Below are 71,254 nucleotides of genomic sequence, written 5' to 3' on the forward strand. Positions count from 1 at the left end.
TTGTGCTCTAAGAATGTGGGACACTCACCCCAGATCTTCCTGTATTCCTGCTTGCTTTGTGGCAAGCAGGACCATGTCGAAATTCAGATGTGACCTCTGGGGCCTGGTTTGAATCCTGGCCCTACCACTAACTAGCTATGTGACTTTGGGAGGTTACTTTATCTTTCTGTATCTCAGTGTCCTCATATGTAGAGGAAGATAATAAGAGTTCATACTTTACAGGGTTGTTGTAAAGATTACATGGGTTAATATTGGGGGATGCTTTTAGAGTAGAACCTGGGACATTGTAGGGATGATATACCTGCTTATTAAATAAATAAAATAGGTTTGAGATGGCGGTTGTATGGAACAGGAAGGTATGGTTTAGGGCAGTGGCTGGTCCTTGTTTATCACTATGTCGACCTGGAGCTACACTTGCAGTGGCCAGAGGCATTCTCTTCACTCCAGCACATTCTGTAAGGGTGGGCTGTAATATAACACCCTAATGCCAAGTGTGCTGTATTTCCTCAAGAGCTGTAGCAGTCCGTGAAAGAGCCATGTGTGGCCTAAGAGCAATCCTGGGAAATGCTGGTCACTAAGGCCTACTGTGCGCTCCATCTCTCTTGATCTTCGCAACAACCCAATGACGTTAGCATGGCAGATGCTGCCAGTTGACCACCAATCTCCATTTTCCCTTTCTTCTTTTATCATAGAATGCCTGACTTTTGCCAAGCACATGGTCGCACAGCTGGCAACTATATCCCCCAGCTTCCTGAACAGTGAGGCATGGCCATGTGACCAAATTCCGGCCAAGGGAATGTGAGCAGAAATCAAGTGTGCCATTTCCAGGTTATGCCTTCAAAAGGAACAGGCGTATGCTCCCTTTGCTCCTTTGTCCCCTTCTCACTGGTTGGCATACAGTTATGGCCGAGGGAGGGGGGACAGACACCTGGGACTCGGAGATGAAAGCCTCATATCGAGGATGGCTGAACTGCCTAACCAGCCGTGCAATCTAGGTCTGAGATGTTTTGTATGAGAGAAATAAACTTTTATATTGTTTAAGTCATGGTATTTTTTGGGGGGGTTCTTTTCATTTAGCAGCTTAGAAGGTGTTAATATCTCCATCTTACAAGAGAGAAATGGAAGCTTAGAAAGATTAAGTGACTCAGTTTGTAAGAAGCCATAGTGGGATTCAAATCCAAGTGCTCTGATGCTGGAGCTGAGACTTTTAACTGTGCATCATGTCATTTTGCCTCTTGAAGTCCTGCTGGTCTATGATCTGGGTTCATGGGAAAGAAAGGGGGAGAAAGATACCTGTCCTAGTCCTCCTGGTCTACATCCCCTGCTACAACCAATAGTTCCACTCAACATGTACAAATTATAACTATTAGTTTCTTCACAGATACATAATTGTGTGGTCTCAATCCATATTGAATGTGTTGATTTATCTATGAGGTTTTTGTCATTTTTTCGAATTGTCAGAGTTTAAGAACCAAGTCTGGTTTCTGCATACAGATTTAAGCCCAGAGTCAAGCACAAATGCAACACTTAACAGCATATACCAAGGAGACCATCAAAATACCTCAAAGACAGCAGCCCTGGAACATAACTCAAGCCAGGCACAGCATCCCAGTAGTTAACACGACGGACTTGTACAGGTCTTGCAAGGGAGGGAAAGATGAGGAAGGAGAGTGGATGAGCAGCAGGAGCCAAAGCCAGTCTGAGTCAGACAGAGAGGCCAGCATGCTTGGGCAAACTTGAGAAAGGCTCAACCCCAGCTGCAAATGTTTGCTTGCTCTTCTCATTCTATTCAAGGTGTCACAACACCATCACTGATGAAGTCAGGCTTTCCAGAAAGAATGGAAGAAATCTCTTCAGATTTCTGTGGCCACAGTGGGGCTAATTCATTTGGCCATTATTTCCTTGAGGAAGCCTCCCATGACCTCTCAAGTTCAGGTTAGGTGACTTTCTTTGGTACCACTGCAACAGCTCTATTTCCTTTCTCAGAAAACTCTTCACACTGTGTTATTTCCTGGCGGTTTGTTTGCTTTTGGTTTTGTTTTGTTTTGTTTTTGCCCATACCCATCTCCTTTAGTGCTATGTTCCCAAAGTCAAGCAGGCAGAGCACACAGGACACTGTAGACATTCACTAGATGGAATGAATCCCATAGGTGTGGTGGTAATGGCTCAATATAATACGAGAGGTGTTGTTCTTTCTGAACAACCTAATAAGATATGCATTGTATAGGCATCTAGAATCTAACTACTTACCTATCTTTAAAATTTTATTTCCAGTCCTCACTCTCAGTGTTGGTGAGTGTCAGCTGGCTCAAGTTTTGTAGAGAACAATGGACAATATATCACAAGGGACTTCAAATGTTGATATGATTTGAACCAAAAGTTACTTCTAGAAATAGGTCCTAAGGAAGTAAATACAAATACAAAAGAAGGATGTTCACTATACTGTTATTTATACTAGAAGAAAATTAAATGTTTCCAGTAAGGGAATGTGTAAATAAGGGATCAGTTTTTTGATTGCACATTGTGCAACCATGAAAACACACACACGGGCGCCTGGGTGGCTCAGTTGGTTAAGTGACTGCCTTCGGCTCGGGTCATGATCCTGGAGTCCCTGGATCGAGTCCCGCATCAGGCTCCCTGCTCAGCGGGGAGTCTGCTTCTCCCTCTGACCCTCGCCCCCTTCATGTGCTCTCTCTCATTCTCTCTCAAATAAATAAATAAAATCTTTTAAAAAACAAAACAAAACAAAACACACACACACACACACACAAATATTTTCAAAGACTATTTAATGAATCAGGGAGAATTTCATTCCACAAGGTTAAGCAAAAAAAGCAGGACACAGGACATGGTTTTTGTGCCATGGTGCCAGAGAGGCTGGCAGCAAGATGGTGGACAGAGTTTTGGGATACATGGCAATGAAGTTTCTAGTCGGATTCAGGAGTAAGAAATTTAAACCACAGTTGTAGGGACCTAACCATTTTGGGGAGGAGCGTTCCTGACGGACAGACTCTGCATTTCAAGAAAATGGAAGATTCAGCTAAATGACAAGAGGTTGCTATGGAAGGAAAAGAAGGTTCAAACCTCATAGGAATCCCTATTCGCAGATGGATGCTCTGACAACCTGAAACATCTCTAATTAGCTGAAGAGGAAAGGCTCAGGAAGCAATTTAAAAAAGTTAAGTGGCCTCTGTCAGTAGAACAAGGTGTCCAGCCATTGCCAGAAGACCAATGTAGCATTGACCAGGCTTTGTGTGAAGAACACTACAGAGTTGACCAGCCTCAGCCAGAAGAACGTAGCAAAAGTGTAGACTTCATTACTATTCCAAAGAAAAATTAATCATCAAATGAAAAAGCACAAGAAAAAAGTGAACAAGTACAAGCTAAGTGTGCTACTAAGAAACAAGAATCTGAGAGGAGAAAATGAGAGACACAAAGTTCAAAAGCTCTACAAAATGAAAAAAATGCAAGTGTTCAAAAGATTGAGCAGAAAGACTAAGCATAAAAAGGTCTAACCAAACTTGAATTTACAAATGGCGTATCTTCTCTCTCTCTTTTTAAAAAGATTTTATTTATTTATTTGATGGAGAGAGACAGCGAGAGAGGGAACACAAGCAGGGGGAGTGGGAGAGGGAGAAGCAGCCTCCTTGCGGAGTAGGGAGCTGGACGGATGTGGGGCTTGATCCCAGGACCCCGGGATCATGACCTGAGCTGAAGGCAGATGCTTAATGGCTGAGCCACCCAGGCGCCCCACAAATGGCGTATTTTTAAAAAAATAAAATTAAAAAAAGCTGTCAGATGCTTTGTCCTTAATCAAGGATTAAGCTATGTGCTGTCTATTGAGTTCTTTTGAATATGTAATGTACCTCCCAACAATTAACTAAATTTATCAACATAAACTGGAATGCTAAGCTATACAGATATCATGTCTAAATATTTTTGTTCCCATAAAGGAAAATATTCCATATATGATCTACAGAATATGATTTGTTTCTTATTTGCCTCTGAGGAAAGTTGGCCTGAAGGATGGAAAGAGCCTTCTATTTGGATGACAGGTTTAAGCATGTAATACTTTTGTATCACATGAAATTCAGGGGAAATGAAATGTTTTGAAAGTTTAAAAAAAAGCAGCTTGTGGGTGTGTGGGTGAGGGTCTTCACACCAAAGATGTCTCGACTCTGCTCCTTACCCATTAGCCACTTCACTACCCGCCCCTCCCAAACAACTCAGCTTCCTGGGTCTCCGCCAGTGAGGGGAAGGCCCTGACCCAGTATTAATGAGCAACATGAGGAGAAGTGCTCTGTGCCATGGTCTTTTTGGGGCAGGGGGTGGCAGTAATACTTCAGCTCTCATCTCCCTCAGGGGCAAGGAGCACCCAGGGTCTTCTCTGGGCATCGGGGAAGGGCTCCGAGTGCCCGCGGTGCCTCCCTGTCTCTGATGGTGTGTCCAGCACTCAGATTGGTGTAGACTGTTGTTGTTTTGTATGAGCGAAATTGTTTTTACTAAACAGATTTAATAGTTGAAAAAAAAAGCAGCACACACAATTATATGTTCTGTATGATCCATTATTAGTCTCTCTCTTTCTCTTTCTTTCTCACACACAAACATACATTACATACATAAGAGAAAATATCAGCAAGAAAGATCTCTGTTTATTACCATCCTTGGATAACTGTTTATTTTACATATTATTTTATATTTCTAAGCCCCCATTAGTGGGCATTCATTACTTTTAAAATCAGAAAAAAGAAGTTAGGGTAATAACAAATGCCAAATTCTTATTCCTGTGTTTCCTTTTTCTAAAACACCCAGATCAATTCAAGGAACACGTGGCCTGGGGGAGAAAAAGCACATGGATTTTCTTCCTTCCGGATAGTTCCAACTATGGCCACTACCAGACACCAAAGGACATGTGGGCTACCTCCTCCTAAGTAATTGTTCTTATTAAAGCAGGAGTAAGGTATGGTAAAGCAAAGTAGGCAGAGTAGAGGGTACATGCCACTACCACATATAAAACCACTGGCACTTTTTGCAAATTCTGCTTCCCTCTCCTGTCTGCTCAGGCCTAGCCCACTGTGGGTTGGAAACATACAGCTGTGGCAGAGTTCACTGTCCTCCCCTCACAGGGCATTCTGGATTGTAAAACATCTCTTTTCTTTGACACTCTGTTCCTTTTTTCTCCCACTGTCTCTATCCCCAAGTTACTCCACCAGGCCACTGTGAAAGAATGAAATAAAAATATGTGGAACATTCTCAGCCCCTCAGAGGGTGGGTGGAATCAGAACAGGAAGAATAATCTCGGTTTCTGTTACTGCCCCTCCTGCTCTGTGTACCTGTCATCCAACAAAACATAATTCGTCCTCTCCATTCTTTTCTTTCAAGTAAGTGATTAAAGACAATTTGTCAATAAAGGTTCCTAGTTACGTGGCCAGATTTTCTCTTCAGCATTTATTGTATGGTCTACTTTGTAAGCTTGGATTTAGATTTGGTGATATCAGGATTCACAACATTATGTTTTGTGCCAGTACATTTTATTTCACTGGGCTCTGAATAATCAGAGAACAGCATTTTCTTTCTTCTTTTTTTTTTTTTTAATATTTTATTTATTTTTTAACAGAGAGAAAGAGACAGCGAGAGAGGGAACACAAGCAGGGGGAGTGGGAGAGGGTGAAGCAGGCTTCCCGCTGAGCAGGGAGCCCGATGTGGGACTCGATCCCAGGACCCTGGGATCATGACCTGAGCTGAAGGCAGACACTTGATGACTGAGCCACCCAGGCGCCCAGAGAACAGCATTTTCTAAATAACTATTTTACTCAATACCAACGAAAATACTCATGTGTTTATGTTAATAAAATATAAAAATCTGGGACCAAATTTGTTTACTGAGCCAATCACTTGGAAGTACCTTTAGGAATCAAATAGATTTAATGTATTTTTTAACTAGGGCTGATTTTTAGAAGTGTTTTCACTTAAACTATAATAAAATGATAGTTGTAAAGTCAATGAATATAATACTAGGTATGTAGCCAAAATAAATTCATTGTCATACTTGAAAGCACATACCTTATTTTAATGTACAAGATATGACATGATCTGAAAGTGTCTTGTTTCTCCATTTCTCTTTCAGTGGAAATTCCTCATGAATCCAAACCAACACTAAAGGAAACAGAGAAAAAAAAAATAAACAGGACAATGCTCATGTAAAGAACAAAGGTTAACACATGACATCAGGTCTCTTTTTATTTACTTTGTTGAAATTTAGTCAATGAAGAAAATTATTAATTTGATTTTTTCAACATTTATTTATTCAACGAGTCATGAGCTCAGGAGATGGTCAGGGCTAGAATCCTGACTCTCTGCCTTAATAATGGTGTAATCTTGGACAAGTTACTTATTTAACCTCTCTATGCCTCAGTTTCCTGAGTTGTGGGTACCAAAAGACATCACACAAATCACACAGCTAACAGCATCTTCACAGTTGAGTAAGTGTGATGAAGGAAAAATACAGGGCACTGAAGATTGATTTGGGGGCTGCTTTTTCAATGAACTGCAGAAGTTAAACTTTTATGACAGGTTCTTGATATCACGCTTTTGTAAAATCAAGAACTTCTGAAATTTCCACTGTCATATGCCCACCCATTATTTGTAGCTTTACTGAAAAAAGTAAAATCTAGAAGTTGAGCACTCTTAATTTGAAGATTATGGTATGTTTATGTGTATTAAGGTGTTTAAAAAGAAATCCTAGCACCTGAAGGGGGGGAGGAATCATTCAGTCCATTTGAATACAATGACAAACGAGTCAATAGCTTACAAATATTTAATTTTCCAACATGGCTCTTTAAAAACGTAAGAGTTCCAAAATTCTTAGAATTTTTCAAAATTCTTATTCTTCGAAAGGTTGGATGGAACAGTGGTTCAGGGTCCAGGCTCTGAAATCAGAAGACTGAGGATCTAGGCTCTGACATTTTGCTGGTTTTTAAGCTTTTGGCAAGTTCCTCCACCTCTTTTCAGCCTCAGATTCTTCATATTTAAAGTGGGGGATAACCAAACTTTCATCACGAGTCACGAGGCTGTTGTAAAGATTAACTGATACAGTCTAGCAAACATCTAGCAGCATTCAGCACACGGTAGACACTCCAAAAAGTGGAGCTGCTCAGCCAAAAGGGAACTTCCTTCCTAAGGATTTGCCACTATTAAGACCATTAAGAACCTGTCAATGTTTCATTTCCCCGTGTTTTTTAAAAAAGGCAGTTTTTCTGTATACATAGTCTGTGGTCCAGGAACACTAACGTGACATTTGGGAGTAACACGACTGGTTAAAACTTCACTGCGCAATCAGTGTTTGCATTTATTCCAAATTCCCATCAATCCCTCAGTTGCAAACGATACTAACATTAGGGTAAGTCAAAAATTCATTTTGCACAAAGGAATTCAACCCAGGATTTCTGACTTACTAAGAGCTGAGATCGCGTTTAGAGTGCAAAGCCCCACCCAGCAGCGCCTAAGCGTTCCCTCAGCAAGACCTGCAGGCCGCCAGCCGTCGCGTCGCGGGGCGGCCCGAAGGATGCTGAAAACCTGAGGCGAGAGTCGGGGCCTCACAGGCGGGGCCCAGATCTGGGTTCATAAACCCCAGGGCTGGGGGTCGGGCTCCCCTCCCTTTTCACACACCTCTCTGGCCTCTCCATGTCCCGGGGTTCCGTCTCCCTCCAGAGAGGACCCTGCGCCTCTTCCGTCTCCTCCCGCCCACATTTGGGTCCCATCCCATCCTGCCTGGCGCTGGAGCGGCCAATCAGGAGGCGGTCTCCTCGCGGGGGGCGGGACAAGAGGGGCGGAGCTGACTGGCGGAGTCCGAAGTCGCCTACTTCAGTCGCGCGCCGGTAGAGGGGTGCGTCAGCCGAGGCTGCCTGCTACGTTCTGCGAAGCCAGTCGCACGCCATGGCGGATAGCCGGGATCCAGCCAGCGACCAGATGAAGTTCTGGAAGGAGCAGCGGGCCGCGCAGGTATAGCCTGCGTCCCCCGAGCCGGCCCGAAGGCTCGCGCAGAGAGCTGGGCGTCGGCAAGTAACGGCCCGGCTTCGCCAGCGCAGCGGCGTTGCGGGGGCTGTACCACTGATCACGGGCCAGGGTGGGCGCTGCTTTTCAGTCCCGGTGGACTGTTCTATTCGCGGGGAGGAGAGGCGAGGGTTCTGGGGGGCACGCCTGCAGGTTTTGTCGTTGGCCGCAGGGCGTGGGTGATTGGCTCCGAGTTTTGCAATTTTGCCAGCTGGGACAGAGGTCGCAGTTTGAGGGAGGAATGAAGGCTCGTGGGGAAAGAGGCAGAGAGCTACAGCTGCAAGAAAGGAAGTGAGGGGGGAAATGGGAACGGGCCTCTCGCCTTGACCTAGCTCCAGCAATAACTACAAGCTTCCATATTTGCGGGGTGCTGTGGGGGCAGGGATCGTGCTTTATCATCTCGATATCCCCAACAGCAGTGACAATGCCAGATGCCCCGTGCGCGCGGCACTCAACGACGAAATAAAGAATTTTTACGGCCATGATTTCATTTGCATTTAAAAACACCATGCCTAACATTTTAGAGCTAGAAGCGACATTAGGGATTGGTTAATGCGTTTATTCACACGTATTCTTTGAGTGCCTGCCTGTGCTAGTCACTGTGCTGAGACAAGGTGTACAAATGCCAGTGAGGCAAGAACTAGAGCCTAGAGAAGCTGCAAATCTAGTCAGGGAGACAACACAGATAAACAAATGATTACCATACGGCGTGGTGAGGGCTCTAATACAGGTTATTTGTAAAGTGTCAAGGGAGTGACGGGACTTGGCTGGAAAGCTTCCCAAAGCACGTGATATCTGAACAAGAACTTTAAAGATGAGAAAGGAGTTCAGCTCCGTGGTGGTGGGTGAGGCATTCCTGGCCAGTGTCCAGGGGCGCAGAGTCTCAAAGAACATCTTTGAGCAGGTTGGATTAGTTGGGAGTGCTTCTGATCTGAGTCTTCTCTGGTCATATTGGTCCAGAGAGTCTTGAGAGACTTGGCCATTTCCCATGGCAGAGAGAGGGCTAGAGCCATGCCTTTTCTCATCTCAGTGCTCTTTCTCAAAACTGGGTTAGTATTCATGAACTGGAGTATTAATGCTAAGTGCCCATGGATTGCTTTATAATTCCCTGCTCTTGAGAAGGTTATGCCCCTCTAAGGGCCTGGCACAACTCTCTTCTTGTTTTGTCCTTTATTATATGCCAGGAGGGTAGTTCAGTTTTTCATGAGTTCCTGAAGTGAACCAGAGAGACTTAGAGTCTTATTAAGGACAGGCAGCTAGTTAGTGGCAGAGTCAAGATTAGAACTTAGCTGCTGGGGAGCAGGATTCTTTCTACATCTAGTGGTTGCTAAATCCTGATTCACATTGAAGTTTTCATGATACTCTGTGAACTGAGAAAAATATGGACAATGTAATAAGTTTTTCATAAAGCACAATTTATTCATTTTTAAAGGACCCCTCCCCCCCACTTTGTTCTGAGACTAGCTTGCCTCTTAATTTTGAGAATCATTAACTGTTGTTAAATCATTACAACACTAGTGGCGATTTACCCTACATGGTCGCCCATGTGTGAAACATCTGGCTCATGAGAACACATCTATAATGGAGGGCTCATAGTTGAAATACTGTTGTCTCCTCTGCCTATGGCATGTCTGTGCACTGTGTACATGGTCCTGATTGGCAGTCACTTTAATGTCTTGTTGTTCTTCACTTTTAGCTGCTCTTGGTGAAAACTGCTTATTTCTTTGAGGTGACCTCCTCCCCCGATCCTCCAAAGGGAATTTTGCATATGTCCCGTACCCTTTATAATTTTCCAATGCTTTTTATGGAAAATTTCAAACATTCAGAAAAGTTGAGGGAATCATGCAGTGTATACTTATATATTCACCACATTTTGCTATGTATCTTATATTACATGTTATTCTATTTGTCCATCCCTTTGTATATCCATTAACCTCCCCCTTTCTTGTGGGTACATTTTAGAGTAGACTGTGGACATCTGTAGGCTTCACCCCTAAACACTAGGCATGCAAAGGAGAGTTCAATGTTTATGTGTTTAAGGTAATATGTACTGTGAAATATACAAATATTAAGTGTACCATTGCATGATATTTTGATAAACATATACACCTGTGAATCCTATTCCCTCATCAAGATACATAGACAATTATTGTTACCCTGGAAAAGTCCCCTCATGCTGTTTCCCAGTGATTTACTGCAGACCTTGCAATCTTGCCCCAGGCAACAGCCATTTTGATTTCTTTTTAACCATTGGCTTATGTACTTTTGTGTGTTAACACTTCTTTCATTCAGCAAAAATATTTCAAGATTAAAAAAAGAAAAAATGTTTTAAGATTTATTCATGATGTTGTTTGTATCAGTAGTCTGTTATTTTTATTGCTGAGTAGTATTCCATTGGATGAATACAGCACCATTTGTATATCCTGTTGCTGAGCATGTGGGCTATTTCCATTGTTTGGCTGTTATGAATAAAGCTGCAATGAAAAGTCTTAAACAAATATTTTTGTGCGCATATGCTTTCATTTCTCTTAGGAAATACCTGCAGTAGAATTGTTGGGTCATAGGGTAAGTGAATAGTTTATGAGAAACTGCTAAAGCCTTTTTCCAAAGCATTTATACCATTTTACACTTCCGTCAGCTGTGTATGAGAGTTCCAGTTGCTCCACATTCTGTCAACTTTGGTGTTGCCAGTCTTTTAATTTTAGCCATTCTTGTGGGTATGAAGTGATGTCTCATTGTGGTTCTAATTTGCATTGTTCTGATGACCAGTGAGAACTGAGCGTCTTTTCATGTGCTTATTGACCACTGGTGTATGTTCTTTTGACATAGCTGTTTAAGTCTTTTGTCCTTTAAAAACCTAGATTGTCTTTTTATTATTGATCCATAGCTCATATTTGAAATTATATGTGGGCTAATTGCTGTAATAATTCCAAAATGTGTAATGGTATAAGCATAATAGAAATTTATTTCTCTCTTTACATGATGGGCCAAAGTGGTTTGGGGTGAGTACCCTATGGCCCACAGTTATTGAGGGAGAGTTCCAGGCAGACAGAGGCTCCCCCCTTTTTTTTTTTTTAAAGATTTTATTTATTTATTTGAGAGAGAGAGAATGAGAGAGAGCACATGAGAGGGGGGAGGGTCAGAGGGAGAAGCAGACTCCCTGCCAAGCAGGGAGCCCGATGGCGGGACTCGATCCAGGGACTCCAGGATTATGACCTGAGCCGAAGGCAGTTGCTTAACCAACTGAGCCACCCAGGCGCCCGAGGCTCCCCCTTTGACTACACTTAGCTTTAAAGGTTGCCCTGGGCATCACTGTCCAGCCATAGAAGGTTAAGAACATGGAGGAGGATATGTGGGAGGTTTAGGGACCAGGCTCTAAGTGGAGTAGGTCACTTCTACTCATCTTCCATTGGCTACATTAGCTTCAGTGGCCTGCCTACCAGTGAGGGCAGCTGGGAAATGCAGTCTACCCTTGTCCAGGTAGCCAACTTACTACGTCATCCAAACCATACGTTCCATGTGAAAATCTGTTTAGCCATTTCTGGTGATGTGGTGATGGGCAAACAGATAAAATCTTTTTTTAAAGATTATGTCACTTTTACTTTCTGACATTAAAATATTCTTTCTCTTAGAAAATTATGATAATAATGGATGATGTGTGTGTATGTGTGTGTGTGTGTATGGTTTTTTTTTTTTTTTTTTTAATCTCCCTGTACTTGGCAAATGCCTCTGTGTAAGTGGGCAGCTCTGTATCAACATCCTCCCACTCTCTGGTTTTTTATTTTTTTCTTTTCTTTTTTTTTTTTTTGTAAGTAGGCTCCAACCAGTGTGGAGCCCAACACGGGGCCCAAGCTCACAACCCTGAGATCAGGACCTGAGCTGAGATCAAGAGTCAGATGCTCAACCAACTGAGCCACCCAGGTGCCTCTTTAGTTTTTATTTTTATTTTAAGGTTTTATTTTTGATAGTATTATTCTAAATGTTTGCTAATGATTGAAAACCAATAGCAGTGTTTTGACCATTTCTTGCTGGAAGGCTTGATAACTCACCAAGAAGAGAGAGAGAAAAAAACCCCAAAACATTAGCAATTATTGTGACACTTTGACTATTACACATACTAATATAAAACAGCCTGGCTTGAAAAACAAACATTTCCCATTGGGTGAAGGAGGAGGTGTGTTCAGTCTGTGTGTGTTCAGAGATCCAGCCCCCATATGACTTTAAGTCTGATATCTTCCTTGTAAAAGGCAACTTTTATTTTATTTTTTGCTGGAATTAAAACCACCCACTAGTTCTGTCTCTGGGATTTTTTTAAATTTTCTTGTGTCATTTCCTCCTCCTCCCTTCCCGCACTCAGTGCAACAGCATGGACAGGCAATTCTTTGCATGCCTGATAGATCTTATTGTCCCTTGCTCAGGGCACTGTCGTTCGTCTAAGGCCATAAAAGTTGCAGATCTGGTAGCAGTTAGGACACTGCTGAAATGGCCTGTTTAGAAGCTTTCAGTATACCTTATTTAGTACCAACGGGATCCATTTGTGTCCTTTATTAAGAACACAGTTTGAATATTATTATAGTAACGTTGTAACAGATGGTGACTACACTTATCATGGTAAGCATTGAGTAATGCACAGAACTGTGGAATCAATATGTTGTATGTGTATGTTAATTATACTTAAAAAAAAAGGCTTGATTTTTTTTTTCTTACCCTTTTTGAAAAGATTTCACGTTTTCCATATGTTATTTAATATATTTTTGAGTGGCCATACCGTAGGTGGAGGGTACAGGATAACTTAGACAATGAGTAAAATAGAATGAAAATCAGTCTTGCTTCTTGAGCTTAGAATGACCTACTGGCATTGACTTATATAAGGCACCGGTGGCTTAACCATGATGAAGTCTGCTTATAGGACAAAGTGCATCCCAGTGATGAAGTCTCTGTGTGTAGCCCAGGAAGCATAGTTTTTGGTCATTAAGGCAATCAGAAACATTTCCCAGTGTTATCACTTCATGTATTTTGACCTTGTGAATCGCCCTGGTATGATGTGGCTTAATTAAGGTAGGGTACCTTCTGATGCTTAGAATGTCTTAAGGTTAATTAAAAAAAAAAGCCCATCAGACTATATCTGGAATTTAGTATTAAATGGCCTATGTGGTAGTTAGGGTTTTCCATATTTTCTAGTGATGATAAGCCCTCTTTGGGCAGGAGCCAGTATTAACCTTCTGGTCGGTTGCCTAGTGTGTATTTTGTGTGCAGTGCTGAATTCTGCTCTTTGTCTTGACCGAATGGGTGGCTATAGGGAAAGAATTCAGTATGGAGTGTGGTCAGAATGAGCACTCACTTGTTAGAGTTATTGATGCAGCCTGCCCTTTCTCTTCCTTTACCTTCTTCCTTATTTCTTAGACATTTCTCCTTGATTCTTGGTGTAAAAAAAAAACAAAAACCCTGAAGCTTCATGTTGTGGAAAATTTCAAACCAGAACTGAAGTAGAGGGTCGTGTAATGAACCTCCCAAGTGCCTTTATCTCCAAAAAATAAGGACTCTTTAAGAATACCATTGTCACTCAGCCAGTCAGGGTGTTCACTTTCCCTGATTGTGCAGAAAAAAGTTCACCTACAGACCTGAGATGACTGTCTTTAGAAAGGCCTACTTGCAAGGGTGGCCCTTGGCTGGCGTCTGGAAGTTGGATTTTGGGAAGGCTCCCCCAGCTGAGCTGCTAAGAGTGGCTGACTGTGCCGGAGCCATGCAAACAATGTGGTATTTACTGAACCCCTGCTTTCCTGCTGGGAGCCAGAGGGCACCTCCACCATCAGCTCCTTATATGAACCCTGTGTGCTGAGTCTCTAATGAGCTGCCCTGCTAGACAACATTTCACAGGTGTTACCACATCTCGGTGGGGGATTAAGCGTGTCCTGTGTGACCTGCCCTGGGAGAGGACCCTGGAAGCTTACACTGGTTTCCTCTGGACTTCACTCCATGTGCCTTTCTCCTTGCTGGGGTTTTGCTTTATATTAAAGTGCTATAATAAATTAGAGCCTGGGTATGACTGGGCTGAGTCCCATGACTCCTCCTAGGGAATCACCTGAAGGTGGGTGGCACATCTTTCTTTCTCTCTGTCTGCTTTTTAATGCTTTGTTCAAACCCAAATCTGAATAAGGCTCATACATTGTGCCAGTTGATATGTCTTTTACGCTCTTCTTTATCTTCTGGTGGTTATAAACACAGTTTATAGTGGTTTAGTGAAGAACTGAAGGGTTAGGCTTCATAGGCAGGATTCAAATTGTGGCTTGACTGCTGGGCAGGTTACTTCACCTCCCTCCCCCTTGGTTTCTCCATATTAAAAATGGGATAATAATTCTCCTTACCTTGAAGGATTGTTGAGGACTCATTTACGTAATATATGTGTGTTAATTAATATATGTCATTACCCAGCACATAGAATGCATATAGGACATGTTAGCTCTGTTGTTTTAAGAAATGCTGTAGTGTTGTGATTAAGAGTTTGGGTTCTTGAGCCAATTTGCTTGGGTTCAAATTCTGATTCTGACCTTTTCTAGGTGGGTGACCTGGAGCAAGTTGCATAACTTCTCTGTGCCTCAGTTTCCTTCTCTGTATAACGGGGATTATACTAGTACTTACTTCAGACAGATGGATTAAATGCGATAACCCAAGTAGAGTTTAGAACAATGCCTACATACTGAGCTGTTGTTGTTGTTCTGAGGTTTGAGAATGTCTAGTAAGTAAGACCTCTCACACACACATTCCATACCCAAGCTGAATCAAGAGTCAGCGGGATGAGTGAGTTCCAAGTGTTACTTTTATTACTGGTAGAGGCTTGATTGGAGAATGTGGCTTAGGAGTTTTGGCCAAGAGGGCTTGCTGAGATCACATCCCTGTGTTGAATTTAGCTCTTGCATTTAGGCAGTGGAGATTACCAGGCCTACCCCTGGGAGAGCAGGATGTGTACTGCCTGTGGCCACTGGCTTCCAAAGGGGAGAAGGGTGGGGGCCCTGCGCAGGCCTAGGTTCTTTTCCCAAATTGCCCAGTCCCTTGGAATGGGCCAGGAGGCCTGGAGCGCTCCAGTTTCTCCCCTTTCCCCCAAAGAAATTTGAGGGCCAGGACAGTCTCTGGTTTTCTCTACATAGGTGTGCACATTGCAGGTATTTGATGAATCTTTATTGAATAAATATAGAGTGTTAAGCAATAATTTACTAGAAAATATCAGGTATATTCTGTGTTGATCTCTGAGAATGAGAAGCTGTCATTATGACTCCTTTGGGATTGAAAGTTAGGGATGGGCTGTATTACCAATCTTTGTCAATTAAAAAATGGAAGAATGATGTTTAGTAAGTTCTTAGAACTTCTGTAAGCAGAGGGCACTAATAAATGGAAACTCTTGATAGAATATTTTATCAGACTCCAGCCAAAAATTAGAAAGAGCAAAGCCAAAATGGAATTTTACTTTGAGTCCCTGCTTTTAATCATGGTGTCAGTTTTAGCCAAGCCAAAGTCCTTCTTTGCCAATTTCTGCAGCAGTTTTCGTAACATTTGTCTAAAGATGTTTGATCAGAATTTGAAGTTATAAATTCAAGTATTTCCCATTTATTTTTGGAAGGGGAGATGTAGGGAGAGGGATAGACTTTTGTTGCTTCCTTCTCCTACTTAGAAATAATCTTTCTTGGCCATTTTGTGTTGGTCCATAGTTTAATTTATTCACATGTTGACTCCAAGCATTTTTAAAAAGATTTTACTTATTTATTTGAGAGAGAGAGAGGAGAGGAGCTGAGGGGGAGGGATAAGTGGACTCTGTACCAAGCACAGAGCCCAAAGTGGGGCTCAGTCCCATGACCCTGAGATCATGACCTGAGCCGAAATCAAGAGTCGGATGCTTAACCTATGAAGCCACCCAGGAGTCCCACACAGCCTTTTTTTGTGTACTGGTTGATAACAGCATTGTGTCAGGTGTCAGGGATATAGATGTAAAACAAGTACACTGTCTGGAGAGGAAAAACAGTGAAGCAAATAGGAAATTATAAATATTTTGTTCTCTTGGTTCAGGAGAAGCATGTGTGAATGTCGTGGATAGTTGTCAGCCAGAAAGATGTAAATATCTTAACAGGTACAAATGCCGCTTTTCATGAGAGAGAGAGTTCTTAGAATTCTCCAGCAATGAAAAGCTTTTCTTTCATTAAAAAATTCTAGCTCTAAAGTGATCTGAGTTTAAAAACAACAACAACAACATAATAGTCAGCAAGTGGGAAGATACCTCTTTGCCCATCATACTTGTTATATATAACAAGTAGACCGGTACCCCAACATTGAAATCTGTGTAAAATCACTTAAATTCTCCTATCATACAGCATCACCCATTAAATGAGAGTAATAACATGTCTCTCACTGATTATTGGAGGCTTAAGTGAGGTGACTTATGTAAAGGTAGGTAGGATAAAGCCTCGCATATGGCAGGTGCTTCAGAAATGGTAGTTACGAAGGGAAATTAGGAATTCTGTACAGTTCTGTCAATTGCATTGATCCTCTGTCCTTCTTGGTTAGCTTTGAACCAGAAATGGCCACCCTCTGTCCTATTACTAGAGAAAGCCCAGAGCTGGCATCCTGGGATGTTGTTTCTTTGGTCTGTTGCTTGCAAGAACCAGGCGCACAGGCTGCGGGGCGTGGCTGTGTTCTGGGTTACCGCACTCACTGACCTGCTGGGGCCCCCTGTCCTGTTGTTTGTGCGGAACATAGAGATTCCTCTTGCCAGGCAGCCTCTATGGTCCGCGGGGACAGGCGTGGGGGCGAGGTGGGGGGGACAGGGACAATGCCGGTGGAATGAATGAGTGAGTGTTGAACTGAGGGTGCCTGAGGGACCCTTGTTCTTAATGCTGCACCCTCTGGATGGCACCATGAGGGGTCCATGTTGGGATGGTTGAGCTTCTAATGTGACCCAGGTGCCTACGGCTGCTTTTTGTGTCCTTGACCTGCAGACAGGCTCAGACTTATTGTTCCCTCCAGCTCTTTCCCCCCATCATCCGTATAAAGCCTGCCGCCCTGTTGCTGCCCTCAGCCTTGTCGGGCAGCTGCTGGCCCCACTGTTTGTGGGCTTTTTGTTTCCCCTTCTTCTCTCCTTTCATCCCCTCCTGACCCTCTGTCCTTCTCAGCTAGTGCTGGCAGTAGCTTCACCTGACTGGACTCACCTAATCAGGCATCCTCTTCCAAGTCTTCCGTTCTGGCTATTTTTGTGGTTGTTTGTAGCCCCAGAGGGCTGGTTTTGACTGCTCTCCACTTACTAGTTCAGAAGTATTCGAAATGCTGGAGATTGCTGCAAGTTTGCCCTAACCCAGAACAAAAACATTGTATTTAGAGTGGGGTTGATCGCAGTGTTCGGTGCGTGGCGCTGACTGTGGAATTGGACACAGGGTGCTCACTGCCTTCTTGCTGAGGCACCACCTCTCCCCCCTTCCTTTTCTCACTGCTGTTCTAGAGACACTGCATTCATAACCTCTGCTTCCTTCCCTCCTCCGCATTCCTTGGCCTGCTCACTGTAACTTACACCTCCAGTGTCACAGATTTAAAGTCGGACACTGGTCAGAATCCTTTATTACAGGACCTCAGATGCTCCCTGTCAGTCATCTTTTCCTTGGTTCAAGTCACACTCTCAGTAGTGGTCAGTGGCTGGCTCTCTCTCGTTTTGTGATTTTATTTACTATTGAAACTGTCATGGGACTGGTCACCAGAGGCCCCAGGTTTCCAAGACCAGAAGCCTCTTTTCAGTCCTCAGTTCCATTGGTCTTTGTGCAGCAAGTACCTCTGTTGGCTTCTGTCCCGAAATCTCTGTCCCGGAGTTGCGAGTCCATGATAGGCTTCTGTTTCTTCCCTGCCTCCTCATGAGTTCTTTCTCCTTCGCTGCCTCTTCCCTTTCCTTGTGAGTGCTCTGTCCTTGGTCTCTTCTATCTCACCCTGTCCCTCTTCCACGTCCGGCTCCCTCATGGTCACGGGCACACACACATTCCTCCGCTCCTGCCGCTCTTCGGTCAGCATTTAGTGGCCGTAGTTTTGGTGTATCAGTCTTGACAAAGGAATTTACACACTAAATATAGCTGCTTTTGAAAATATAGCGGATTTTAAGACCTTGCTTTCCCAGCCTTGAGCGAACATCCTATTTCATTGAGTCTGAGACGCCACGCCCTGTGAAATGTACCAGTGTCTTACACACTACTCAGAAGGAGAAAACCCTGCCTGTCCAAACGAGGACTCGTGGCTAAGATGCCACAGATGGTAAGACATACCCCAGTTTTAAAGACAAACTATTAAAAAATTGTGTATGTTGTCATTGATGAACTCTGGTAATTAACATTTGTTTAAGAGCCTGTGCTCAACAGTGGCACGTTCTCTGAAGAATTTTCCCTCTCAGTTGTAATTATTTCTCTGAAGAAGGAACGTGGAGAAGAGGAATCTTATTTAGGGACTTTCCTCATAAAAATGTTTACATATCATGGGTTAGCCTGGTGGTGGGTATTGAGGAGGGCACGTTCTGCATGGAGCACTGGGTGTTATGCACAAACAATGAATCATGGAACACTACATCAAAAACTAATGATGTAATGTATGGGGATTAACATAAGAATAAAAAAAATGATTACATATTTATCATACGCTTCTTTGTTTTGTTTTTTTTAAAGACTTTATTTATTTATTTGAGACAGAGAGAATGAGAGACAGAGAGCATGAGAGGGAGGAAGGTCAGAGGGAGAAGCAGACTCCCCGCTGAGCAGGGAGCCCGATGCGGGACTCATCCCGGACTCCAGGATCATGACCTGAGCCGAAGGCAGTCGCTTAACCAACTGAGCCACCCAGGCGCCCCTATATGCAGTCATTTTAAGCTGAAGATGTGGTAACTCCAAATGAAAATTTCATGTTTTTAAATTCACATGGGCAAGTGAAAATTAAGCATAGTTAAGGGAGTTTTTAGAAAGTAATTAGAAAAGTGATTAGAGGGCGCCTGGGGGGCTCAGTTGGTTAAGTGACTGCCTTCGGCTCAGGTCATGATCCTGGAGTCCCAGGATCGAGTCCCGCATCCGGCTCCCTGCTCAGCAGGGAGTCTGCTTCTCCCTCTGACCCTCCCCCCTCTCGTGCTCTCTCTGTCTCATTCTCTCTCTCAAATAAATAAATAAAATCTTTAAAAAAAAAAAAGAAAAGTGATTAGAAGTGGACACTTGTGGTGATATAGTACCTTCATTAAAAATGTTTTTAGGGGGGCGCCTGTGTGACTATGTTGGTTAGGTGTCTGCCTTTGGCTCAGGTCATGATCCCAGTGTCCTGGTATGGGGCCCTGAGTTGGGCTCCCTGCTCAGTAGGGAGTCTGCTTCTCCCTCTCCCTCTGTCCCTTCCACTCATGTGCACACGCGCTTTCTCTCTCTGTCTTTGACATAAATAAAATAAGACCTTAAAAATTTTTTTAGGAACTTTATGACATGAGGGTGTATCACATTGCCTTCATTAAGTCAATACAAAATATAGATAATTTGAAAAACTTCTAATATTTGATTAGATGTAGGCAAAGACCTGACTTAAAAATTATTTTAGGAAAGAAAATAGAAATCTAAAGAAAATTAAAATGACCTATAATTATATCACCTAAATGTTACGATAGTTTCATTGTTATTAAAATTTTTCTGTGGGTGAAATTCTTTTTTTTTTTTAAAGATTTTATTTATTCATTTGAGACACAGAGATACAGAGAGAAAGAGAAAGCATGAGCAGGGAGAGAGGCAGAGGCAGAGGGAGAAGCAGGCTCCTCGCTGAGCCAGAAGCCCGATGTGGGGCTCGATCCCAGGACCCTGGGATCATGACCTGAGCTGAAGGCAGACGCTTAACCATCTGAGCCACCCAGGCGCCCCACTGTGGGTGAAATTCTTAATGGTGGCATAATACTTCATTAATTAACTCTTCCTCTATTTTTGGATATTTAAGCTACCTGTCAGCTTTTGCTGCTGTAAATAATATTACATTTAACACCGCCCGTAGACTGTGAGCTCCAAGAGAGCAGGAATGTTGATGTTTCCTGCTGTAATCCCTGGCATCTAACACACCATAGGCACCCCCTAAAAATTTTTGGAATGCTGTTGGGTGAATTTACTCTAAATCTTAATGCACACATTCTTCCTGACTCTGAATATACCTAGAGAGTAGAAAAGGGAAGCTAGGGAGATGATTTTATTGCTTCTTTTGTAGTATTTTTGGAGACGTAGCTGGAATATAGTGTCCCTCAAGGCAAGCAGATGCATTATAAATGGTTTTCATTCCTTTTTGTCTTGGGTTCTGTGAGGAGGAACCTTTAATCTCGGAGTGTCCATTGTCACTTCCTCATAATATAAAGATGAGAAAAGAGGGCATTTTGAGGCAAGACTGTTGTTGCTCACACCGAGCTATTGTTATCTTCTAGAAATTTCTCTAAAGCCTTGCACTTTTTTTTCAGAATTTATGTTTAAAAATTTGTTTTCCATGGTCCATTCCCCATCCCCACTGCTCATTTTATTTAATACAGCTTCATTTCATTAACTCTTTTCTTCTCAGCAAATACATGGCATTCTTCTCCTCACCTTCTAAGAAATACTCTCTTCTCTTTAGTTCAGGTCGGTTTCTCTCATCAAATGTTGCCTTAAACAGCCCCTGAAGTTGGAGATCTTTTTCTCTTGGTCTTTGCCCTCCCTTTGGACTCCCTTCTGTGTTGCTGACCCTGTTGAAGCTTTTTCTGCCACTTTTTTGAAGGCAGATTACATACACATTAGCGTGTGTGAGGAAAACTGTTAAAAATTAGGACCAATGATCTATTAGAGCAAGGAAGAGAGGCTGGATGCTACATTTGTAATGGAGAAACCCGGGTTTACTTAGAATGAATGGTGTTGTGGAGGACATTCCTGCATTGGGTGGGAGGGAAGCCCCATGGCGCAAAATTCCAGCATTCTCATTCCCAGCTTTCCATGAGTCCGGGCCATCAGGTGAGACCATCTCATTCTTTAATTCTTCACTCAGCCGTCCATTCATCCACCTTGCCGTGCATGTACCTCCTCTGGGTCTGGTTTTTATTCTTGACCATATCACTCTGACCTGGTCATCTCGAGGGGACGTGTGATGTGCCTTTATTGCTTTCATGAGTGATGTAAATGACAACTCTGACCTGTTTACCTTTCTTTTTCCAGAACCTCTTGGTATCCTCTGTCGTGCTTCTGTCCTTTATGCGATGTCCCCTTTATTTATTTATTTATTTTCGATTTCCTTCAGTGCTATGTTTATGTGTTGAAAAGAGCATGGTAAAGTGTGGACAGATTGTTTGCTCAGACTCTTTTATTATTTTAATTGTGGATCATCCCAAAGCTTGAAGTCAGTAGTGCTTCATCCTGGCTTCACTTAGGAATTACCTGGGGAGTTAAAAAAAATCCTGATGCCCAGGCCTCACTGGGACTAATTATATCAGAAATCTCTAGCTATCTATGCATTAAAAAGCTCCCCCAGTGATTCCAGTGAAACTCAAGGTTTTAGGTTTAAACCAAAGGTGAAGTTGTACAATTTCCCCCTTCCTTTTTCTGATTCATTTTCTACTTTAAATGAAAAAAAAAAAAAAGTATCCATTGTCCCATGTATTAGCACATGTGTATCTTCAAAAGAGAATGGCACGATTGGGTGGTACCTGGTGACCAGACCCTTAAACTCTCTTAGATTTTGGAAGAGTTTGCTGCTGGATGAGGAAGGGATGGGGCAAGAGAGTCTGAATGGATGCCTACACACGTGTCATGGTGGTTAGAAAAAGAAACCTAAAATGCTTTGCTTCTGCTATCAGATCACTTCACATGGCCAGTAAAATGGTAGTGTGGGTGTGCCTGGTGTGGAGCCCTCATTTTGCATGAATTTAGTGCTTTCAATTCGCGGATTAACTCTGGGAGATCGTTGTTTCTTGTCCGTTTTGCACATGCAGAACTGAGACTCAGAAATAGCAAGTACTATGTTCACACATACACATCTGGTGATTGGCAGAGCTGGAAGTCGGACCCAGGCTCTGTGATGCCAGCACTCATGATTTCCCTAAGGTTCCATGTCGGCCTCTTCCTGTTTTGATGTGAAAAGAACTCTAGTGGGTGTATGCGTCTTGTTTATTCATTCTGAAGAGTCCAAGATCTCTCTTGTTGAATGTATTTTCCCAAAGAGCTCATGGTATTTTTATAGTTTTTAAAGTGATCCCTCTCCTAATATCCCCTTCTAGGGAAGAGACAGGTATTGACCTTCTTTTAATATTCAGAGCAGGTGTACCTGGAGAGGAAGAGTTATACACTCCACTCCAGGTCTATGAGAATTCTGTGCATAGTGCTTTTCTGGACACATGAAGTTGGTACTATGGACTTTCATCACTAGACCTTTTTGAGTTGTTCTCCTAGAATGGAGGTGGCTTGGCTTTGCTTTCCCCACACATCTCCCCTGGTTTCCCAGTGGCCAGGGGAAGACACTGGAAAGGCAGTTGTCCCTGGTTAGGGTATGAGCCAAGATGATGCTAAGAGCTGCTTAGGATCATTTATTGAAAAAGGCTGCTGCTCCATCCTGGAGAAGGGGTAGCTGGGAGGCTTCCGATGTAACTGATCCTGGAGAACTGGGTGGACGAGAAAACTAATTCTTTGTTACACTAAAATAACCTATCCCATTTCAGGGACATTTGACATCTTTAGAAAATTAATACTATAATACATCTTACCAGCAACAGTTTATTTTCAGTGACAATAAAAGCCATTGACCTTTTTTGGCTCTTTTTTGTTTTGGAATTGGAAAGAGATGTTGCAAAGAGCTGGCCCCCGCTGCTTGAGAGAAGTGAATGCTATCCGGGATGACCCACTTGAACATCTGTAGCACTCAGAAAGCAGCTGCAAGTTGACCATTGGCCAGCATGGCTTCTCCAGAGACCATCTTCTTGCGATCAGTTTGGACATTCCTTGTTTAGCGCATACGATCCCCCTCCCCGGGGGCTTCCTGTGTGGAGCCCGGTGGCTGTATCGAGAGCAGGGGCTGAGCGAGTTGGCAGCTAATTTAGCCATCTTTCTGCTCATTAGAGCAGATTTCTTGGCAGATTGGTGTTGAGATTTTTCAAGGATTTCTGAGACCCGCCTCTGAATTTCAGGCAGTGGCATATCTTTGCAGTATTTGCACCTCGGACACAGGAAATTTAAAAAGAGTTGGAGCAGAAGGTATAAAAATTGGAAAACAGTGTGCCCTCTGCCAATGTAAATAATGGTTTGATTGTACTGACTCTCCTGTGCTCTTTGTCCTTTTGTGTTTATTCACTTAGAAACCTGATGTCCTGACCACCGGGGCCGGTAACCCAGTCGGAGACAAGCTTAATGTTATGACAGCGGGGCCCCGGGGGCCCCTTCTTGTTCAGGATGTGGTTTTCACTGATGAAATGGCTCACTTTGACCGGGAAAGAATCCCTGAGAGAGTCGTGCACGCCAAAGGAGCAGGTGAGAGCCATGTTTATTTGTTGTGAAAGAATTGTTTCACAACACCTGGGTTAAAAATTACTTCTCACGGGGTTGGAGCTCCTTTAATAGAAGAGGCAAATTTCCATTCCTGGGAGAAAGGAAAAAAAAGTGTCCACAAGGAGAGGAATTTGTAAATGATGGTTATTTCTCTGGATTGAACATGATATATAAAATATTTTAGTAAAAATGAAAGGGATCTTCCTTTTCTTCCATTGTGCACTTTAGTGAAGGAATAAAAATATGAAAATACAGACATGAGCATGCTGAAATTGTAGCTAGATTTAGATGGTGCACTGAGGGGATACATACTGGAGTGAACGGTGCAAAATTGAGGATAGTTGTGTTCAGGGGGTGGGTTTGTGGTGATTTTTCCTTTTTTGTCCAAAAGTTGTGTAAAACTTTTGCTTTTATTGCAGAAACGCAACATAGGGTGGTGTTTAAAAGAAAGCTGAAAATTCAATGAGACAAGAACGCTTGATAGAAAGGAAGAAAATGTTTTTCTCTTAGCTGCTTGCTCAGACTCCCAGTTAGAACTTTCTAGTTTCTTTATTTTTTCCTTCCATCTTCTCCAGCTTTTTCTGTGTGGCTTTTCCATCAGGGCTTTGGTATGCTGTTCAGTTTGTAGTTTGGCCTATTGTGTCTTCCTAAGTGTTTAATCGATCCGTTCTTTCCCTGTGTTTTCTCCTCTTCCCCCTATTCTTCTGTTTCTCTCCTGGGTCCTTCCTGTACTTCCAGACCTCCTCAGACCCTGTGTCTCAGTCTTGACCTGCTACTTCCAGCCCCACTCATCTCTCCTTCCACTTGGTTCCAGCTGCATAGCACTCGGTGTAGCACTGAGGGCTTTGCATTTTGCCCCCATCATTTTGTGTTTGGACATCTATCTCCCCTTTCTTCTGTCAATGTTGGAAGCTCCCAAAAGGCCAGTGCTGCACCATCTGTCTCTCTTGTCACCCAGTTGCCTATTGAGGGCCCAGTGGTCTACAATGGTCTCACGATGAGGATTTCTGTGTCTTTCTCATTAGGGGCTTTTGGCTACTTTGAGGTCACACATGACATTACCAGATACTCCAAAGCGAAGGTGTTTGAGCATATTGGAAAGAGGACTCCCATTGCAGTTCGATTCTCCACTGTCGGTAAGTCCGTCTGTTTGCATAACCCAACCCTGTACCTTCTTTGGGGCATTTATAACTACATTTCAAGGAAAGCATATTAGAAGATAGAAAAAAAACTTCTCCAAATGATAGCCAGGTTTTACAATAGGAAAAATATTTTGAGACATGCAGAAAGTTCCTTCTAATTCTGTTTGTTGAGGTCTTAGGAAATCACACTCAGGCAGAGGCCAGCATTGCAATTCTGTGACATTTGGAAGGAACTTTCCTACAAGTGGTTGCCTCAGATGAAAGCGTGGAGTGGGGCACTTATTCAGCAACCAAAATAGCTGCCCTTTATTGGGAATTAACTCTATGGCACCCATGGTTAGACGCTTTACAGACATTAGCTGTAATCTCATCTGTAGATCCACGCTGCATGGTGGGGTTATTTCTATTTTTTTCAGTAATGCTAGTATGAATTAGATCTATCATGCTACATCTCAACACCCCACAACGCACGATTAATTCCGTTTCTCTTCACTCTGTGTTTGTGCATTTTAAAAATACTGTGGATGCAAAAATAAATGACATTAAGAGTAAGAATCTACATTTTCACTCATCTTCTTAATATTAACCTCATAATTTTAATGATTCAGTTATTCTCCTTATTTACTATCTTAATCTTTATAATTATTTTCTTCCTTTATTTTAATTTAAATTTTAATTACCTGTTTAAACAAAGCTATCTCATGTTAAATGGATAATCTTTTCCACTTTTATAGTTATGTATTCTCTTATTACTCTCAATTAATTCTTTTGTTTAATTGGTGGACTGAATTAGGTGGTAGATGGTAGAAACAATAACCCAGGCACTTAAATATCTGACTTCCTTCGAGGAAGTGGATTAGAAAGGATAGATCCCAGTGTTTCTTTATGACTTTACATTTTTTGGATGCCAGGTACTCTGGCTTATGCTTCATTTTTCCCATTTGAATTTTCTAGCTGGAGAGTCAGGCTCAGCTGACACAGTTCGTGACCCTCGTGGGTTTGCAGTGAAATTTTACACAGAGGATGGTAATTGGGATCTTGTTGGAAATAACACCCCCATTTTCTTCATCAGGGATGCCATATTGGTAGGTGATAAAGTATATTGCACTCTACATATGTTTGATTTAAATTGATTTCAAACACTCTGTATTGACTGGCATTTGAGGAGAAGCCCTGGGAAAAGCAGAAAGAAGGGAATTTGGGTTGGCTGGATTGCCTTTTTAAGCACATTTTTCTGCATTGAATATCTTTTTATAAGATCAAATAACAGTTACCGTTGGTCTTCAGTTGGCATTTCAAGATTCACGGACTTCGTGGGAATAGTCCAGTTTTCCTTGTAGAGTCTAGAAGATTAATAAAAAGAGGCACTTTGCCTTGGAAACATGTAGAGGGTAAATTTCATTTTAGGCTTTGGCAGTGTAACATTCTAGGATTATCTTGTTCCAAGTTATAATCTGTAGACCTAGCAGTAGGCAATGTATAGTGTAAGACACCAAAATTCCTATAAACTTAGTTTTGGGATTTTTTTCTCTTTTTCTGTTTAGTTTCCATCCTTTATCCATAGTCAAAAGAGAAACCCTCAAACACACCTGAAGGATCCAGACATGGTCTGGGACTTTTGGAGCCTGCGCCCTGAGTCTCTGCATCAGGTAGGAACTCTTCTTTTTCACTCTATTATAATGTTTCACCTGAACTATGCCTCATCATGTGTTTCTCAAACAGCTTTGGCTATATCTCATTGGACTTGGTTTCTGACTTTCTTTTTGGGAGGCTTCCTCAGATTTCTTGACTCTGAAGAGTTTTATAATGATTGATTTTGTTAATTTTCCCCCATTCATAGCCCTTAAGTGATGCTAGAAATGTTATCAATTGATATTTAACAATATTAAGGATTAAAGTCTCTAGTACGAAGTAAAGCTCTTTGTATTAGGGAAAGAAGGGAAAAGTGTTACCAAACATATTTACTGTTAAAATAGATTTTGAGTAATAAGGTAGGCTACTTTTCCTATTTGTTTTTGCTTATCTTTATTGAATTCTGAGCCATGAGGTTAATGATTTACATATCATTCTGCTTTAAATTCTTGTTATTTTGTATAAATGATACTAATGATAACCTTTCCTATGGGAACTTGCTTAGTGTCTTCCATGTCATTAAGAGATTCTTTGGAAACTTAGGAATATCTTTAAAAAATCTAGGATGTTTTGATTGAAACTAGAAAATTTTAGGATTTATTTTTCTGTTTCTTAGGTTTCCTTCTTGTTCAGTGATCGAGGGATTCCAGATGGACACAGGCACATGAATGGATATGGATCGCATACTTTTAAGTTGACCAATGAGAAGGGAGAGGCAGTTTATTGCAAATTCCATTATAAGGTACATGTTGCCTTTGGGGCAGAAGGTACAAGGCTCCTACAACCCACGTCTCTTTACTTCTGAAGATTGGGAGAAGATCAAGGCTCCTCCCCGCCTTTCCCTTACCTCCACTCTGAAGGCTGAGAGGTACTGGTCCAGTTGACTTGGACCATGACTCTTCTCTTGGCTCCACCCAAGTGAATAGGTGCATGCTGCCCAGTTAAGGGAACTGTGTGGGCTCTCTTTGGTCTCCTCTTTCCATGCCAGAGGGTAGGAGTACACAGCTACTAACAATGGTCAGGCTTTCTTCTCCTTCTGGGCCCTGGGGGCAATGTGTAAATATTTGGGGAAATGCTCACGTAATGCTGGTTCTCTGGTTTAATGTTCCTGGTCCTGGCAGGTGAATATCCATTTTCCCTGGAGAGGGAAGACTTAAGGTTTTGGTTTGGGCTCAAATGGAAGGAGATAATATAGGCCTCTAGGCTATGTGAAAGATTTCTACCAGGTTTAGCCTAGCTTTCTAGACTTCTTTGTTGGAGTTTAGAATTAAGCCTTAGCAAACAGTGAAGTGTTATGTTGCTTTGCCTTTCCTAGCCCTGAGTCATGGTGCTGAACATAGATATCTTTTATGGTCCAAGAGGGGATTATGGCAAAAATGGGGCATTCCTGTCTGTAATACCAACCTCACCATCACTTTCAATCTGATGCTATCTTTCCAGAAACGTTTCTCCTAATGTTTTTTAAACTCATCCATCCATTTATTTAGCGTTTATTGAGGGTGTATTATGAATAGGGCAAAAAAAGTAAAATCAGTTACAAATGTAAAAAAATAAAAATTGTCTTTTTCATTTACTTTCATATAATCGTCAAATAAGTTACCTTCGGGGGAAGCTCTGAGAACATTTTAATTAACTGAAGTGTTTTAAAGAGCTCTCTTGTATTATGATCTTGGCATTTGTTACAATAAGCAGTATTCTCAGAGAACTCTAGAAGGTATTTAAAGAAAGCCTCTGGTGGCCTGAGAATGTGTTTCCAAATACTACTGCTAAAATAAGCGCAGACCAGAAGCGGACTAAGGACAAATATAGTCTCCTTAATGGTATCTACCCCAAGACCTGTTTTCTTCTGTTCGGTCTTGATCTTTATCTGAACAACTTATGTAGGTATATCAAATAGGAATACTGTTTTCCCTCTTTATACTTATAGCTTGGATATATATAATCTTTGGCAGAGAACAGTTTTAAGCAACAGTTGCCCCATTGGCTTGTAACTGCCAAAAGGAGCAGTGTTGTGTCACAGAGAGCAAGGGCTAAATGACTGTGTCTGGGGCATCCGCATGGTGGTAGCTTTGCAGACAGACCAGTCTGAATTCAAATTTTCCTTTTTCTAGGTAACTCTGACTTGGTCATATTATTAAAAGTTCTCTGTGCTCCAGCTTTGTCACTGTGAAATTGGGATAATAATAGCAGCTGTCCATGATCCTGGAAGGATTGGATTGCTTATGGGCCTGTTCAGTAGAAGGCCCTGGGGTAGCCTGAGACCTACTTGGATATATCAGTGTGGATTATTCTAACCTATGACTAGTCTTTTCTAAGCCTGAGGGATTCAGTTAAAATCAGAAAGGTATTGCAATATTATTGCACAATTTAATATATTAGCTCTCTGGGTGATCTGCAGATGGTGACCTCCATTTTTAAATCTGGAAGGTGACTTCTGGTCTGATATTAAGAAGGGTTCATATCTTGCTGCTGGCTAGAGAGACTCGAGATTTCTGTGGTAGAAAGAGTTTCAGAATTGACTTTTTTTTTTTTTAAGATTTTATTTATTTATTTGAGAGAGAGAGAATGAGAGAGAGCGAGTACATGAGAGGGGGGAGGGTCAGAGGGAGAAGCAGACTCCCCGCCGAGCAGGGAGCCCGATGCGGGACTCGATCCAGGGACTCCAGGATCATGACCTGAGCCGAAGGCAGTCGCTTAACCAACTGAGCCACCCAGGTGCCCCTCAGAATTGACTTTGATGAGGAAATCTTTCCATGCTTGGCTTGTGGGGATCTTTCAGAATAAGATACAGGTGAGAATCTGTTGAAAGACTGTATGGTGTGATAGTAGGAGCATTGGTGAAAGTGACTAACTTAGTTCGGTCTTCATGGCTTGCTTGGGAAGTCAGAATACTAATTTTGGGGCTTCTGGGTGGCTCAGTTGGTTAAGCGACTGCCTTTGGCTCAGGTCATGACCCCGGGGTCCTGGGATCGAGCCCCATATCAGGCTCCCGGCTCAGCAGGGAGCCTGCTTCTCCCTCTGACCCTCTCCCCTCATGCTGTTTCTCTTTTGCTCACTCTCTAATAAATAAATAAATAAAATCTTAAAAAAAAAAAGAATACTAATTTTGCCTGCTCCTAGGCAGAGAACTGGTTCAGAGTGGCTCTACTGAAGTTCTTTTCAGTTCTATGAACTATGATTCTGTGATTTCTGAAAAAAAATAAAAGGAAGAGGGGGGTAGAGGGATGCTAACCAGCACAATCTCAATAATTGATTTGAGCTATTACAAAACAGGGAATTAAAAACTTACTTCATGCAAAAAAAATTATTTGCTTATTTTAAAAGTATTTTTTTTTTTTCTGATTTGAAAAGTAACATGAGTGTAAAAATTCAAATAATCACCACTCTGGAAAACAATTTTGAAGTTCCTCAAGAAATTAAATGTAGAATTACTGTGTGACCCGGCAACTTTATTTTGAGATGTATACTAAAAAATCCACTGGGGGCTTCTGGGTGGCTCAGTTGGTTAAGCGACTGCCTTTGGCTCAGGTCATGATCCCAGGGTCCTGGAATCGAGCCCCACATCGGGCTCCCTGCTCAGCGGGAAGCCTGCGTCTCCCTCTCCCACTCCCCCTGCTTGTGTTCCCTCTCTCGCTGTGTCTCTCTCTGTCAAATAAATAAATAAAATCTTTAAAAAAAAATCCACTGAATTGGACACTTTAAAATGGTTAAAGTGGTACATATTATGTTATGTTTATTTTATGCCAAAAATTTCTTGGCTTTTCTGAAGACAGTAGTACAGCATTCTTTATATGGGTGAGAAATTGAAAATATATGTTAACAGTTAAATTCAAATAATACAGGATACAGAAAGGGAAATATAGGACTAATTTTAAATATGAAATGTATATACAGATTCCCTTAGCATTTAAAAGAATCAAGATAACCAAGTAGAATTTCTTGTTGATGAATTCCTATTTGTATCAGATTTGAACAAGGAAAATCCAGTGTTTGAGTTGCGTTACTCATCATCCTTCAGTGCGTAACTGATTAAAGTTGTATAACTTTGCCAATACATTTCAGTTGGAGCTGCTTTCTCTCATTCTGTAGACTGACCAGGGCATCAAAAACCTTTCTGTCGAAGACGCAGCGAGACTTTCTCAGGAGGATCCTGACTACGGCCTGCGAGATCTTTTCAACGCCATTGCCACAGGCAACTACCCCTCCTGGACATTTTACATCCAGGTCATGACTTTTAATCAGGCAGAAACCTTTCCATTCAATCCATTTGATCTTACCAAGGTGAGTCTGTTAACAACTAAATTGTTTTCTTTTTTAAGTCTCTTTGTACCTAATTTTACAAATTCCAGTCAAGTGTTCAAAATGATCGTGAAGTCATGTATGAAATGCCATGCAGCTGCTTTGCAATTTCCTGGCCTGTGCATCTCACTTCTAGTTCCTGTTTGCTGAGTTCATTGAGTTTCTCAAAGTGGCTTGATCTATCATCATTAGCAGGGAAAAAATCTTGAAAAGCTGATGTCCTTTTGCCTAGGGAAGATGTCAGTATTTACTGTTTACTGTTGTGAAAGATTGAACCAGTGCACTCACCTAAGTTCTTTTCACTTTACTGGATTAAAAAATTATTGTTATATTAGATTCATTATATTAGAAAGCTGGTAATTTTTTTTAAAAGATTTTATTTATATATTTGAGAGAGAGTGAGCAAGCAAGCGAGCACGAACTGGGTGGGGGGAAGGGCAGAAGGAGAGGGAGAAACAGACTCCTCGCTGAGCAGGGAGCCCGATGCAGGACTAGATCCCAGGACCTTGGGATCATGACCTGAGCCAAAGGCAGATGCTTAACCGACTGAGCCATCCAGGCACCTGGAAAGCTGGTATTTTTAATAAGTACTTTAATTTCTTTTAGTTGGTTATTTGGTAATTGTGAATATGACATTTATTTTTAGATTTGGCCTCACCAGGACTACCCTCTTATCCCAGTTGGTAAACTGGTCTTAAACCGAAATCCAGTTAATTACTTCGCTGAGGTTGAACAGTTGGCATTTGACCCAAGCAACATGCCACCTGGCATTGAGCCCAGCCCTGACAAAATGCTTCAGGTAAGCCTGGTGGATGGAGATCTTCTGAGGCGGGAGTGCAGGTGTGTGCACGGGTGAATGCACGCCCACATGAGGACACGCACATACACACACGCTATAATTTGGCATGACCTTTATATAAAGAATTAACTAGAACATCACTTAAATTTTAATTAATCTGGGTCCTTAGTTCCTGTGGGTCTGACTAAGGCATCCTGACATTACAATATTACAGTATAAAGCAAATTTCATAGTATGTTAAGACTTTGATATTTAGTCTCTTAATTTAAAAGAAGTTACATTAGAAATGCCTCAGGTATTTGTAGAGTAAAGCACTCTTTGTTCAGTCTGTCATTGATGGGAGGGAATATCATTAAATGTTCAGTATAACTTGATTCATTTCCTCTCCCATGGTGATGCTTGAATTTTTCCATCTGTAAAAAGAGACTGGAGATAGTTTTTATGTCACCAGTGATTGAAGGCAGTGCGTTAATTTAACCATTTGTTTCAGTAATGTTCCTACACATTCACTACTTTTTCATCACTCTCCACTAGGCTCTTTCAAGAGTAGAAAGAGTGAAAAATACTTTTTTGGACCAGAAATCAGTAGGAAAATATTTGGCTTAATAATTATTGAGTAAATCAATCTCTTGTGTTTTTAGACTCTGACCATGAAACAAAGGTGAAAGATTATTACCTGACATTAGGCCACAGTGACTGATGGTTGCTTCTCATAGAAGCATCTAACTCTGGTTCAGGTGTCACTCTCCATGGAGACAAGCTAAGATTCCATTGCTTTTTTTTTTTAATATTTTATTTATTTGAGAGCGAGCGAGTGAGAGAGAGCACAAGCAGGGTGAAGGGCAGAGGGAGAAGCTGAGCAGGGAGGCCAATGTGGGACTCCATCCCAGGACTCTGGGATCATGACCTGAGCAGAAGGCAGACGCTTAACCGACTGAGCCACCCAGGCACCACCATTGTTTTTTTTAATAGTAACTTTCCTGCTTTGACATTGGGAACATCTAAAACTTTTATAGAAAATAAGTTTTTTATTAGCTTTCAGTTCAATTTAACATATATATAAATATATATATGTATGTATTTTTTTTTTTTTTTGAAAAAGAGAGATGACTCACATGTGAGGGGGCAAGGGGCAGAGGGCGAGGGAGAGAGAGAATCTTAAGCAGACTCCATGCCCAGTGCAGAGCCTGATGTGGGGCTCGATCTCACAATCTTGAGATCATGACCTGAGCCGAATCAAGAGTTGGACGCTTAACTGACTGAGCCACCCAGCTGCCCCTTAACTAATAGAAATTGAATACCTCTCTGCGGATGATAGACTGCTCTGGCTGCTATAACATATGAAAACACAAGATAACTATAATATAAGGCAGAATGCCATTTGAATTAGGAGAAATCTTGTCTGTTAGGAGGATGACGACAAAGTTTCAAGAATGAGGTAGCATTTGAGATGCCTTTTGAAGAATGGGTAGGATTTCAGTTTTCAACAGAAGTAAAATGGGACAGGAGAGAGACCTGAGTATAGGAGCAACGATGGGCCATGTTGGGTCTATATAAATTGTGAACAGTCACTTCTTCCTAAAGTAGAAGAAATAAGATTGGGTACATTGAGCATAGGTCAGAGGGGACTTTAGTGCTTGAGTAGAAGTTTGTACAATTGTTCCTTTTAGGACAAGGTTTCTTCAGTTTTGAGAAATGTGGTCTGTGTGTATCAAGTAGAATCAGTCCAGGTGGTGAACTGGAGGTCAGAGAATAGAGAAGTAAAGCCAAGCAGATCACAGAGCACAGGCAGAGTGCTTGTGTTGAAAGGAGTAAAGGAAGCCAAGCCCTGGGACCCTGGGCATCCAACCTTCCCTCCCTTGGGGTTGGAAGGGAGGTGAACCGTGTGAAGGAGGTTACTGGGATTTGCCAAGGCATGAATTTATCATGGGTAGAGCTAAAACTGCATAACCCTGGTATTGAGGGAACAGGTTAAAGAACAAATATTATCCAAATTCTTTTCACAATTCAGGTCACCAAGGGTCTCTGGGGCCACAGTGAGACCTGGAGACAGTTAACAACACTGAGTCATACAATTAGAAGAGCTGAGAGGCACTGGGTGGAGGCCTAGGCCCAGGGCAAAGGACCACAGATCATATCCATGTTCTCTGCAACAACAAAAAGCAAATGTCTAAGACATTTCATTGAAACTGTTGGGGAGAAAGTCCTGAGAAAAGATGATAAACCGAAATCATGCAATTCTATTAGTGAATTGAATTTATGAATGAATCCTGTAATTTCTGTCGGTATTAATTTTGGCTATGGCAAACATATTTTAAATTTAATGTGCTGTCTTCTTTTTTTTTTTTTTTAAGTGTGTTTAGAAAGTGCAAGGGCTTTATTTAGTAGGTGCAGTCGAGATATCAGTCCCTAGCCCAGTCTTTCTACAACGTAAGTCAGTTAGCTGTGAGTTCTGATGCCAGAGAGCATGTGAGGAGCCATACATACAACAGGGAAAGACTGCTGTACTTATTTAGCCGTTTGGTGACCAGTGAGGAAACGTTTCAAGTTTTTTTGAGTAGTTAAGTCACATAATCTGTGTGGGGTCTGAGGCTGATGCTTTTGGCAGGAGTGTGTAGGACGGTGATGGTGAAGGAGGGGCTGGAAGTGGCGATCCAGGTAGGGGGCCTTTGAAATCACTCTGATGGGGACTAATGAGCATCCCAGGGTGATAGTGGTTGTATGGTCATGAACAGTGGTCTCCATTACCTTTCAACAAGATCGTGTTAATAAACTTTAAAGTGTTACCCAAAGCAGTAAGCCAGATCACAGTGAGAAGGACATAGATTCCAGTTAGTGGGGTTCTAGCAGATGTATTTTACAATGTGATAACATCCTTGAGCGTAGGAAGTAATACAAGGCAGGGCACTAACTTGTTATTTGAGGGGAAAAAAGAAGTTCTTACCTAGAACAGGTGTGAAGACTTGTGGCTCTTTGGCTGTTTGACAGGGAAGATTAAGGACCGTTCAGTTCGGGAGAACTCATTTCATGAGAGAAGAAACTTTGCTCTTTTGGGGGGCTAGTCAGGGTTTGGTGGTAACGCTATACAGAGTGCTTTGTGCCTGAAATTTGAGAATGAAGTGTACAGACCATTCTGCTGTGTGTGTGACTGCACGCAGTCAGTGCCTGTTTCATTTATAACTGTAGGGCCGCCTTTTTGCCTATCCTGACACTCACCGCCACCGCCTGGGACCCAACTATCTTCAGATACCTGTGAACTGTCCTTTCCGTGCTCGAGTGGCCAACTACCAGCGTGATGGCCCCATGTGCGTGCTCGACAATCAGGGTAGGCCTCAGACGTCTGGCTCACCCAGGCGGGTGGGGGGGATGCCGAGGGTGCCACTGAGCAGAGGGCAGGATGCCCTGCTAGGCCCGTGGTCTTCAGGCTCCTGCTCTATGAAGACAACCCAGGGGACCTTCTGCTCTATGAAGCAAGGATGGTTTAAACTGCCCGAAGACTCTATACTTTTATCTGTTTGATATATTTTATTGAGAGTTCCCATCTCAGATTTTCCTTGCCGTCCATCAGATAATGAAAGGTGGGAGAAAGATCTTTCACACTGGCTGTTGAAGAGTAGCATTCAGCTTAGGGGTTAGGTTTTAAAGACTTTTCACAAAGTGGACAGTTCCTTATCACTCTTAAATCACTAGGACTTAGACTCTTGGAAGTGCAAAAGTGCAAGAGTTCCTGTTTCTTGTTTTCCATTACACTTGGCTGGGGTCAAGGAGGAACAAATGGGGCATGGGACAGGTTAGAATAAGGGAGACAGAGTGAATCAAGTAATCCTCCCTTACTTTTTTTTCAAAGTGAATATAATATAGTTGAATTCATGGAAATCAGCTGGTGAGATGAGACTCTATTGTATTTTGTTCTTTGGAGCTCATTTATCAAATTTATGAATTTCTTTTCTTTTAACTACTGTTTTTGGTGCCATGTATAAACAGCCTCTATTTTTGATTACTTGTTCTAATTAGTGAATGTTTGATTAATGTTTTTTCCTTTTAATGCTCCCCAGTTTAATATCGATCTTAATTTTCTTTCTTTTGTTTTCTTATTTGGGCACATTTTTTTTTTTTTGGTAATAGGCTGCTTACATTGATCCCTTCAGAAATTTTACTGATGATTTATATTTATAGCCATAGATGTCTGTATTCAAACCAAGTTTACTTTTCTCTGATACAAAGAGAAAGAAAAGAAAATTTGGAAAATATAAGGGAAAGAAGAGAAGGGGAGAAGAAAAACCCACTTACAGCCCCACCACTCAGAGGCCGCAACTGTTGCATTTTGCTTTATTTCCTGCCAGTTTTCTCTGGGACTATTTTTTATAGACTTAAGATTATTTTGTTTATATGATTTTGTGCCTTGCATTTGTTACCATTATGACTAAGCCTTTGTATGCATTTAACGAGTGTACTTGCTCACTAACCGATTACATCAAGTATTTGCAGCACTTTTGCTCCCTGAGGTTTATAGAGCTCATGGGGTTTGCTGTTGCCCAAAGTAGCTGATATTTCCTGTGTTGGTCTTCTGCATTTTTATTCTAAAGTGATTTCTTCCTTTCATATTTGTCAGTCCTTTTGTTCCTGAGACCGGCTGTATCGGAGAGGTTCATGTATATTCTGGAACTTCATTAATAAGTACTTGCTTCATGTTTATCATTCTTGTTCACCATTATGGTGGCATGTGTATGAAAAACTACTTAAGGATACATTTTGACACACCCTTTGCCTACTTTTATAAGCTGAGCATTTGGGTTGTGCTCTTGAAGTTTAATGACAGAGCTTAATTGTTCCCAGTAGTCAATGACTTGAAGACAACTCCCAGAGGAAGGGTCAGAACTCATTTGGAGATAGAATTTTAAAATTACTCAAATAGGCACATTTCAAAGAACTAATTCTTAGTGCAGAAGACCACTGTGGTAGCTGGTTGTTGGAGCATTTTGCTGACCTGGAATGAATCCCAAGGGCTAATAATTGGGCCCCATAATAGTATGGGGCCCTCCTACTCCCTACATGCACTTGATGGGTGTGATCTATAGGCACCTCTTGATTATTCACTCTGCATAATCTATCCTGGCAGTGAGCTGGTTAAGATTCTAACCTCAGATTGGTTTGTTCAAAACACTCAAGATGTTTCTAGGCCACTCCTGCTTAGGGAGCATGTGCTCAGGTAATTCAAGCTTCAGCCAACATTAGCTGAAGCAGTTAGGAAAATAAATATGCCAAAATGAAAAATTTAATTTATTCCAGAAGTCAGAAGATATGTTTTGATTGCATTTGTCATTATTTTTTTCTATAAGTCCAGATAAATGAGTGCTGCCATGCTAGAAATACCAAACTAAAAAAACAATCCTTTTTTATTTATCTGTAGAGGGAAGGGAAAGGGAAGCTAGAATTGAATAAAGTTGTAGTCAGTAAAGGAAAGATACTCCAAGAATCTTAAAACCTTGAAGGAATAGTGAAATAGAGTTGTGTAATGGGAATATAGTCTGTACTGGAATGGAAGAGACAAAACAGACCCCAGATCCCAGCTCTACCACTAACCACCATGTGACCTGGCAACAGGCAGTTAACATCTCAGGGCTCAGTTTATATGTGTCTGTAGATTGAAGGAGCAGCGCTAGAACTTTCAGTTGCTCCCAAGAGTTCTGTGATTCAGTGTCTGAATTGAGCCCAAGCCCAAATGAAACTCTCAGATTTGAAATGTATCTTTGGATCTCATCTTCTATGGGGGCCAGATCAAACCTGTATAAATATATTTGTACCAGTAAGCATTGGAAGATTTTAAAGATCAGATCACTTGAAGTGTTAAAGAAAACTTGAGATCTCTTCATTAAAACTCAGAGTGAGACCGCCCATGAGAGCATTTGGAAGGTGGCATTATTCTCTAAGAATCTGAGTCCTGCGTATAGCTAAATAGGAGACGTTAAAAATAATATGTACATGAACTGCATATATATTGTGTGTGTATATCTAGGCATACATGTGTGTGTATATACACGTATATGTGATTGCCACTTGAATTATATCTTACTACATTGACTGCTTGTAGACTTAATTCATTTTTCCTCTCCCTAAGTGAATCTGCATGGTTTTCTTTTGAAGGTGGCACTCCAAATTACTACCCCAATAGCTTTAGTGCTCCGGAACAGCAACCTTATGCCGTGGAACACAGCAGCCAGTGTTCTCCCAACGTGCAACGCTTCAACAGTGCCGACGAAGATAATGTCACTCAGGTACCAGCTTCTTGGTTTGCCATGGGAGTCACTTGATCAGCTTCCTTGTTGATGTCTACATATTTCCCCCTGGTCCCCTCCCCCCCCCTTATTTTAAGATTTTATTTAGAGAGAAAGAGCATGCATGAGTGGGGCAAGGGGCAGAGGGAGATGGAGAGAGAGAATCTCAAGCAGACTCCACGCCGGGCGTGGAGCCTGATCAGTGCGGGGCTTGATCTCACAGCCCTGAGATCATGACCTGAGCTGAAATCAAGAGGCAGACGCTTAACTGATTGAGCCACCCAGGCCACCCTATTTTCCCCCTCTTAAAGTGTCTAATATATCTTATTTTGAATTCATGGAAGACATCTCTAATCATAAATCAGTCCCTTTATTAGATGGAGTTGAAGTGTTGTGTTACTATGCTCTTTTGGTACAAGGTATGGGGACTCATTTGAGTTCCCCTAAATTTTATTGAAGGGATTATAGGTGGGGGCCACTGGGGAAACAGGGATGCATAGAAATGTAAGAAATGCTCAAATAAAGCTTAAGTACAATCACATCTGAGAAGCTAGGCAGGACAGCTCAGATTTAAGGGACTAGAACAGCATTCACAATAGCACTGGGAGCCTCAGTAGCAAGAGTGTAGGGTAGGGCCCACTGTTCACAGGACTCCGCTGCTCTCTACCTGTCGGCTTCTATTTTTCAGTACCTGTTGCTTATTCTTACCGTGTTCTCCTGACTTCCACCTCATAGCTTCTGTTTTAACGTTGCTGTGGCTTTGCTGTGACCTTGGCCTAACTCTTTTTTTTTTAAAGATTTATTTATTTATTTATTTATTTGAGAGAGAGAGAATGAGAAAGAGAGCACATGAGAGGGGAGAGGGTCAGAGGGAGAAGCAGACTCCCTGCCGAGCAGGGAGCCCGATGCGGGACTTGATCCAGGGACTCCAAGATCATGACCTGAGCAGAAGGCAGTCGCTTAACCAACTGAGCCACCCAGGCGCCCGGCCTAACTCTTCTATATAGCTTCTTTCTCCATATATTACTTTTTTGGGGGGACCCTTTTCCACTCTCTCTCTCTCTCTCTCAGTACTTCTCTATCAGATTCTGGAGAGAGGCAGTCGAATTGATTTGACTGATCTTTTCACTCTAGGCTGCATCACTGACCTTTGGCCAGCCTGTGGTTAACTGCCCTGGGTCAAGTGCCCACCCTCTTTCCAATCACCTATGGCTGTCCGAGCACTGTTCTCTCAGGGGTTGCACTGAAAGAGACCCTTTGACTTTGAAGAGCAGCCTCCTCATTAATGTGTCCAGTGCAACTTAGACCTCACACAAGAGAAGAAGGAAATTAAAGTCTAGTTGTGTTAGAGTTCGGTTTGGGCGGTTGGTGTTAAACTTAGTATTTAAATTAGAATAGGAACTATATCTAGTTTCTCAATTTATAAATGTGGGTTCTAAGTAAAAGGTGTTTACATGAATTAATTCACTGTGAAGATATCTTTATTTGAAAGGGATGCATACATAGATATGTGTATATAAAAAAGAAATTACTTTATAGTAGGATGTAAACCATATCTAGATGAAATTAAACATCTTCTAAAAGCCTTTTGTAGTTAACTGCATTATTCTTGGTGATGCAGATGATACCAAGTATATTATAATACAATCCCTGCCTCTCAGAGAATTTTGCCTGCATGAGGCCTATTCTGGTGTTAAACTAGCTAATACTACCTCTGCAAAAATTAATTTAGAGAATACATGGCTTACAGAGTAAGAGAGTATATATGCAGTTCATCTAACTAACAACTCATGTTCAGAATATGTAAAGAACTCCGACAGGGCAGTGAGAAAAAGACAAAGGAATAGAAGATGGGCAAAGACTTGAACAGGTACTTCACAAAAGAGGATATCCAAATGACTGAAAAATATACAGAAAAATGGTTTATCTCCGTAGTCAGCAGGGATGTGCAAAATAAAACCACAAAGAGATAGCACTACATATGCACCAGAGTGCCTAGAATTAGAATGACCAGCCACGTCAAGTGTTGAGAGAACGAGAAACAACTCTAACTCTCCTGTGAATGTAAATTAGTTCAGCTGTTTTGGAGAACGGTGTCTCAGGATCCATTCAAGCTACACGTGTGTGTCTTTTGACCCTAGTAAAGTACACTGTTCTGTAGGAACCTAATAGAAATGTGTACATATGAGCACCAGAAGACGCGTACAAGACTGTTCCTGTTACCCAGATGTTCAACAAGAGCTTGGATAAGCACATTTGGCAGAACACATTTAAAATATTAGAAATCAAAAGAATTGCCTTTGGGGAGGCAGTTGGAGAAAGGGGGATAATGACTGGGAGGAGGGGCTCTGGTGGGGAGATTTCTGAGGTGTGAATGATGTTCCTTCTTCATCTGGGTAGTGGTTGTGTAGTGTGTTCACTGAAAAATCATTGAACCTTACACTTAAGGTTAGTACCCTTTACCGTAGGGCCATTATACTTAAATTAAAAAGCTTACTAAAGAAAAAAAATCATTCAATTTGTATATACTAGTAAAAATACCACGTTTCCTTTAAAAAGAATTTGGTCCTGGGGCGCCTGGGTGGCTCAGTCGTTAAGCGTCTGCCTTCGGCTCAGGTCATGATCCCAGGGTCCTGGGATCGAGCCCCGCGTCGGGCTCCCTGCTCCACGGGAAGCCTGTTTCTCCCTCTCCCTCTCCCCCTGCTTGTGATCCTGCTCTCACTGTGTCTCTCTCTGTCAAATAAATAAATAAAATCTTTAAATAAAAAAAAAAAAAAAAAGAATTTGGTCCTGCTATCAAAGGTCTATGGTTAGAGTGTTGGAGCTGATAAAACCATTTGGAATCTTTATCTGGCTAATAAAATTGAATAGCCGTCCCGTGTGTGGGGTCCGTGTCCCCCTATAGTGAGCAGCTGAGTTGTATGTACAGATGGTGGCTGCTAGCCAGGTGTAAGGATATGCAGATCAGAGCACCGTGGAGACTTCTTCAGTTTGACTTCCAAGTCCTGCCTGCCTTTTGCCTGAGCAGCGTGACTGCTGACGCCAGGCTCAGATGGGTAAGGGTTCCATACTATTTACGTTGCAGCTGTCTTGTCCACATGCTGAGATAGAGGTGCTGTTTACCTTTTGTGTTTGTACATGTGCTTTTTTTGTTAACCTCTTGGAGCTAGATTAACTAGATCTCTAGGAGAGCAAGTATTTCATATGGGTTTTATTGAGTGGTATGTTGATAAATATTAACAGTCATGTACAGAGGGGAAAAGCCCTGGTTTATAGTGTTTGTCAATTTTCTTTCTCTCTCTTTTAATTTAATTTAATTTAATTTATTTATTTAAGATTTTATTTCTTTATTTGACAGAGAGAGAGACAGCGAGAGCAGGAACACAAGCAGGGGGAGTGGGAGAGGGAGAAGCAGGCTTCCCGCGGAGCAGGGAGCTTGATGTGGGGCTCGATCCCAGGACCCTGGGATCATGACCTGAGCCGAAGGCAGACGCTTAACGACTGAGCCACCCAGGCGCCCCTCTCTTTTTTTTTTTAGAGATTTAATTTATTTATCTGAGAGAGAGAGAGCATAAGCAGGGGGAAGGGCAGAGGGAGAAGCAGGCTCCTTGCTTAGCGGGGAGCTTGACGGGGGATTAATCCCAGGACCCTTGAGATCATGACCTGAGCCAAAGGCAGTGGCTTAACCAACTGAGCCGCCCCGGCACCCTATAGTGTTTGTCAATTTTCCTGATGAAAATATTCCCTACAGCTGATTTCCAGCTAGCACCATGGTGTCACTGAAACTGTGGCTTTGGGACATGAGGTTCCATATCACACTATTACGTAGTATTTCTACCGTAGTGATACAGTAGACACAAATAACCTCAGGAACATAAGTAATATGTATTAATTGGGAAATCATACATTTTGAAGGTTTATTATTTTTGTTTGTAATATAATTTAATTGTAAGTTTATGTAATTGAAGTTTTAATAACAGCCGTGTCTAACAACTCACAAAATTCTTAAAAAGATGACAATCTGATCTCATGAGCAATTGGGTTCCAGCGCACTGGTGAAATTGCAGGACCAGTTTCCTTTTAGTTTGATGGTAGATTGATGGGACGTAGGAGGCCTCACTTCTACTTGTCATACATGGGCATGCTAGATTAAAAAATTAAAAAAAAAGTAGTTGAGCCAACAAACAAAATTAAATCTCTGGGTTCTAGAAATGGAATCACAATAGTGCATGAACATGGTGGGTAACCAGACCCTATTTACATCTTATTAAGACTTTATGACTCCAAGGGGCTTGGAGTTTAGGCTGCAGGCTCCATGTGTTGCAGAGAGCTAGAACTGGGCTCTTGACATATGACATAATGATGAGAGCCAGGTGCTGGCACTCCATGGGAAAAAACTACCCACCAGACAGAGGCTGCAGCTTGCCAGCATGTGGGCCCTACACTTCCTGAGAAATTGGGCGTCCCTTTCCTCTCCTCTTCTCCTCTCAGATGAGGTCTCTGCATTCTTGTTCCACTTAGAACCACCTAGAAGTTCTGACCTGAGAAACAATGAGTCAGTGAACCCTTCTAGGCCTTTGCAGAGATGGTGAAAAAAATCACAAGACACCTTCACAATTTGGACTCAGGTGCTGTTTCTGCAGAAGATAACTCCTGTTGGAGATGAGTCCCAGGGAAGAATTACAATACATGTAGGGAAATCCAGTACCCTGAGAAATTACACATGCAATAGATGGAAGAATCATGTACGTGACAGAATAATCTAAAAGGGCTTTAAAATAAGCATGTATACCGTATTCAAGGAGATAGAGAAAGGAATATGATCTATAAGATAAAAATAAGATATGGGAAAACAAAAACAAATAGATTTAAGAAAGAACCAAATAGATGTTTTTAGAAACAAAAAGTACGATCTTTCAAATAAAAATTCAACAGATACAGTGACTCAGTGGTTGGTTAAGCAATGTGTTAGGTACAGCTGAAGAGAGAATTAGGGAATTGGGGGATAGATCTGAGAAAATCCCCATAATGCAGTACTGTGATTGGATTGTGTTCATGTCAAAAATTTGATTTTTTGTACTTTAGTATCAAATGTAAATTTTGTTCAAATTTTAAAAATATGTTTTTATGGCTTGATATTTGATAACACACTTAAGAAAAGCTATGAACATTTTGACATTTTATGAATTTGATACTTTGGATAATTGGATATTTTTGGACTTTATAAACATTAGTAGAACAGGACATAGAATGGTGCCTGGTATATTATAGGGACTTTATAAATAAGTTCTGGTTGAATGAATGAATGAATGAAATGTTAGAATAAAATCATAGCTGTTACTTAGAAATGCTTGATTTTAGAAGTGAGCAAAGCCCTTAGGACTCATATACCTTACTTCTAAGCTCCTATTTTTCATTTTAATCTATTGATATTCATTTTAGAGGTAAGCTCAATTGTATAAATAAAGTATCACTACTAACGTGTCTTTTCCAGGATTTTGCTTGGCTTCTGAAAAACCAAGGGTATATATTAATGAAGTAGGGTTTTTTCCTCTATGGTTCTGGATGAATTGAACAAAGGTTGTATTATGCGAAGTTTCCATTTGATGACAGCTTGCCCATTCTGGACTTGTCAGTAGCAAGGTGTGGTGGGATTCTTAATTGTAGGCAATACTGTATTTTGTTTATAAGAGACATATAACTACAAAGGACATTACTAAGAAGCAGTTGTGAGCTATTATCAACTGAATTCTTCCTATTCCACAAAACAAAAAGGAACTCCACACAAATGACAGTTTTCACTAGAATTTTAAATTATCCTTAAATTCTAAACACTTTTTCATTCTTACACCAATGAGAAGCCTTGCTTTGTCATTTCAAAAGTGGAACATTGGGTGAGTTTTGTTCATGACAGACTGCTTATTTGACTCTCTGCACCATGCATTTTCCCTGAGCAGGTGCGGGCGTTTTATACAAAGGTTCTGAGTGAAGAGGAGAGGAAACGCCTATGCGAGAACATTGCTGGCCATCTGAAGGACGCACAACTTTTCATCCAGAAGAAAGCGGTGAGTGATATTTTGTGAGCTGACGGGGACATCTGCTGGCCGGAGAAGAGAGTGCAGCTGTGTGAGAGACCCCTTAAAAGGAAGTGTCGTTTCTATTCTATTAATCGAACTTAAAAAAATTAGTACAAATCCCAACCCACCTCCGATTTTTTTCTCTGCATGTTTTATCTCCAGTGAATTTGGCGTATCCATTGATCCTTTAGCTCCTTGTCCAGTGTATAATAATTGAGTTGAATTCAGGGTGAATTCTGTTCTATGCTCTTCATTGACTGTGGCCAAATTCTGTGCCAGAGTCATGTCCAATATAAAAATGTGGGTCCTGCCACAATTTTGCTTTGACTTTAGAAGATAAGAAATATGGATTGCATTTTTGCGTTGTGAAGCCTGTCTAACCACTCGGTGTCATGACACCTGACCCTCCTGCAGAAGCAACTAGAAACTTGCACGCTCTCTGGGGAGAGCTGAGCTGCTTCCAAAACTCAGGCTGAACTTCTGGGCTGAGATGCCAGGGAATTTCTGATGGCAGCTCACTGTGCTGCGTGGAGCCTTCTCACTTGCAGTTTTCGGGCCTGCCACAGGGGTCAGCTTCTTGGAAACTGAGACAACCCCACAGTTGCCTTGTGTCTTGGTTGGTGCTTCTCTGTTCAAAGGGGCTCTCTGGGACGGGTTCAAAGGCCTGGAGACAAGTACCAGCAGGCTGGGCGCTTTCTCTGTAGGCAAAGTTCTATGTCTTTAACTGTCTTTCACAAGTGTGTATATAAAAATAACCTTTTAAATTGCTGAGGCACTGTTTACACATTGCTGTCTGTAGCAGAGAGCTGGACGGTTGCTCTGTGAGGTAGGCGGGGGCAGGTTTTATCTCACTGATAAGAACGAGTGGGACAGTATGTAAGTAGCACAACTGGGCTTGAACCCTTGGCCTTTGCTCACATGTGCTGAAGCTGTAGGGCTTCCTGCGGGTTCACGATGCCCCCTTTCTGCTGTCTGCTCTGTATCAGCCCATGGTCAGGAGTTCCTGCTCCAAGTCTGTGGACTTGCCCAGCACGGGCCACTGTCCGTGTATCCCTGGCTTGAAACTCAGGCAGTGTCTGGGCCCATCTCGTTATACAAATCGCTGTGACTTGCTGAGTCACCCTGAGGTCGGCTCCTTACGTGCACTAAGTGCCTCTCTCCTCATTCTCTGAGGTAGGTTTAATTATGTTGTTCATTTTATTGGGAGTGGACACTGAAGCTCAGAGGAATGACTTATCCAAGGTTGCTCAGCCAGTATGTGCCAAGGTTTTCCCCGGATCCCCCAAATCTTGCTCTGTGTTGTTAAACACTGTGTTGTTCTGCCTTCCTTCCTCCCCTACAGAGTAAACACCGTGCTGCACATGCCAGGGGCTGGCCTAGGAGGGGCGTAGGGTCATATTTACATTCTTTTCATTTGGTTTCAGGTCAAGAACTTCAGTGATGTCCATCCTGACTATGGGGCCCGCATTCAGGCTCTTTTGGACAAATACAACGCTGGGAAACCTAAGGTGAGCCCAGAGCAGCCTGGCTGTGGTAAAGGAAGGGTGTCCTGGATCAGACTGGATTGGATGGTTTGGTTTCCTTTTGTAATGATTCTTCTCAGGGACAACTATTAGATTTTTCAAGCTGTTCAGACACTCACTTGATAGGTAAAGAACTCACCTGCAAAGCACATCCTCTTCACTTTAGCTCTGGACCCCATAAGGTAGTGTAAGTAAATGCAATCCCCAATGGTTATTATCTTCATTTGAGCACAAATTAAAGCTAAGATGAATACCACGTTGCTGCTGCTGAGCGAGTTAATTAACCTGCTGGTCTTGTTCTTTTAAAACAGAACGCGATTCACACCTTTATGCAGCATGGGTCTCACCTGGCTGCAAAAGAGAAAGCCAACCTGTGAGAGTCGGGGCCCTGGGCCCGCCCCGAGTTGCTCTCCGCCTGTGAAGCAAAGCGTGGTGTTCACACGTGTACCCACTCTTCCCCGGGTAGAAGATTCTCCTGTGCTAGGTGCGCAAATGCAAGCTTATGTCTTTAAAAAATGATAATCCAGGTTTCTATAGCAAGTAATGTAGCGGTGGCTTTTAGTGCTATTTCCCTAGGGGAAGAAAGGGTAGGGCTTAACAATGTTGTAAAAGAAAATGTATTTGCTTTTGACGGTTGGATTATTCACTTAAAATGACTAGAATGAAAGTTTCTGGCAGAAATATGATTGTATTTGATAAGAAAAAAATCTCGGTGAAATCAGTATGTTTACATATCATCTCATGGCCTTATTATATAAAAATATGGCTATAATTATATAAGAAGAAAAGATTACTCAGAAATTTTAATTTTTCTCAGTTCCATATAGGAAAAACACATTTAATGCACTGAAAATAATTTCATTGACATCATAGCTTAATGCTTATTCCTGCCTGGAACTGATCAGATATTTTTAAATTTGGAATTACATCTGTGCTAATATAGCATTGATTTTGCAACAGACTGATTTGTAATTGCTACATTTTTACAATAAAATAATCTATACATAAGAAGAACGGTATTTGATTTCTTTTGGCTCCCGTTATATCTTGGACTCTTAATCTAAATATCCTGTATCATCAGATGCTTACCCTTAAAACTGAAAATACCAATATCACAAGGATACTATATTATTTGTTTAAACCAGTAGCCTTTAGACACAGCTTTCTGAGACACTGCGGACCAGAACTTTTAATTCTATTGGGAAAATAGCAAATTTCCCAACTTTGAAAATTACTTAGATCTCTTGTCCATTAACTCACTTCCTTATCTGATTATGAATTTTTATTTAAGAACCTCCTGTTCTTTCTTTTTTCCTTTAACTCATCTTTGCCTATCATGCTTAAAATCAAGTGGAATGCTCTAGAGGTGAGCTCTTGAGTACTGAATGAAACCTGTTTTCTTTGAAAATCCTTATTCCCTTCACCCCAGCTCTTCAAAACCAGTTTGTACTCACAGGAATTCCCTGAGATCTTGGGCTTCAGGAAACCATTGGACCCCTAGTAGATACAAACTTGCAGTCTTTTAGCTCAAACTTTTTTTAACCCCCTTGCCAAATTCTCTTGCCTAAATCCTTCCTGTACATGGCGTGTGCTTGGAAACTGTTTATTTGTCAACATAGAAAGTAAAATTGTCCATTTGTGCCTAGTGGTGAATACTTTCAATATAGTGACTTTACTACAATTCTGGCTTTTTACAGTATTAAATATATAAGATAAACTCAAAAATTAACATAATTTGACGATGGGGAAGGAGTTTATTTGAAAATTGGTTATAAGTACAAAGATGGAGTTTTTGAGATAATTTTCTGCTTTGGTCTATTCTGTCGTCTAGAAATAAGTCACTAGGTAAAAATCACATGTATCTAACAAGTTTCCTGTATGTAAAGATCTGACACCCGGAAGTGTCTCCACTTTTGCTCTGGAGACCTCTTTTTATAATTTTCAAAGATAAATATTGATAAGGTTAACTTCTTCAGTTAGGTTTTACTTCCTGGGAAGTAGTACTGAATTATATTCCTTTTAAGTGACATTAAGATACATCTTAAGAGTTTCTGAGCCAAATTTATAAGGAGAATAAAATTAGTAAGAGGTGGTATGTTACAGAGGCTTTAGAACCACAGAGACCAAGATTCAAATCCATGCTCTGCTGTTTTCCACCTGTGGATATTTGAGCAAGTTGCTTCACTCTCTGAGTATTAGTTCCCTCATCTCTAAGTGGAACCAATAATTGTTCTAGCTCCCTAGGGTTGTGTGATGATTATTCAGAATATTTGACCTTGACTACCACTTCTTTCCAGCTCAGCCACCCTAGGACCCCATCTTGGTCAGCTTTTGCTTTGTAACAAACCACCTCAAAACTAAGTGACTTCAAACAATAATCATGTATCACTCATGTATCCAAGTCAGCTAGGGATTGGTTGATCTAGGCTGGGCTCAGTTGTGGCAGCTTGTTGATGTGGCTCTGTGTCACATGTCTCTCATCCTTCTGGGATGCATGGTGATGGCTAGTCCATAGTGATGGCAGAAGTGCAAGAATGCAAGGAAAGGAAACCTACTCTTTTTCCTTTCTCGGGAAATTGAGATTGCAAGAGTGAAATCCCAATTGCACAAGTGTTTTTCAAGCCTTTGTTCATGTCATGCCCACTAATATTTCACTGGCCAAAGCAAGTCATATGGCTAAACCCAAAATCCAAGGGTGAGGAATTGTACTCCACCCATGGAGGTGACTCTGTGTGTGTGTGTGTGTGTGTGTGTGACTCTATCTGAACATTAATTTACCATAGACTTCCCCTCCTACTAGTTCTTCGACACTACTAGAATTTCCAATTAGTTCTCAATGGTCTTCACCCTCTTTGTGTCCTTACTTCCCTTCTTACTTTGTTTACATTTTATCTAGTTCTAAATAATAACTACTCCAGAACCCAGCTTTGGTCAAGGACGCCTCTCAGTGACTCAGTTCTTGCCCTGGAAATGACCATGACTGAAGCAAACCACAGCCCTGTTGACTGGGCTTTTTAAAATTTGACCACAAACCTCAAGCTAGCCCTCAGTGCTGCCTGGAAATCTGTTTTTCCCTCCTCGGAACCCTCCCACTTGGCTCCCCCTCTCCCTTCAGCTCCTTAATTCACCAAGGATAGAATAACTTTCTTATCTTTTCCTCCACCAGAGTCTTCCAGCTTGCCAGCATCACCATCCCCATGCTCTCCTTTCCTTCCTGTTGACAGAGATGAGCTCTGCTCCTGCTGAAGGCCAGACCTCGAATGTGCACTGGCCCTATGCCTTCCCTCCTGCTCTTGGTTCCCCCTGCCCTCTCCTACCTCATTCCTGTTAGCTTGCAAACCTGCTCTTCCAAGTCTCATCAAATCCTCTCTTGCCCTCATAGGGCTCTCCTGTTATTGCCCCCTTTGTTGAAAAATATCTTAAAAGAATTTCCTTTACTTGCTATCCCTCCTGTCTTCTATCATCCCTTGAACCTACTACAGTCAGGCTGCCCTTGCCAAGGTCACCAGTGGCTTCCATGCTGCTAAAACCCAATGGTCCCATCCAGCAATGCCACTTCTGGGTGTATACCCAAAAGAAGTGCAAGCAGTGACTTGAAGGGATATGTATTCACCCGGTGTTCATAGCAACATTACTCACAATGTCCAAAAGGTGGAAAAAACCCAAGTGTCCATTGATGGATGAATGAATAAACAAAATTTGGTATATCCAGACAATGGAATATTATTCAGACTTAAAAAGGAAGGAAATTCTAACACGTGCTAGAACATGGATGACCCTTGAAGACATGACACAAAGGAAATAAGCCAGATGCAGATGGACAAATATAGTATTGTTCCACTTATATGAGGTCCCTATGTGGTTCCCAGGGCTGCAGGAGGGGGAAACAGATAGTTAGTGTTTAATGGTTACAGAGTTTCAGTTTGGCAACAGGAAAAAGTTCTGGAGATGGATGGTGGTAACGGTTGCACAACATTGTGAGTGTATTTAATGCCACTGAATTATACACTTAAAAATGGTTAAAATAGGGGTGCCTGGGTGGCGCAGTTGGTTAAGAGACTGCCTCTTGGTTTCAGCTTGGGTCATGGTCTCAGGGTCATGAGATTGAACCCCATGTTGGGCTCCACGCTTAGCACGGAGTCTGCTTGAGACTCTCTCCCTCTCTCTCTGCCCCTCCCCTCTGTTCTCTCTAATAAATAAATAAATCTTTAAAGAAAGGTTAAAATATTAAATTTTGTATTATATATATTTTAGCACAATAATGACAACAGTCATTCTTGACTCACGTGGTCTCTTAGCAGTGTTTGACACAGTGGATCATTGGAACCTCTTTTTTTTTTAAAAAAATAAGAGCTTTTTAGAGATATAATTTATATACCATAAAATTCAAACAAAGTGTACAATTCAGTGGTTTTTAGTATATACACAGACTTGTATAATCATCACAATCGATATTAGGACATTTTTGGCACCCCCTCGCCCCCCAAAAACCCTGTACCATTAGCAATCACTCACCATTCCCCCATCCGAATCCTGCACCACCCCTTGACCATCACCCATCTAGCTGCTGTGTTAGATATGCACATTTCACTTAAATGGAGTCCTACAGTGTATGGTCTTTTCGACTGGCTTCTTTCACTTAGCATAATGTTTTCAAGGTTCTTACATGTTGCGGCATGTGTTAGTACTTCATTTCCTCTTATTGCCGAATAATATTCCATTGTATAGATATGCTGTGTTTTATTTGCCCATTCATCAGTCAATAGACATGTGGATGTCTCCACTTGTTGGCTACTATGAATAATGCTGCTAGAACGTTCAGGTACATGCTTTTGTGTGGATACATGTTTTCATTTCTCATATTCTCACCTTAAAAGGCATTTCACTTAACCTCTGGCACACCACTGTCTAAAGATCAACTGGTATTTTATTAATATTATATTATATTATTTATTTTTAAAGATTATTTGAGAGGGAGTGTGTGCACAAATGGGAGGGGCAGAGGAAGAGGAAGAGAGAAATTCAAGCAGACTCCGGGCTGAGCATGGAGCCAATGCGGGACTCGATCTCACAACCCTGAGATCATGACCTGAGCTGAAACCAAGAGTCAGACTCTCAACTGACTGCATCCTCCCGGGTGCCCCTCAGCTCCTGGTATTTTAAAATTGATTGCTTGCTCTTCTGAAAAGAGGACTACATCTGGCTTTTAAGCTCTGGGAAGGATCTCCTTGTTCTTTTCAAATTCAGTGTCAGAATTTTGGTTTAAAAATACATTAATTTTGTGTTTCCCTAAATAAAGGAGTATCACTTTAACTTATCTACTAAGGAAATGAGTTTTAAGAACTTAGCACATGCTTTTCTCAGAGAAAAGTGGCCAAGCTACTTGGCCATATCTTTGCCTCTTAGTTCGCGGTACCACAAAGCAAATGGCCAAATTTCACTTTAAATGAACTGATAAGACAAATTGAAGGCTTTAAAATCCTTATCAGAGCTTTTAAAGATGTGAAAGATTGGTAGAGGTGAACTCAAAAAGTTCTGTATACTTTTGAATTTTGGACAATTTTATTTTATTTTGTTTTTTAAAAATTTTTTAAAGATTTTATTTATTTATTTGAGTGAGAGAGGGAACACAAGCAGGGGGAGTGGGAGAGGGAGAAGCAGGCTTCCTGCTGAGCAAGAAGCCAGACGTGGGGCTCGATCCCAGGGCCCCGGGATCATGACCTGAGCCGAAGGCAGACGCTTAACCATCTGAGCCACCCAGGCACCCCATGGTTAGAATTTTGGACAATTTTAAATAATCACATATGAATATACTGCAAGTTTTCTATGGAAAGCTCTATTGTGATCTTTTTTATAAAGGATATTATTCCCTCATTTCACTGTTTGATAAGTAAATTTTACATCATTGTTTTAGGTTTTTGTTTTGCTTTGGTATCGTTTGCTTAAAGTGGGGTATTTTAAGCAGCTCTTTGTATTTTCCATTCTTCAATGAATTGTGTCATGAAGCTATATGTTTAAGTTCAAATTTTAAAGAGTATAGTGGGTTGAATGATGTCCTCCAATAGGATAGGACCATGTCCCAACCTCCAGAACCTATGAAGGTGACCTTATTTGGAAAAGAGTTTACAGATGTCATTAAGTGAAGGGTCTCAAGATACGATCATCCTGGATTATTCAGATGGTTTCTAAATCCAATGATGAGTATTCTTCTAAGAGACCAAAGGGGAGAAGGAGGGGCAGGTCACATGCAGATGGAGGCAGAGATTGGAATCTTGTAGCCATAAGCAAAGGAGGCCTGGAGCCACCAGAAGCTGAAGGAGGCAAGGAAGGATTCTTTCCGAGAGCCTAGGGAGGGGCATGACTGTGCCAATACCTTGATTTCAGACTTCCAGCCTCCAGACTGGGAGAGAATGAGTTTCTTTTGTTTTAAGCCTTTAAATTTGGTAATTTGTCATGGGCAGCACTAGGAACCTAATACAAAGGGTTGCTGATTTAATGGTTTTGTAAGGGGAAAACTTTTTTTTTTTTTTAAGATTTTATTTATTTATTTGACAGAGAGAGACACAGCGAGAGAGGGAACACAAGCAGGGGGAGTGGGAGAGGGAGAAGCAGGCTTCCCGCCGAGCAGGGAGCCGATGTGGTGCTCCATCCCAAGTCCCCGGGATCGTGACCTGAGCCGAACGCAGACGCTTAACGACTGAGCCATCCAGGTGCCCCAGGGGGAAAACTTCTTGAGTGGCAGACGGATAAACTCTTTTTTTCTGTGAATTGCTTGAGGCCTCTGTTACTCTTCCTCCCCACTTCCTTTCCCCCAGCTGCTCTGTCCCCAATTCATTCCCCTCCATCCCCCTGCCTCAACTTCTTGGTTCTGCTCCTTCCAAGCTCTGCCTGGAAGTTCCTAGTTACATCCTGTTAGCACATTTCCAATTTTCTGGACAATCTCTTATTTTTACTTTTTTTAAAGATTTTATTGATTTGACAGAGAGACACAGCAATAGAGGGAACACAAGCAGGGGGAGTGGGAGAGGGAGAAGCAGGCTTCCCGCCAAGCAGGGAGCCCGATGCGGGGCTCGATCCCAGGACCCTGGGATCATGACCTGAGCCGAAGGCAGACGCTTAACGACTGAGCCACCCAGGCACCCTGACAATCTCTTCTTTTAGTGGGACTGTGGGCTTTGATACTGTCCATTGACATGGTACTTATCTCTTTAGGTGGCCAGGATGGGGTTCCCAAATTCAAAATGTACAAGCATTCTGGATGTATGAAAAAAACAAAAACAAAACAAACCACAATAATGCAAGAACAAAGCTGAATGTCTGGAAGGAGGTATGACATGGTGACCAAGTGCTCTGCCCCATAAAGGGGCCGTTTCTACTTAGCTCCAGGAAATTATTGCCACAAAGCATTAAGAAACTAGTGTTGCCAGATAAGATTTTTTAAAAGAAGCTGGATATCTGGATTTTTCTGTAAATCCCCTGATTTTTAGATAAGGTAACTAATTCATAGTAAGAAACAAAACCAAACCTCAAAACAACTAGCAAAAAAAAGTGTGTGTGTGTACCAAACAAAAACATATCTGAAGGCCCCACTGGCCCATATAATCCATTTTGTCTTAGGATGTAGAGGTGGTGGGTAGGATCATTGCATATATTTCTTGCATCTTTTGGGGCTCTTTAAAAATCTCCATCTCCAAAATGCTAGGCAATGGAAGTGTCCTCAAAGGTCTAATAGGTCGCTAACACCTTCCTGGGTCTGCCTTGCCGAATTTAACAACACAGAGACACTTTAACATGTTAAATATTTTATTCACATTGTTTACAAACTATATCCACCTGGAAAACACATGAGTCCAAAAATAGATTATTTTACAGTAATTCACATTTTTTCTTAAAAAAACACGTTGCTTTTGAAGTGAAGCTCTAAGCACGGAGGTCCCGAGCCTGTCCCGTGGCCTGTCCAGTGCCCGGTGGCCTGGAGCTTCCTGCTCTGCCAGAGAAGCAGTCCTCAGGGCAGGCCACCTCCTGTAGGTCACTAACGGCTTCCCTACCAGTGAGCGATGAGGAGATGTCAGTGCAGACTTTAACCTGTGAATGTTTACTGATAGCAATTCACCGTCGCTACTTTTGTCAAGGAAATACATTTTAGAGCTTGAGTACATGCCAGGAAGACAAAACAAAGGAGACTTACCATGTAATCGGCCATTACAAAGTTGTCAGGCCCTGGCCAGTTCTATAAAGGTTTAACGTCTGGGCCCACAGACAGAATCAACAAGTCACAATTTTGTGGTGTTGACGGCCTGGATCAGAAACAGTGGTGATTTGGAAATCGGCGCAAGGACCTGTGGACTAACTCTGCTGCGCCGCCCCCCCGCCCCGCACCACCAGGAGAAGAGGGGGACTAAACTCAGCAGGAATTAATAATGTGCCTAATTTTAAGTGTGTGGCCCTAGAAAGATGGCCGTGGGAGTTTTGCTGAATGGCCCAAAAGATGCCCTGGTTCAGATATTTACTTTAACCTATGCTAAATCCAATCATGTCCCAGCTTGATGCATTCGCTCTTTTATCAATTAAGAAACTTTCCTATGGCATTTGACTTTAATGATTAAAAATCTACAGGAGGCTTGTCTTACCCACATCTCACCCTGTCCTACTGTACTAGCTACCAAAGAGTCACTTTTCCTGTTTGCCTTTGCCAGGTGCCACAGTTAAATAGGTGAAAACTTTTGGGCCCTCGGAAGGGGAGCACTGGATGAGTCTCACATGGCAGAAAGGGACCCTTTTCCTCAGAGTAGGTACCAATGGCACTGGCTATTGTGTTTCTGCAACTCTTGATTAGGGGAGGAATGTTTGATCAAGGTACCACAAAAGATCATTCCTTCCTTCCCATGGGTAAGAAAAAAAGAAGGAATTCCTTCAAGGGTTGCTGTCACCATGGGAGCAGACAACAGCAACTCTGAGTCCAAATGTAAGCTGAGAAGCGGAGAAATTTTATCAGCACCTTTGCAGGTGAACGACAACAACAACAACGAAAAGACTTTCAAATGTCTATTGCAATGCGATTGATTGTTTTAGAAGACAAGAAATCTGTACAAGGAGCTTGACAACGGAGCAGATCATAGCTTGTCTTCCTGCCACCCGTGTGCGTTTTTTCCAAATTTGTACACTAGCCTTCGGTCGACCCGTTCCAAAATTCCCGTTTTGTAGTAGTACCTGAGGAAGATAGCAGAAGAGAAATGCGGGGAGGCCCGCACCCCAGGAAGACAACAGAACATAAACACTCCCCTCATTCCTCTTGGGTGACCAGGCTGGTCTTTGGTTACCCTGGTATTTTCACACCCTGTTATCAGCTTACACTTAAACCTTTCCCAGACACCTTGAAGACTAAGCCTCACCACACTCAGCTCAAAACGAGTTTTGTGTGTGTGTGTGTGGGATGGCCTGCATTCAGAGTGATCCCCGGCGCCGTTGCCAAGAATGAGAAGGATGGCGTGTCCGTTTACAAACCATAATCCCACCTGTAACTAAGAACCAGAGTGTTGTCTCATGACCTTTCGATTATCAAGGAAAAAGCTGCAAAAACAGTTTAATTTTCTATGGCTGGCCATTTTATATAACTCTGCCCAAAGGCTCATGCATTTCATGCTATTAACTCACCTCAGAGCTCGGCTCAACTTTTCATACGTCATTCTGTCATTTTTCTTCCTTTGTCCCCACATCTTTGCCAGGGCTTCTGACTTTACCACCCGAAAGATACCTTGTTCCCTGTCTTCCCATTCCAGAATGCCACAGTTTTCTTCAGGAGAGAGAAGCAGGTCTCGCACAAATTCCCATAGATGAGAACTTTGGAGGCCTTTTGAGAAGGAAAAAAAGAAAAGTTACTTACAAATTAAAAAAAAAATTCTAAAAGTTGTATAATTTCTCATCAACTCATGAGAATTGCTGTTTTATTGGGGTTATTTTCTATATTATGACTGAGTGCTCTACTTGGACCCTCATTGGGCTGTGAAATGTCTGTCTTCTATTAAAGCAATCATAAGGGACACCTGGGTGGCTCAGTCGGTTAAGCATCTGCCTTCAGCTCAGGTCATAATCCCGGGGGCCTTAGATCAAGTCCCGCATTGGGCTCTCAGCTCAGCGGAGAGTCTGCTTCTCTCTCTACCCCTCCCCCCTGCTCCTGATCTCTCTCTCTCTTTCACACACACACACTCTCTCTCAAATAAATAGAATCTTAAAAAAAAAAATGAAGCAATCATAAAACACACGTATAGGGACAACAGATTTATACCAACTAGAAACGCTGTGGCTCCCAGCCTGTCCTTGCTCTGTGGAACCATGGACTAATTCTTAGGAATTAATAAAATGACAGTCAAATGATCTTTCTGACAGACAGTATGGTGGTACTAAAAATCCATAGCCACACCAGTGCGGGCAGACCGGTCCTACAATGATGTTTTTCATGAAAAGCTGGTGTTTCTCCTATTTCATTAGAGTTGTGGTTAAGATTGGTTCTAGGGTCCAACTGCTTGGGTTTGGGTCCTGAATTCACCTCTTCCTAGCTCTGTAATTGTAATCTCTTCAGTTATCTGTAAAACAGGATCAGAGGAGTACCTACCTCATGGCAGAAGTTGGAGGATTATGATTTTACACATACTAAGTGACTGGCACCAAGCCTGGCAGACTTGATTTGGCCCTGGGTAGGTCTGTCTTAGGGTCGGGGAAAGGCTAAGAGAATTGCCAGCACACGGTGTTTACTATCGTCTCTGAGTCCTTAAGAGAGAGGGACCCTCAGCAGACCAGGAGAAATAAACCCTTATTCAGAAATTCACCATGGTTAGACAATTTCTTTGCTTCGTCATTTTAATTCTCACAACACCATGTCCAAGTGAAAAGAAATGTAATTTTGGTAACAATTTATAAAAGTCAACTTCTCTGCTGTCTTCTTTGGGGGACACCTGGTCCCCTTCAAACATTCAGTGGTCCAAGCTTATTAGAGGACTTCGTCTCATGAATAGTTTTCAGAAATTAGAAACGAGAAAGGGCATGTCTACACTTACTCGTTCGACTATGACTGGGACAGTCTTGGCTTCTGACGCCACTTGTTTTCAAGCAATTAGAATCAGCATCTGCAATAGAATGAGTTACAGCAGTAGGACTGGTTCAGACCTCAAATCACACCAAAATGAGCAACTATGAACTGGACACCGTTGCAGTAGAAGACCCCACGTGAGGCTTTGGGGATAATTAGTAGGTGGGCGATGTTTGCCTTTAGGGGGCATTTGTGTTCAAACACTAGGGGCCTGCAGGGTGCCAGGTTCTGGGCTCCGTGCTGGGAATAAGCGAGAACAAGACAGCTCTGGTCCCTGACTCATGGGCAAGGTGAAATACAAGTCAAACAAGTCACCCATAGTAAGTGTTATGAAGGAAGCAAGACATGGGGTAGAGAATGAAGGGCCGGGGGGAGTGCCTGCTTTAGACGGGGTGGCCAGGGAGGGCCTCGTGCACAGGAGGCATCCACACTGATGTGAGGGGGTGAGAGAGTCTTCCGGAGGGAAGGAGCAGCACAGAGAGAGAACCCATGAGGCAGGCATGTGGTGTGCCCAGGGGCGTGGGGTAGATAGTGATGCTGGGGCCCGAACCCGTGGATATCCCAGGAAAGAGCACTCAGGGCAGAGGGAGGGCACGTGCAAAAACCCTGGGGTGGAAGGTGTGGGGGAGTCTCAGAAAGAGCCAGGAGGCCATTATGGCTGGAGCAAAGTGAGCAAGATAAAATTCTAAGAATTTTATCCAGAGTGGTGGAGGCAGGGCTTGAACCAGAGCAGGTCCGTTCCAAAGCTAATGTTCAGAACTACTACTTTTATCTTGTCTTTCATAGGAGGCATTCAATGAACACTTCATGAATAATTATTAGCTGAGTTTGCTGAGTGTTTAGTATTGCCAGGCTCTCAATCTCACCCACCCTTGTGATGAATGTCTATTCCTATCCCCATTTTACATAGAAGTAAATGGAGGCAGAGCGAGGTCAGGGAGCTCACTGCAGCTCATTCACTCATTCGTTCATGAGCGTTGAGCCACAGTATGCCCACTGTACGAGGTGCTGGAAGCACAGACCGAGGTGGGTATCTCCTCTTGGGGACTTACATCCAAGTGGGTAAGAACATCTAATGAACAAGCGATAAATGCTGAGAATATTGAAGCAGGGTGGGGGTGGGGAAACAGTGGTGAAGAGGGGTGAGCCAGCAGACAAAACTCCCTGACGAGGAGGTATTGGAGCAGGCAAGCAGCGAGCGCCGGGGATGTTGGTGGGGGGGGGGGCATGGTTCAGGTCACGTGCCCGGCCGCTGATGGAGCCCAACTCTGCACCCAAGCAGGCCGGCCTCAGAGCCCTCAGCTCTAGTAGCTACAGCGCATGTCTGCTGGAACGAACAACGAGATGAATGCAGGCCTTCAGCTTTCAGGGTCCCCTCTTTTCATGGCCTGCAGCCTGGAACTGCACTGATGCGGAACACCAGGCCCATGCACCCAGGCAGGTGTGTGCAAAGCACAAATGGATGCCCAGGGGGAACCCGCTGAGGACAGAAGGTAGCTGCCGGCTGGAGCGGAGTGAAAGCAGGCGAGCAGGGCCGACAGCTGGCCGATGACCAGAGGGAAGATGGCCGCCCTTCTGTCTGGTGGAGCGCCATGCTGCCTGGCGCCACCCGCAGGGAGGACCTAGTGTCGCTTTAACTTAATCTTTGAAGAAGAGAGAAAGCAGATGGAGAGGCGAGATAAACCAAGGTGAGTTATGAACCGGTGAGTAGACAGTAAGCTTGCCCTGAAATGCCGAAATGGCCAGAAGAGGGAGGGAAAACGCTGCCCTTTTAATTTGTGTGATGGCTCCCATGTGCTGCGGGTGAGGGATCTCTGGCTTGGTGGGCTGAGCCCAGGACAGGTCAGTGTGAGGCAGGGTTGTGTGGACTGTGGGAGCCTCTCCTGGTGGGTCTTGCCAGAGATATCCCTGTTTTATCTGCTCCCAGTTCCCCGCGGTGGCTTTGGCGCCACTCATGGCTCCACAGATCGGAGGCCTCGCTCGGCTGGGGGTGGCCGTGGGGTGGCCGTGGGGCCAGAGGCCCTGCAGCCGTACTGAGTTAGCTGGGCAGAGGCAGGTTACCAAGTCAGAACGTCCACCAGCGCCAGCACCAGGACCCCACCGAACTTCTCCGCAGATGCCCCCGGTACTCCGGGCGACAGGTCCCCTGGACGCAGAACTATCTTTGTGTCGGAGGGGTCCCCGCAGCCGGGCGGTGCCTGGTGCAGGGGCGACGGGGGCATGGCCTGGGTTCTCTGCTATCCGAGCAATTTGGAGAGGTTTGGTTGCCTTGAGACTAGAGACTGTTAAAATGTGGCCACAGGATATATTCTCAGTCCAGAAGCCGAGATGGGGGCTGGAGGGGCCGTTTCCCAAACAAGCTCACGATGTCTCCCATGCACGAGTGGTTGCTAGGGAGCCCACACTCTGTGACGGGAGGAGAAGCTCTGAGCCTCGGAACAGGAGGCTCGCGGCGGCGACCCCAAGCCTGCAGGCTTGGTTTTCGGGCATTTCTGCAGTGGGGGTGGGAAAGGGCGGGTGGAGAGAGAGACAAGTGGAGAGTGGCCGGGGGGTGTCACTTGGGCCAGCCCGACAACTTCAGAGCTTGTCGTGCCTGGGCCCCTTCCACAGGTACCGAGCTGAAAATTGTCTTGTTCTCTGGGTCACTGAGGAGCTGCAGACCCAGAAGAGTCTAGAGCTTTGGGTCTCAACTGAGGGGGCAGCGGAATGAAGAGAAGGGTCTGGGGGTATGTTCACCTGTCTGTGTGCATGTGTGTGCGTGTGTGCACGTGTGGTGAATGGCCCAATGTTAGAAGCACAGACTTTGAGAAAATGAGTTGGAATCCCATCTGTGCACTTCTTTGCAAGTCATTGCTCTTCTGGTTCCTCAGATGTAAATGGGGGCAACCATCCTACCTCATGGAGTTAGAATGAGGATGAAATGAGTTAGAGCAGGTAAAATACTCCGCCTGGCACTGCCTGGGGCACAGGGCTTCACAGGTGGTAAGGGTAGGTGTTCGTCTTCGCTGCAGACTGATGGGAACGCTGCTTGCAGCCCCAGGATGCCAGCTGTCCTCATTGGCCAGGCCTTGGCCTCTGGCCGGCACATCTCATTTCTGCATTGGGGGTGACTGGGATCACGAAACATTAGCCGGGCCATAGGCATTGTGATCATACGTCCTGGATTTTCTAGAACAGGCTCATGGTATAGTCTGTCAGTCTGTTGTCTTCATTCTTGTTAAACTATATGTTGGGGGTTCTGTCTGGGGAGAGCTGTGGGAGAGCCAGAGATGGGCCTCAGTGGCTCCGGGGGAAGGCCACGGTTTCCTGGTGTGGTAGTGGAGGCTGCCATTCAGCAGAGCTGGGGTGCTGCTTTTTGGTGTGCTCACTGGACCACTTAACCCTGAGCTCAGTCTAGAAACGGTGCCTCTCTCGTTGGTAAGGCTGGGCAGGGCCTGCACGGAGCAAAGCCTGGGGCAGCCGCCGTCGTGCAGGGTTTGTCTCCGTAGAGATGCCAGCTCAGAGCCCTTGTCTTATCACCACCTTTACCTCCAGAAACTTCTCTCTGTCCCTCCCATCACCATCACTCTGCCTCCTGGACAATAGCCTCCTAGCTGGGCTCCTTCCTGACCCAGACATGGCAGTCTGGGGCATCTTCTTAAAATGCAGATGGGATCTTATTGTTTCCTGCTTCAGCTGCTTCCCAGCCTGCTCAGAATGAAATCCAGACTCAAAAGCTGTATGTGACCTGCTCCTGCCCTGCTCTTGGCCTCAGCTTCCGCTTCTCCCTCTGCTGATGTTGCTGATGATCTACCAAGGTGCTATCCGAGAGAACCATAATGATGGGAATCTGAGCAGTCGTACGTGGTAGCCACTAGCTGCCTGTGGCTATTGAGCACTTGGAATGTGCCTAGTGTGACTCAGCAGCTGAATTTTCACTTTATTTAATTTTAATTAAACTTAATGGCCACATGTGGCTACCGGTCACTGCACTGAGCCTCCTAGTGCTAGTTTTCTGATTCTTTCTCAAGGGCTCCAAAACTGTTCCTGCCTCAGGGCCTTTGCACTTGCCGCTCACTCCCTGTACCCTTTTCTTCCCTCTTCCTGGCTCACTTCTGCTCATCTTTTAGGCTTAATTTAAATATCTTTTCTTCCAGGAAGTCTTCCCTCATCCCTAATTGAAATGCAAACTGTTCTCCATCACACACACAGCACCCTGTCCTTTTTCTTTGTGGTATCATCATACTTAGCCATTACAAATTTATTACAGGGATTGTTTGTTTGATGTCTCCCTCACTTGCTTTATGATGGAAAGACCAAGGTTGCGCCCATTGCTGCAGCCATGGCACATAGTAGGTGCCTGGGCCTGGCTCATGGTAAGGGTACACTAAATGGTTGTTGAATGAATGAATGAACGAAAAGGGAAAGGAAGGGATGTGTGAGGAGAGGAAGGGATTAAGGGCTTCAGACTTAGACACACCTGGGTTATCTGTCACCTTCCTAACCTTGTCACTTTAACCTCTAAGCTTGGTACTAGGTCTTGTCTTACAGGGTTATTAGAAAGATTACCTGAAACAATGTTGGTAAAGATTCTAGCACAGGGCCTGGCTCATTATAAGCAGCCGGGGAACGCTGGCCACCATCACTATAGCAATGACTCTAATTGGGGCTAGTTCTATACTCAGGTAACAACTTCTACAGAACTTATGGGACACACTATCTCTTCCTAGCTGTGAGGGAGGCAGGCTGGCAAAAAAAGACACCCATTTATAGGCAGGAACACTGATCACTGGGAGAAGTTTGGGCAGGTCAAACTCACTGCTGCTTAGGAGTACGGCAAGCGCCTGCCCTGGGCTCAAGCCTTTAGACAGACTCAGTAATGGCCCCTAGGCCTCAGTGGGCTCATTTCTTTCCGGGGAGCGGGGGGGCTTTGCCTGCTGGGTGGAGACAGCAGGGTTTGTACCCCGCAGACCGTTATGGATGGATGGGAAACTCCACGGGAACTTTGTTCACAGGTAGGAGAGGCTCTGCCCTGCGGCCCGAGTGTGGGGAAACTGCACGGAAGGCAGAACCACTCCTGGGATGGCTGAGGGGCTCTGTGGGGCACGGCGGGCCTCCGTAAGCCTGCAGTGTGTGCTTTAAGGACGCAGCTATTCCTGGGCTAAAACCCTGAATGGAAAAATCTACATTAACCAGATAACCTAAATCCTCAGTTGATTGCTTGGGACTTTCAGGACAGGAAAAATAAGTCATGAGAAACCATCCATCTGTGTCTGCCCCTCAGAGACATCACAAGTCCCCGCCGCCCCCCATTCCCTATCCCCTCTCTGTGGATGAAGGGGCTGAAGTCCACGGAGGAAAGGGGCCTACCCAGGACCCATGTCTCCCGCTGGTCCCCAGGCCAGGGCCGTTGTGTGGCACTCAGTAATTAAAAGCAATAACATCATCCTCTTTTAAAACAATGAAAGCCCCAAAGTTGCATTTCCTAAACCTTCTCCATCTGCAAAAGTGAGATAGCGTTAATTCTCAGAATCAACGGGGCCACTGGAGCGCCTCCATCACCTTATGATTAAAAACTTAGGGAGCTCAGATCTTCGGAGACATCGACTCTAGGGTTAGTCATTATGGTTATTGTTGCTCACAGCTAGCACTGCCTGGAGCATCCGTGTTGCCAGGCACTTCATATGCACCATTTCTCCAACTCACCACAACCGGGGATGGTCGCTCCATTTTACAGATAGGGAAACTGAGTCTGGGGGTGGACGAGGAATCCATAAACCCAGGCCCTGCGCTCTGCCCACCACATTTTCCCTTGCTGTCTTCTGGTCTGTGACTGGTTTATTAGGTCATCAACTTTTCGGTTGTGGTCACAAAAGAACCGTCAAGCCCATGGTGCCCACCAGCGGCCTTGGCACCGTCTTGGGCCACGTGAACCTGGCTACTTACAGTCTTTGATGGCAGCCTTGGTCTCTTCAGTGTCCGTAAAGAAGGAGTAACCTGGGAAGGAAAAAGAAGTCCACAAGTGGTTCCAGGTGACCCTGGGTTCCCTGACCGGGAGAGTTGGTATTGGGGAGAAGGGGAGCAACCATCTCCCCTGCGGGGTAGTTTTATTTCAGAAAGAAACTTTGAGACCACCTGGCTCTTATTGGGCCATGCTAAAGCCACCTTTGAGAGATAACCATCTCCTGGTTTTTAAAGGGCTCCTGGAGCAGGCCCCGGGGCCAGGCATTCCAGCAGCCTCGAGGATTTTCCAAGGGCGCCTGTGCCCTGCCTGAACTGGGCCGTATCACCACCCCAGTGTGACTTCACTTAGTCTCCGGGCAGCATGTGACAAGACTCCCGCTGAGTGAGTTCCCCTTCAGCTCTGCTCGTAGGGTCTGTGATCTGTTTTGGGACCTCCAATCCCTTGGGGGTTTGAATGCCCGTTATGTGCTGGTAAGGGGAAAATGGACATAGGAAGCCAAAAGGAGTGCAAGACCCACCGAGAGGCTGTAATAAGAATTTGGGAGATTATGTCGGGGCCTTGGTTTGCTCCTCTGAAAAATGGGGTGGGCTGGGTGGGGGAATTAAGAGTCTCAAATCAAGTTACCATGTGGTGTCACAGGCCAAGGGACACCTCTTTTCTAGCTTGGTGTTCAGTAGGATTAACTTCCACTGACTGAGGGGCCTGGAACAGGACACATTTGTGACTGTTTATTCCCAGTGCCATTTTCTGATGGGTTCTAGTCAGCCAGGGCACCTGGGTGCACTCTGCCCGGAGGGCTGCCCGAGAACAGGATGGAGGACTGACCAATGAGGGACCCATTCCACTCCCACCATGGAAACCACCCACGGCCCCCTGCCCTCCCTGCTGGCCTCGCTCTCCAGCGACCAGTGTCCCCGAGTTTCTGAGCCCTTAAATCCTATTGAAATACCTCCTGAGCCAGACAGCACACTGGGCCCTATCCCCCTCCCTGTAGCTCCTCCCACTGTCCAAACTTACTTGTTCTGTGTCCTGTTCTGCCAGAGTCCTAATCCATGCAGTAAAAGAAGGCCTAAACTAGGTAATAACCAGATCGTCATCTAATTTATTGTACAAAGGCAGACACTTTTGAGAATGAAAGATAGCGCTGGTAATAATTAGTCTGGGATAACAGGTGAAACAGTGTGTTTTGGGCACACTGGGACGCTGTAAACTCTGGTCTTACTACATGTATTTCGATTCACGATACACAGTATACATTCCTGCTTGAGGAACATTTAAGGAGGAATTTCAGTGTGGAGCAGCTTGGTGGTGTAGGTTGTTCTACTGCTCAACACGGTTAACTACCCTGGCCTGAAATTCTACCGTTGGAGTTGGCCTTGTGACCCCAGGGATTCCTCAGGATAAGAGGCAAAATATGGCCTGTTGGAAAAACAATTGTGTTTGGCTTGTTTTGCACGGGCCCTGAGATAATGGCTCCAGGAACAGAGATTTGGGGATGAAACAAGGGTTAGGGAAGGGAGGCACCCAGGCTGAGAGACCCCAGCACAGGGGATGCCGGGGTCTGGAGACAAACTTGATTGACATGATGTTTGGTGAAGGCTGGTGATGCCAAGCCACATCCTCTTCCAGGATGGAACATCTCCCTCTCCGTGGCCCAGGGGGGGTTCTGAATGGAGCCCCTCCCTGGGCTGCTGTGATTTATTCAGACTTTCTCCTTTTCACGGAGGGCCCACTCTATGCCCTGGACCACTGCTCCTGGCAGGGCCCTGTCACCGGCTATAATGAAGCCAAGACTGGACAATGATGGACACCAGGTCTGTTGGTCCCTTCCTTGCTGCACCTGGTGGGTTGTAGCTCCCAGGGCAGAAGCTGAGAAGTGCCCCAGGGCCAACATCCATAGCTTTCCTGCCCTCAGGCACTCATGATGGGGGAGAGCAAGGGGAAAGCAAAGAATCTTAGAGTTGGAAGGTCCTCTGTGGTTTTCTGACCAAACAGGAATCCCTGCCACATCATCCCCATCAATCAGGGGCTATTAGACTGCTTGATTATCTCCAGTGACGGGGAGCTTCCTACCTTTAGTATCTTCTGAAGCAGTCTTTCCAAAAAAAAAAAGAGGCTAACTTTTAGAAAAGTCTTTCTTAAAATTGAACTGAGATGTATTTCCTTATTTTTTAAAATGTCTTTCCCCTTGGTTATATTCATAATGACAAAAACGGCTGCCATTTACTGCATTTGCATCTTTATATGCTGCTCCCGGCCATGTTTCATGGAGTCCTGTCACCTGTGAAGGTGTGTATTATTATCCCAATGTACAGATGAGGCAGTGGAAATTCAGAGAGGACAAGCCCTTTGCCAGAGGACCTGTGGCTCCAGAGCGTTGGAGTCGGTGGCAACACAGGCCTTTCCGAACTCAAAGCCCTTGCTTTGTGTTGACTTTCCACAAATCAACTCTGTGTGCTGTGTGACCTTGGAGAAGTCACCTAATCGCTTGGGACCTTAGTTCCTTTATCTGTGACATGGGGATACAGAATTATATGTTCTCAAAGAAACATTTCCAATCTGAAAACACCTGTTCTTCCACATTCTGCTCTTGTGGGGCATTGAAATGTTAAATAACGCCCCTGGCGCCACCTTCCGGCCATTTGATCCCTGACCATTAGGCAAGCGGTAATGAAATGCCAATTAATTGGACTCCTCTGGAAACGGGAAGGGAAAGGGTCTAGTTCATTTTCTTCTCCTCCTGCTTAGTGAAAAGTCAAGCAGAAAGCTCTTTTTTTCCCCATGTCTTCTGGTGGCGAATCTTAATTAACAGAATACATTATTTCGTTGTCTCTGCCTGGTTCCTGAATGTCTTTTTAGGTTTTCTTTTCTTGTTAAAAAAGTACTCAACGTGCTTCCTTGTAACTTGCTCCCTTTGACCTACAGTCTCTAATTCTAGCAAAGGAGAACGTCCAGGGATTGAGAGATTTTGGTTAAGGGGCTTTTGGTGAATAGAGAGTTCCAGCTCATGAAATCCCACTTGGGGGGCGGGGAGGGGGAGGTAAACTGGGCCCCACCCCCGACCCCTCCCCCGGAGGCCCGGCCCCCTGGACACTGACCTTGCGAGCGGATGTTCTGGAGGATGAAGTAGAGGTACTCCCCGCAGATGCCAGCCGCCTCGATGAACTCGTCCTGCGTCATGCTGCAGAGCTGGGGGCCGCTGATGTTGAAGTGGCAGAAGGAGATGCAGTTGGCGTCCAGCTTGTACTGCTCGCAGCAGAACTGGAGCCATTCCCAGACGTGGCGCTTAGTCCAGTACTCGGGGTGGACGGACGTCCAGTAGGAGTCGCAGGCTACACCAGGAGAGAGAGAAAGTGAGGGACTGCGGTCCCCAGGAAAGCCTCCAGGGGGCCCCCCTGAAGGAGGCTTCCCATTCCTTTAACGTCCACAACCCTCGGCTGTGAGTAAAAAGGACCTCTGGCTGTGGGGTGTTCTCCGGGGGCCCAGGCTTATCTGCTCCACCGCAAAAACCAGAGGAGACTGGATCTTCCGGGAGCACCTGGGGGCAGGAGAGAGAAGGAGCTGCGAGAAACCCAGTCATGGCTTGGGAGCACGGGGGCCTAGTTTTGGTGCTTGGAAAGAGGGGGAAGAGAAAGGGAAGAACAAGGCCCTTGAGCAGTTGGGTTTCAGACAACAGGGTATCCAGAGCACAGTCTTTGGAGCCTGACAAGCCTGAGTTCAAACCCGAGTTGGGCTGCATTTGACCTGGGCAGGGTCCATAGACAGTTAAGCCTCAGTTTCCTCATCTGTACAATAGGTATAATAGGCCCAACTCACCGGGCTGTTATACAGTTTGGAGTTGACGGGTGTATAGGCTGTGTAGTGCCTAGAAAACTGTCAACCAGTTCAATAGTTACTAAATGCCTAGTGTGTGCCAGGCACAATTTGAAGCTGGTTTGATTCCCTCTGCTCTTACACACAGTTGCAGGCACTAGCTACTGGTTTGTGCACGGCCTCTGGTCATCTTGTGCAGAGGGCCTCCAGCTGGCAAGACGTTGCCCAGAGGCCAGCAGAGCTTGGGTCACCGCAGCAGCCTCCGCTGGGGAAGAGGGAAGTGGGGGAGTAGGTTGTATTGTTGTTTTTGTGGTTTTGATGATGCTTTGAGGACTTTCCATCCTGAGGCCAGAGCCTCTTCACTCCTTCAGAGGAGCCCCATACAAACCCACACAGAGGTGGGCACCATCTTGTCTGGGAGGTTGGGAAGTGGCCATGCCTGGCTTGGAACAGAGATTGGGGGCTCCACAGTTCTGTCCCAATGCCAGGAGAAACAGAAAGGGGGGGCAGACAAGGGGTATGGAAGAAGTGAGGTACCAGGTACTTGGTTAGGCTCTTGGACACAAGTCTTGTGGCTGTCATGGTGCTCATTCATTCATTCATTCATTCAATAAATGAGCTTCAGGCTCCTCATTGGCAAAATGGGGATAATGATAGCACCTATGTCATAGGTTGTTTCGTGGATTAAATGAGCTACCATATGCAAAAGTACTTAGAACAGAGCCTGGAAGATTCTAATGCTATTATTAAGATTGTCATTGAACACCTGTTATGTGTGAAGCAACAAATTGTGAGCCAAAGAATCACGGTAGGAAGTCTGGTCCTTGTCCCCTAGAAGGTAACAGATTATGAACTGGAGGGTCACAGAGGACTTGCCCCAAATCCCACAGCCAGCATGCGGCAGAGCTGGGATTTAAACCCTCGTTGGAACTTGAAAGCCATAGCTCTTCCCATTCCATCATACCTGGTCCTCGGAGTGTCAGGACAGAGAAGAGATGAAACGTGGAGAGAGAGGCAGAGGCAGACAGCGAGAGAGAGTGAGAAGGCCTGAGGAGAACGGCAGAGAGGAGCGTGTGGCTCAGGCTGTGTGGACGACAGAAAAGGTCACTCATGAGTAAGACACCACAGCAAATATCGATGAGGCTATTCTGATTCCCCCATAAATGTTGCAGCCACTGTCCCCAGTGAATCTGTGGATCTTCCAATCCCAGGCAGGAGAGATGTTCTCTGCCCTCTCAGGGGTATTGCTCCCTTGGGAGCTTCTTAGGCACCTCCTGTGTGTCAGCTTCTCAAGTTCCTCAAATCCTCCCAAACAGGTATGATTTCACAAAGGAGGAAACTGAGGCTCGCCCTAAAAGTCAGAGCCCCAGAAATCTCCTTTCCCACCATGGAGTAGATTGAGGGGTGATCAACTTAAACAATAGATTTGTTTTAAATTATCTTAAATTTTTAATCAGAACTTTATATGCATGTGGATAAAGGGTTGGGGGTACCCTGCCAGCATGGTGGAGGTCAATGTTGTTGCCTCTCCCTGGTGGGTGAGGAGACAAGGGGGCTGCCTCTCTTCTTGCTTGCTGGTCGCTGGCTGGAACCGGCTCACTAGTCTGTGGGGGGGCCCCTTGTGGCCAATAGGGTCTCCTGAGAAAATAGGGCGCCATTCTCCAGTCTGGTCTGTGCTTTCATCTACTGATTTCTGGCTTGAGTAAACCTAGGGGGCCTTTGACATTCCTGGTATTCTGATGAGGGACGTTTATGAGCCTTGAAATTCTTCCGCCCTTGGTCCTGAGCTGAGCCCCCAACAGAGATGGCTATCGGTGTGCAGCAGTTGGAGGGCACACTTTATTTCTTTTCATGGAAAGGTTTCTAAGTCTCCATTCCCTCCTCTCTCCACTTCCACCCCCTTGTTATTTTCTTTGGCACGTGAAGAGGGCCATGTTGTTTCTGGAAGCCAAAGGGCCTAGAGGATTCGGAGAAACGCTGGGGGGAGGTGGGCACTGACATGAGGAGGTGTTGCTGGCAGGCTCCCTTCCCCTCAGCTCTTTCCTTTGAAGCTCACCCACAGAGCAGGCTTTGTGTGCAGCTCCCTCTGGAGGGAAGCCGAAGCCAGAGCCAGAGCCAAGCATGGCGGGCTCTCCTCACCAGGAAAGGCCTTCCCACAGCCTTGGGAGCTGAGAGGAAAATGGCTGTTCTCACTACACGGAGGGCAAAGAGAGCCAGCATCATGGGTGCTTTCTGGTTGTGGTGTGTTTCTGTGGTCCTGTCCTCACTAGAGGGGCGCAGAGGTGAGGCTTACGGAGGTGAGGAAGGCCCGCTTCATCTGGCCCCTCCTCACCCTTCCCCCCACCCCGCTCCCTCAGGATTGCTTCTGGCCCAGAACAAGGTCTCCACCTACCTTCTCCTAACTAATTCCTACTCATCTTCAAGACCACAGCTCACTCCCCCCATCTCAGGGAGACCTCCCAGACCTGCACAGCCCCCGCAGGTGTCCTTCTCAGAAGGATTCATACCTCACCCCCCTCCCCAAACCATGAACTCCACATGGCTGGCCAGCTCTGCTTTGCTCACCCTGAGTCAGGAGTGCTTGGGGACTGGCCTACCCTGCTGTGGGTGTCCAGTGAGTGTAACCAACTGGCCTATTATCCCCTCTTTACGGGGGAGGAAAAGGAGGTTCTGAGAGATTATGGCCTACTAAGGCCACATGGCTAGTCAGTTAGGTCCACATCAATTTTTCCATCTTTAAATGTGAGAATTTTGCATCATATCATGCCTCACTGTTCTTGGTTGAGGAGGACCAAGTTGGACACACATCTCCAAGACTGACTAAAAAAGATTTGGACAAAGGCATAAACACACATACAATTATATATATATCTTTTATACATATAAAAATTTAGGTTACAAAAGGTTTACAAAATCAGAAAAAGGATGAGAAACTGAGGATGACAAGGTTTGCAACCTCTGTGATGATATGAAGAAGACCCTCTTGCTACTTGGAAGAGATGAACTCAGGGCAAATAAAAGAAGGGGTAATGCACCCACAGAGTATGTTATCTTTAATAGATTATATTGTCTGGAAATACCAAGTGTTTTTCTCAATGCATCTAGCATTTATAAATAATCAAAACTCTTTGGAGAAGTTGAGCGTTGAAACCCTGCTGCCTATGTGTATGGGTTGGGGACGAATCACATCCCATGCCTGGTAGCCTTAATCTAAATGTCCACGGGCCACTATTAAGCAGTCTCAGTCAGCTCCTTTGAAGCTGGAAGTAGGTCAGGACATTTGTTTAAGGGCCAGCTATCCTGGGAGGAAGAACTGAGCAGCTAAGGGGGTTTTCAGCAATTCGGGGGGGGGGTGGAATTCTCACAAGTGATGCTATAACTTGGGACGTATCTAAATTCAGAGGGAGGGCTTAAGCCTGTAGAACTGGGGTGGCACACTCAAATGCCCACACGGTCAGCAGGGAATGTCCACGGAAGGTGCTTAGAACAGAGGCAGGCATGTAGTAAGTGCTCATCAAATACCATCCATGCATACTTCTTAATATTGAGGCTACCCGTACACCTACTTTATATTTCCTCAAATACTTCTAATATGTTCTTTCTCTCTGTGTGTGTAGGTCAGCAGCTTTGTTCCTTTCCAGAGATTTGGGTTTATTTTCTTAATGAAAACTGAGGAAGTTATATTATAAACGAAGCTAATTTGTCCTTGAATGGCCAGCCTGAGTTAGGCGGCCAATACTGTTCAAAATGTGGGGATACTGGCGAGTCTGTGTGATTTTGTAAAATGCTTGGTGTTCAGGACACACACGAGACGATGCTTCTGACACTGGGGTGGAGGGGCAGGGGCAGGGGCTAATCCCCTGCCCCGGGGCGGGGGGGTGGACAGAGGGTGCCAAGGGTAATTGAACCCACATGATTAATGCCTGTGCATCTCCCGTGGAAATGCCAGAGTGTGGGTTCAGTAATCCATGACTTTCTTTCTTCATTATAGACATCTGTGGTCTTCTCAATCTTAGGCAAAGTGCTCTTAAAAAAATTCTAGGCGAGTCCCTTTGCCATCTCTTCCAAATGGATGGCTGCCCCTGAGCCCTTCCTACATAGAAATTCTGGAGCCAACATTGTTCATTTTGGGGGAGCCTCCCTTCAAGCAAATATCTGGGGGGGATTTTGACTTTTCTTATTACAACAAAATAGATATGCAGCAGAATGCAAAATCTGTGGGACTGGAGACTGTGAAAATAATTTGAGCTTAGAGCTCTGAGTTCGGTCCCCAGACGCTCTGCAGGAGAACTTGGTCTTTCTCCTCCGCTGATCGGGGAGCCTCAGTGAGAAACTCTGTGAAGCTAAAGGAACCTGCCAGCTCCCAGAATTCAATCAGACTCTTGTCACATCCTCCATTCTACAGTTCCATTGAATGACCTGAAGAGCAAGGGACCTGCAGGAAGGGACCAGGAAGGGAGGTGAGGATTGTGTGGAGTTAACTGAATATGGGCTGGGGAATGGACCTCCCTGATTTGCAGTCCTGGCTCTTCATCGTATTAGCTGTGCAACCCTAGCGGAGTTTCCTAACCTCCCTGGACCTCAGCTTCCTTCTGCAAAACAAGAACAATAGTGCCTACCTCATAGGAAGTTTGCTGTGAAAAGGAAAAAAATGGTACATGTAAAGAACTTAGCCCAGTTATCTGGAGGACAGTAAGCCTTCAATATAAGTCACCTGTAATTTGTTACTATTTTGGGACTGTGTTTTTTCTCAGAGAAATGAGGCCACGCCCCCCCCCCCCCCCCCCCCCCCGCCCCCAGCCTCCATCTAGCTGAGGGACAAGCAGAACAAAGCAAGCCCAGGGCTAGGCGTGGGGAGGCAGAGAGTCTGGGTCACAGGAGGCCCAAGTTAGACAGCCTGGACTGTAATTAGTGTGATTTATTAGCATAGGGAGTTGGGAAAGTTTTTTGCCTGGGGCCGCACTGAAGAGAGCCTGCGAGTGGACTGGGTAGCACGGGGCACCATCAATTGTGGCTTTGTCACTGAAAGGAAGGACTTTATGAGAGGCGGGGGGAGCCTGAAATGAAAAATTGTTTCCAGGTTTCCTCCCAGGG

The 71,254-nt window shown here is 43.9% G+C and overlaps 2 protein-coding genes and 1 pseudogene across 3 annotated transcripts in view; 2 read left to right on the forward strand and 1 right to left on the reverse strand.

Annotated features, from left to right (window-relative positions):
- The first annotated feature begins 2,848 nt into the window (after positions 1-2,848).
- Positions 2,849-3,542, forward strand: LOC118016260 (annotated as a pseudogene).
- A 4,274-nt stretch (positions 3,543-7,816) lies between these two features.
- Positions 7,817-46,328, forward strand: CAT (catalase). Its single transcript, XM_035012548.1, has 13 exons — positions 7,817-8,001; positions 23,381-23,552; positions 24,596-24,706; positions 25,667-25,797; positions 26,257-26,361; positions 26,961-27,086; positions 30,434-30,625; positions 31,290-31,442; positions 34,629-34,767; positions 37,587-37,717; positions 43,675-43,782; positions 45,219-45,302; positions 45,629-46,328. The coding sequence occupies exons 1-13, from the start codon at positions 7,936-7,938 to the stop codon at positions 45,692-45,694; spliced, it is 1,584 nt and encodes a 527-aa protein (XP_034868439.1). The 5' UTR covers positions 7,817-7,935; the 3' UTR covers positions 45,695-46,328.
- Positions 46,329-54,430: 8,102 nt separating this feature from the next.
- Positions 54,431-71,254, reverse strand: part of ELF5 (E74 like ETS transcription factor 5) — a 21,077-nt gene continuing 4,253 nt past the window's right edge. The window contains exons 2-6 of one of the 2 annotated variants that reach the window (XM_035012550.1): positions 65,446-65,679; positions 62,329-62,379; positions 56,372-56,440; positions 54,972-55,167; positions 54,431-54,527 (exon numbers count right to left, since the gene is read on the reverse strand). In XM_035012550.1, coding sequence (XP_034868441.1) covers positions 54,431-54,527; positions 54,972-55,167; positions 56,372-56,440; positions 62,329-62,379; positions 65,446-65,679 — 647 coding nt within the window. The remainder of the gene's footprint in view (positions 54,528-54,971; positions 55,168-56,371; positions 56,441-62,328; positions 62,380-65,445; positions 65,680-71,254) is intronic. The other variant, XM_035012551.1, reaches the window with a different exon arrangement.

The sequence above is a fragment of the Mirounga leonina genome, unplaced genomic scaffold (genome assembly GCF_011800145.1).
Source record: "Mirounga leonina isolate KUSES-001 unplaced genomic scaffold, KU_Mleo_1.0 Mir_166, whole genome shotgun sequence".
Taxonomy (NCBI): domain Eukaryota; kingdom Metazoa; phylum Chordata; class Mammalia; order Carnivora; family Phocidae; genus Mirounga; species Mirounga leonina.

Excerpts from the sequence above, each read along its gene's own strand:
- CAT (XM_035012548.1), top strand. The coding sequence starts at position 7,936 with ATGGCGGATAGCCGGGATCCAGCCAGCGACCAGATGAAGTTCTGGAAG. Across the intron at positions 26,362-26,960 it reads GCCCTGAGTCTCTGCATCAG|GTTTCCTTCTTGTTCAGTGA; the intron begins GTAGGAACTCTT and ends TCTGTTTCTTAG. Across the intron at positions 45,303-45,628 it reads ACAACGCTGGGAAACCTAAG|AACGCGATTCACACCTTTAT; the intron begins GTGAGCCCAGAG and ends CTTTTAAAACAG.